General features: G+C 41.1%; 6 protein-coding genes and 1 long non-coding RNA gene across 12 annotated transcripts in view; 6 read left to right on the top strand and 1 right to left on the bottom strand.

The window, feature by feature from the left end:
- spcs3 (signal peptidase complex subunit 3) overlaps nt 1-3,580 on the bottom strand; it is a 5,342-nt gene extending 1,762 nt beyond the window's left edge. Inside the window, exons 1-3 of the mRNA XM_071505491.1 lie at nt 3,339-3,580; nt 854-927; nt 123-199 (exon numbers count right to left, since the gene is read on the bottom strand). Coding sequence (XP_071361592.1) covers nt 123-199; nt 854-927; nt 3,339-3,481 — 294 coding nt within the window. The 5' untranslated portion in view covers nt 3,482-3,580. The remainder of the gene's footprint in view (nt 1-122; nt 200-853; nt 928-3,338) is intronic.
- A 3,775-nt stretch (nt 3,581-7,355) lies between these two features.
- Nucleotides 7,356-10,982, top strand: LOC139636993 (protein NLRC3-like). Of its 2 annotated transcripts, none has more exons than XM_071505451.1 (2): nt 7,356-7,964; nt 8,194-10,982. In XM_071505451.1, exons 1-2 carry the CDS (start codon nt 7,700-7,702, stop codon nt 9,870-9,872), a joined length of 1,944 nt encoding a protein of 647 aa, XP_071361552.1. In that variant the 5' UTR covers nt 7,356-7,699; the 3' UTR covers nt 9,873-10,982. The 2 variants fall into 2 exon arrangements, with proteins under 2 accessions (XP_071361552.1, XP_071361551.1); XM_071505450.1 differs by having other exon boundaries at nt 8,191-10,982.
- A 5,424-nt stretch (nt 10,983-16,406) lies between these two features.
- Nucleotides 16,407-24,880, top strand: asb5b (ankyrin repeat and SOCS box containing 5b). 4 transcript variants are annotated; one of them, XM_071505467.1, is made up of 8 exons: nt 16,408-16,724; nt 20,221-20,380; nt 21,225-21,304; nt 21,925-22,032; nt 22,122-22,275; nt 22,943-23,077; nt 23,778-23,969; nt 24,060-24,880. In XM_071505467.1, the coding sequence occupies exons 2-8, from the start codon at nt 20,329-20,331 to the stop codon at nt 24,185-24,187; spliced, it is 849 nt and encodes a 282-aa protein (XP_071361568.1). In that variant the 5' UTR covers nt 16,408-16,724; nt 20,221-20,328; the 3' UTR covers nt 24,188-24,880. The 4 variants fall into 4 exon arrangements, with proteins under 4 accessions (XP_071361565.1, XP_071361568.1, XP_071361567.1 ...); XM_071505466.1 differs by lacking the exon at nt 16,408-16,724 and adding an exon at nt 17,279-20,072; XM_071505464.1 differs by lacking the exon at nt 20,221-20,380 and having other exon boundaries at nt 16,407-16,724.
- Nucleotides 24,881-25,875: 995 nt separating this feature from the next.
- Nucleotides 25,876-48,898, top strand: galnt7 (UDP-N-acetyl-alpha-D-galactosamine: polypeptide N-acetylgalactosaminyltransferase 7). Of its 2 annotated transcripts, none has more exons than XM_071505453.1 (15): nt 25,876-26,567; nt 30,228-30,339; nt 33,265-33,583; nt 36,136-36,302; nt 37,259-37,389; nt 38,530-38,609; nt 40,255-40,437; nt 41,821-41,938; nt 42,077-42,199; nt 42,329-42,444; nt 43,531-43,633; nt 43,734-43,832; nt 45,661-45,789; nt 45,893-45,923; nt 46,972-48,898. In XM_071505453.1, the coding sequence occupies exons 1-15, from the start codon at nt 26,445-26,447 to the stop codon at nt 47,076-47,078; spliced, it is 1,941 nt and encodes a 646-aa protein (XP_071361554.1). In that variant the 5' UTR covers nt 25,876-26,444; the 3' UTR covers nt 47,079-48,898. The 2 variants fall into 2 exon arrangements, with proteins under 2 accessions (XP_071361554.1, XP_071361553.1); XM_071505452.1 differs by lacking the exon at nt 40,255-40,437 and adding an exon at nt 40,689-40,871 and having other exon boundaries at nt 25,877-26,567.
- A 4,908-nt stretch (nt 48,899-53,806) lies between these two features.
- Nucleotides 53,807-55,283, top strand: LOC139637038 (uncharacterized). The gene is made up of 3 exons (XR_011694512.1): nt 53,807-54,072; nt 54,217-54,351; nt 54,527-55,283. It is a non-coding gene; the product is annotated as an uncharacterized lncRNA (long non-coding RNA).
- A 993-nt stretch (nt 55,284-56,276) lies between these two features.
- saraf (store-operated calcium entry-associated regulatory factor) lies at nt 56,277-61,837 on the top strand. Its single transcript, XM_071505463.1, has 7 exons — nt 56,277-56,477; nt 56,803-56,981; nt 58,512-58,710; nt 58,796-59,086; nt 59,261-59,414; nt 59,493-59,593; nt 60,533-61,837. Exons 1-7 carry the CDS (start codon nt 56,411-56,413, stop codon nt 60,556-60,558), a joined length of 1,017 nt encoding a protein of 338 aa, XP_071361564.1. The 5' UTR covers nt 56,277-56,410; the 3' UTR covers nt 60,559-61,837.
- A 2,768-nt stretch (nt 61,838-64,605) lies between these two features.
- tmem187 (transmembrane protein 187) lies at nt 64,606-66,353 on the top strand. The gene has a single exon (XM_071505481.1). It carries the CDS (start codon nt 64,734-64,736, stop codon nt 65,517-65,519), a length of 786 nt encoding a protein of 261 aa, XP_071361582.1. The 5' UTR covers nt 64,606-64,733; the 3' UTR covers nt 65,520-66,353.
- The last annotated feature ends 3,912 nt before the right edge of the window (nt 66,354-70,265 follow it).

Below are 70,265 nucleotides of genomic sequence, written 5' to 3'. Positions count from 1 at the left end.
AACTGTAAATCAGAGTCATCTGTGTTAACAGCTACACCATACTGTGTGTCAGTCTAACCTCACTGTGTGTGTGTGTGTGTGTGTGTGTGTGTGTGTGTGTGTGTGTGTTGAATATGCCTTACATTGCTCTTTGTGGCATACTCAGCAGACAGATAGAGAAACAGCTGTTTAACGTTCCAGTCAAAAATCGGCTGCAAATGTAGGAAGAGTTAAGGGACAACATGAGCACAGACATTTTCCCTGCAGGAGCCAGTTCATGTCCTTCACACAGGGACCCAGCAACACCAAACCAACTCAGGACTGACAACACGCAGTGAGTATCAGTGTATGAATGGATAGAGGAGAGTGTCAGTGTTTCTGAAATTGACAAACCATCTTGCTGGGAGATTCAGAGCCTTGGTAAAGTCTAACAATACACTGTCACTCCTGTCCTTACTGTTTGTGTTACTTCTATCTGAGGTAAAATTATGCTTTAAGGTTTGGAAGCACAGTTTCCAAAATGCTTTGGGGGATGTAAACAAGAAGTTTAGTGTTGCCATAGATTCAGTGAGTTAGCATTTGTTCACATTTTTTCCAAACTGGAAATTCAAAACTTTCTCTGTACTGGTCTCTCTCTTCGCTGGTTTCCAGTTTCATACAGAATTGATTTTAAGTTTCTTTTATTTGGTTTTAAATCTGTGCCTAAAACTTCAGATAATATCTCTGAAATCCCCAGTTTCACCATCAGACCCTTCAGATCTGCTGACAAATCGCTTTACATGACTCCTAACTATACTGGTTTACTTGACTTCTTCTTACATATACTGTGCACTACAGTACATGTAACTTTGAGTAGCAGAGGTGAAAAGGATATTAGCCGAGAGGTCAAAAGTGATGAAACCCAGATCACTGCGCTCTCTGGGTCCTGTGAAGTCATCGACGTTCTTCCTGTTTAACAGAGAGACAGAGGGGAGATCAACGACGAAGGAAAACGTGGAGGAGAATTTTTAGGGGAAACGTTACTCTGATCTACAGTGTAAGTCAAAACACAATTGTCGGTTTATCTTCAACTAGTTTTAACACCCTTATTTATGCACATGCAGTTCATCATATTTTAGGTTTAGATTTATCTATTTATCTACAAAAACAAGAATCTTATGTTATGTTTGTTCTGAAAAAATGTAACTTGTTCTATGACGGCTGTTCCCTGACCTGTTCCCTTACTCCTCTTCCCTACTGATTTTAATATTGCACCTGTAAGATTTTCTGGTCACCTGAAAAAGCTGAAGTAGTTTATTAGTTTAGTAGTATGAGTGTTGATGGAAAGTTTTTGAAACAGGTACCAACATGATACCTGACTTTTAGTGCCTAGATTAGTTAATCCATGATTAAACCAAGTAAGTTTTTTCTTTAATTAATTAATTAATTAATTTTTTTACTTGTCACATAAATCAGGTTGTAATGTCTTCACACAAACTGTCACACAAGTTTGTAAAAATGCTTCAGTACAGGAACCAAATTCAGGAAAGGTGTCATTAAGATGATGCTTAAGTTAGCGACACTTGAATATGGAGCAACCGGCTCTCTGTTCTTTGCACCATCTATTGTTGTGAAAGGGAGGTAGAAAGGGATGCAAAATTATTTGCCGACATTCGATATGATGATATTTTCAAACACAATTTGGCAGACTGCCGATAACATTACCTATACATATATATATATATATATATATATATATATATATGTATATACATAGAACATTTGATGATTTCCTAAATGTATGCTTTTACCATTGTAGAAATTCACGCATGAAACTAAGACGGAAATCATATCAATGTGGATGAACTGTAAATGATTTGCCACTGTTATTTTTGGCTTAAAAGAGCAATGGTAAACCTGAGGATCATATTGCCTTTTCTGAAGTCACAAACACCACTATAACACTATAACAACCCAGTGACAAAGAGTGAGCTCTATAGTGCACAAAGGTATGCCATTTGTTTTTAAAGTGAAATCTATTTTCAATTAAAAAGAAATTCTTCTACACATTGTTCTTATGTGCTCAATATAAAAGCAGCTGTAGTCCGTACCTGTGAGCCACTAACAGGACTGTAACAACCAAGACAAACAGTGAGCTAATGAGGCTGACAAACTTCTGCTGACTGGTAGGGTGGTCCATAGCTTCTCTAATATCAGAGGTACGTTTTTAACGGCTTTTTCACAGTCTAGTCGATTTCTCACATCAGAGGCAGCGCTTAACAACTGTTCTCTGTCAATACCTGTGCTGGGCTCACACATGAAAACTGATCTACTCACCAGTCCACCTCTACAGCCTCTTTGTCTGTAAACTCACGCTCTTACAAACTGTTACTAACCTTGTAGGAGGAAAGGCTTTTGTAGAGGAGGTCAGAGCTACATCAAACTACAAGTTGAAGTTTAGTGGTGGTGACGCTGAAGTCATGTGACCGTGGTGTAGTTGGTTTATAGCTTAACATTAGCTTTTTACTTCTGCTGATTGCATTTAGGCTTCAAACATCACAAAGTGGTGTTCATTAGTGAAGAATATCCTGCTGAAAAAAAACCTGTCAGGATCATACACTGATGTTTATTTTCTGTAATAATCCCAAACACAATGGACAAATCCCATTGGCTGTCAGTGGAACCTCCAGTGGAAACTGAATGGAGGATGGCCTACAAAAACACGTCATCCCTGCAGCACTCTGTGTGTTCCCAATCACAATGGAGGAGATTTTGATTACAGGGACACGTCAAACGCATGGTTAAAAGTGTCTGGCATTGTAGGTGTTCCAGGTGAGTTGGTAAAGTGCAGCCTGTAACATATTTTGCGAAAATAGGAGGGAACTGCATGCTCACTGGCGCCATAGCACGTAGAACAGCATTAGATTAAACGAACTTTCGGTCTGAACGTACGGTGACAGAAGGACACGGGAAAACCGTCTTTTACCGCTTAACTTTCCCTTTAACCGTCACGCCGGAAGCTGACTGCAGCGCCGTATCAAACAGTGCCACAGAGAAACACCGGCAGCTGTCGGTACTTGTAGTAGATAGTTTCCCATATTTGCCGTATGTCATGAACCCATTAACAGGTGTTGAACGAGGATGCTCCACAACGCTCATCACTCCACAAGCAATTCGACCTACTAAACTCCAGTCCCAGCCCAAGCCCAGAACATATCAAAGTAAAAGCTGACCCAGCAGCAGGCTGCGTTTTTATACCGGAGCAGAGGATCGGAAACGGCTTTAAGCTGCTCACTGACATTGTGCATTATAGGAAAGCATCAATAACACATAGTACATGTTAACGCTTCGTGCTAACAGCTGCTACAGATGATTCTTACAACATGACTTTGGAGACGTGGATGTCCACAGGAACTCTTCTGTCTTTGAAAGCTGTCGTGATGAAACAACCGAAGGTTAAGGCCGCCATGACGCTCAGAGAGAAGGCGAACAAAGAGTTCGCTCTGGACAGAACCGTGTTCATCTTTAAAAGACAGCCGCAGTCACAAGAATGAGAAGAATATTGTTTCACACACACTGTGCGCGGCTAGCTTACTGCTGTGTACAAAACGGAAGTGTCAAGCGTCACAGAGCGAAAACATTCCAGATCCTGTTAATGCGTTTCAAAATATCTTTTTCTTTTTTTTTTCTCCTTTTTTTTTTTTCTTTTTTTAAATTTTTTTATTATTATTATTTTTTTTTTTACGTTGGACCGTTTTCTCGTTGAAAGAAATATCGCATTTGAGCTGCATCGATTAGTCAATTAATTGTTCAAATCGGAAATCAGAAAATGAATTGGCAACTATCTTCAGAATTGATTAATTGTTTTAGTATTTTCTAACTTCTCAAAGATTAGTATTTGATGCCATTTGTCACACCCAATAGTTAAAATAAACATAAAATAGTTAATATTTTTGGTTTTTAGATTTATCTGACAAAATGTGGCATTTGAAAATATTACCTTGGTCTGTGGGAATTATTATCACTATGTTATTAAAACAAAATGTTTGGCAAATTAACTGATAACTGCAGAACAACCTTATCTATGTAACTAATGTATGTGCAACAGACTGACAATAATTATGCAACATAATTCTCAAACACCAGTTTTAGACAATTAACTGAAAGGAGTCTGGTGACATGAAAAATGTATTTAACCTACCGCATACCGGCTGTGTTGTTCTTTAATTTTTTTGAAATATATGTACTTCCGTTTTTTGTGTGTATCGCCATTAACTTAACGCAACAGGAAACGGTAAAGAAATTTAAATACGAGTGATGAGTGAGCGGAAGTAGTCAAATCTTTATTGACAGCACATTCAAAAAACAAGGAAGGGGATGGGTGGTCTTCATAGATGTATTATAGGACCTTATGGTGGTCCGTGGTATTCAGCCGTCTTTTATTTTTAAAAGGACATAGTAAATAAATTGAATAGACAAATGCTTGAATAAATTGCAGCTAAGGTTTAATGAATAATATTAAATAAATTGTTGGATTACGGCTATCATTAATATTATGACATTTAGTGGGTAACTCTTGTTAGCAGTGGTCAAAAATCCACATTCATGTAGGCATGTAGTCTTAAAAATTGTTAAAAATTTGTTAATTAACATGTTAATTAAAAGTAAATGAAATGAATTAAACCAAGCATTTAATTAGGCAACTTTATCTGTTTTTAATGTTCTAAAAATTATATTCTGAAGGATAAAGGTGAAAAAGTAGATACAAAATAGCACTGAACAAATGAGCTAACAACACATTTGATTTGATAACTGGTAAAGTATTTAAGTCATTTTTGAAGTAAAAATACCACAAATCTACAAGTTCCAGCTCCTCAAATGTGCATGTTTGATAATTTTCTCTGATAACAGACTCAACATCTTTGTACTTTTGATTGTTGGTCCAAGAGGTTTGACCAGTTATTAAATCCAAGGGGTTCACTCACTTCTACCCCCGTTATAGTGACTGTTACATGGCTGTGTTTGATAAAGACACAAAATATTATAATTATTGTAACTTAGATGAAGATCAGCTACCGTGGTGTCGCAGAAAATAACTTCCCCCTGGTTCTTCTGATATATCAGTGTATTAATAGTGACTGCTGATGTGGTTTGTTTCTTGTGAAATGATCCCAACAAAGAATATTTAGACTTTTTTTCTTGTGTATATTTTTGCTGCAGCTGATGAACATGACAGAGATTTAAAGATGTCAGTGTAGTATCTGAAGTTCTGTATGTTATGTTATGTGAATTTATGGATTTGGTATGTTTAGCTAGGAGTCCCCTGGTCAAAAAGATTTAATGGCCTTAGCCAGAAGGCTCTAGGGCAAAAAGATTTAGGGGTCGTGTCTAGGGGTTTCTCTGTCAAAAGGTCTAGGTGTGGATGAGAGATTGAAGACTCACCCATCTTATGTAAGGAAGCCCTTTTTCTGTAAGTTAGGAACCATATGTTTTACCATAGGTTCACGAAAACAACCAGCCTATAGACAGGGAGTTAGAGCAGTTATTCAGAGGAGATTCACATTGGCTTCGACTCCTCTCTCAGGCAATCTCGAGTGCTTGATTTGATGCTGGACCTCTTAAACCATAAACCTCTTTATATACAAGTAAGACGGTGTCAGCGGAGTTTTCTTCGTCATCATCACATCATCGCTATTTAAGAGACAACATCAGTAATGAAAGGGCTGTGGTGGAGCAGAGAAGTAGCCACAGAAGAAGAGAGTAGTGTGTTGGTGAACCTGGATGAGCTGGGATCTCACAGAGTTTACGACACTTTGCAGGATCATTTTACAGCCTGAATGATGAGCTTCACTTGTCAGAGCTTCAGTTAGTTGGATCAAAACTACAGTGAGCAGCTGTGCCTTTTTACAAATGTCAGGTGTTTATACAGATTTCACTGACTGACCAACAAAAACCTGGTCTGGAGTAAGGATGCACCCTGTCCATTACACACAGCAAGGTCACTGTGAGGACCTTCATCACCTGAAAAAGACATGACTCTACACTATAACCACACACACCCTGACAGACATCAGACTGGTCAGTTTTAACTTGCTATAACCACATGGAGACGTCCACACAGTCCGTGCACCTACCACTTTGTGCCTAACATTTATTATCCAGTTTCACCTGAGGCTGTAAAATTTTAAACTAAGAGAACAAAAACATGCATTGCACCTTCAGGTTAATATTTTTCATCAGGGCCTCGTTGTTCACTCTGCACATGAGGAGTTTCCTCTACAGAGAAGAGTTCTTTCTTACTACCTGGTAAATTCACCTTTACAATAGAAATGTATCACGATGCAGGTGCACCTGGCTTTGAGCTCTGTGATTGGTTTATTTCATATTATGTCCAAAACACACGAGTAATTAAGAGACTAATTCCAACCGTTTTGAACTATGCACCTGGTGCTGCGACTGTTTTAACAATGTTAAACCAACAAACGTGGATGAGGACACGTCCTAAATGCACTTGCTTCATGTAACTAGATGGTTAAAATAAGGCCCCAAGTCTTCAGAAGAAACCAAAGGGCTCAGAGCTGAGAGCCACAGAGGAGGGAAGTCACAAAATGTTGAGAAACGAACTAACGAACTGTTGGTTTGGGTCTTTTCGTGGGGTTTGTTGTCAGGAACAAAAGTGTAGAATAACACCAGAATGATCCTTTAATTAAACACAGGACTGTCTTTACCATCACTGATACTTGTACAGATGTAACTCTGACAAACTGTGTGTTTGTCCACAGTGTCATGAAGTTGTGTCATGGTCGGATTGAGCCTGTAGCGGGATGTGGTGTTTGCTGTTGTCACAATAATGTAGAAACACACAGGCCTCTTTGTCTGAAATGAAGCTGAACTCAAGAGAAAGAATCAGTAAGGAGAAGAAGTGCAGACACACCAGCAGCCATTTGTTTTAGTCATGATGTTGTTTTGTCTTCATTTGTTGCAGTGGCAGTGTCAGGGTCACAGACATCTGATCCTCTCCATCTTACATTTGTATCACTCTGGAGATACATTTAATGACTGACTGACACAACAGTGTTGTTTATGGATGTTGGTGTGTTGCTTCCATCCTTCAGTACAGTGTGTGGTGTGGGATGGTGATGTGACTGCAGGAAGTCAGCTGAAAGTTCCCACAATGACTCTGTCATCAGAGAATTGATCAGTGATCGATGTGATATGGATGTGGAACGTGTTTGTGTTTGCAGAGGTTAGAACCACAGACTGAGAGCAGAGTGTCCAGGACCCAGCTGTCTGTCTATAAAGAGTGACTGGTCCAAAGATGAACCTCCATACTTCAGTAATGAACCTGGACCCTCAGACTCACGGTAAGAGTCCTGCTACAAACCTGTGAACCTCAAAACTGTCTCTGCAACAGTGTTTAGTGTGTTGGGCACCTACAGTTACATCACTTCCTGTAACAGCTGCTGTGGTGTCGCAGAAAATAACTTCCCCCTGGTTCTTCTGATATATCAGTGTATTAATAGTGACTGCTGAGGTGGCTTGTTTCTTGTGAAATGATCCCAACAAAGAACATTTAGACTTTTTTTCTTGTGTATATTTTTGCTGCAGCTGATGAACATGACAGAGATTTAAAGATGTCAGTAATGAAAAGGCTGAGGTGGAGCAGAGCCACAGTAAGGGACTGTTTCTACTTTAAACTGGGCTGGAGATTATACAGTTATAAGACATATTTGACTGTGACATGTCAGTGATAAAGAAATGTCTTCACAGAGGGAGGAAGAGGACTGGTGTCTCTGTGGAGGAGCAGCTGTCCTGCTGTGCTCTGTGTCAGGACGTCCTGGAGGATCCAGTGTCTACAAGCTGTGGACACTGGTCCTGCAGACAGTGCTTCACCTCATACTGGGACCAGTCTGGTTCTTCAGGAGACCCCTCCTGTCCCCAGTGTGGAAAAAGACCCAGAAGAAGACCCGGACTGCAGACAGCCAGTCAGACCGGCACTGTACAAAGTGAGACTGAACATCTGTCTGCTGATGCCATTTCTGAAACCAGGACCTGTTGTTTTCTACAGTGTCGGTTGTTATATCACACAGCATGACGTTTATGATGATTATAAATACCACAACATTAAAAAGCTTTTCTTTGTTTGTCTTTAGTTTTTCTGTAGCTGATGAAAATATTCAGCAGATTCTCAGATTCTCTTTCTTCAGTCTGACATTGTCTCTTCTCTTTCAGCAGATAGTGGTCTGCAGGAGGTTTTAGATCAACATAAGATCAGTCTGAGGAGCAGATGTGAACGTGTGACTGAAGGAGGTGATGGAACAGGAGTTGGAACCCTCCTCAACAGGATCTACACTGAGCTCTACATCACAGAGGGACAGAGTGAAGAGGTTAATACCCAACATGAGGTGAGGCAGCTGGAGACAGCTTCCAAGATGAAGACCCTCCATGACACTCCAATCAAGTGCCACGACATCTTTAAAGCCTTAGCTGACCAACAGAGACACATCAGAGTGGTTTTGACCAACGGTGTTGCTGGCGTTGGAAAAACCTTCTCAGTGCAGAAGTTCACTCTGGACTGGGCAGAGGGCTTGGAGAACCAAGATGTCAGTCTGCTGGTTCTGCTTTCGTTCAGGGAGCTGAACCTGGTCAGAGAGGAACAGTACAGTCTTCTCAGGCTGCTCCATGTTTTCCATCCAACATTACAGAAGGTCACAGCAGAGCAGCTCGCTGTCTGTAAAGTTCTGTTCATCTTCGATGGCCTGGATGAAAGCAGACCTTCACTGGATTTCAACAACAGGGAGGTTGTTTCTGATGTCAGACAGAAGTCATCAGTCAACCTGCTGCTGACAAACCTCATCCAGGGGAATCTGCTTCCCTCAGCTCTCGTCTGGATAACTTCCAGACCTGCAGCAGCCAATCAGATCCCTCCTTCATGTGTTGACAGGGTAACAGAGGTACGAGGCTTCACAGACACCCAGAAGGAGGAGTACTTCAGGAGGAGATCCAAGGATGAAGAGCTGTCCAGCAGAACCATCTCACACATTAAAACGTCCAGGAGCCTCCACATCATGTGTGAAGTCCCAGTCTTCTGCTGGATCACTGCTACACTGCTTCTTCTGAAGCTGGGGAGGCTGGCGTTTGAATATCTGGAGAAAGGAAACATCATTTTCTACCAAGCAGACCTGGAACAATGTGGTCTCAATGTCACAGAGGCCTCAGTGTACTCAGGACTCTGTACTGAGATTTTCAAAAGTGAGAGTGTGATCTTCCAGAAAGCAGTCTACTGCAGTCATCTGAGCATTCAGGAGTTTCTGGCTGGTTACACCAACAAGAACACAGAGGTCCTTGATGTCTTCTTTTGGCATCAAGATGAGAAACATGATGACAGTGATTTGTCTTTGCTGGAGGATTATGATGTCAAATATTTTGATGATGACAGTGTCTTATTCCTGGATCTCTTCCTGAGGAGAGTCATGGAAAAATCACTCAAAAGTAAAAATGGTCACCTGGACCTGTTCTTTCGCTTCCTTCATGGCCTCTCTCTGGAGTCCAACCGGAGACTCTTAAGAGGTCTGCTGGGTCAGACAGAGAACAGTCCACAAACCTTCCAGAGAGCCATCAACAACCTGAAGGAGATGAACAATTATTTTATCTCCCCTGACAGAAGTATCAACATCTTCTGCTGCCTGATGGAGATGAAGGACGACTCAGTTCATCAGGAGATCCAAGAGTTCCTGAAGTCAGAGACCAGATCAGATGAGAGACTCCCTGAGATCCACTGCTCAGCTCTGGCCTACATGCTGCAGATGTCAGAGGAGGTTCTGGATGAGTTGGACCTGGACACATACAACACATCAGAGGAGGGACGACGGAGACTGATCCCAGCTGTGAGGAACTGCAGAAAGGCTTGGTGAGTCCAGACATGATCATTAGAATTATCAATCAGTAGATTAGATTAGTAGTTGAGTCAAATTCAGATAAAGACAAACAAAGGTCAGTTGTATTTTTTTTCTAGATTATCTGTGACAGGCCGCCACAACATCGACAATGATACCACATATTGATTTCCTTTTTTTTTTTTACAGTTCCAAATGAGTAAAATATTATTTCATTGTGACACACACACACACACACACACACACACACACACAGAAATCATGGGTGGGCTCTGATAAAGCTCTCACTGACCAATCATGATTTCTTTGTAATCAACCCTCACCCACCAGACCTGAGTGGGTGAGGGTCATTGTGAAGGTAATTTTGGTGCAAATCAACTGAGCACCTGGGAGAGTGGAATTCGTAGCTGTATAAAATAGTCACACGTGTACATGTGTATCAGTAAATTTGAGGTCACAGAGAACAAACTGCATACATTCTCTCTCCCACAAACACAACAGTAACACCTTCTCAAATTTCTTCATTACTGGTACACAAATCCTGTTTTGCAAATCACTGATTAAGAAACTAATGTACTCACATTTTTGCTACAGTTGCTGCAGTGAAAGTGGTGCAAAACACATTCACACACCCGTTATCAAATAATGTAAAGTCATGGAAAAGATTGGCACATCTGCAAATCTGAATGTGAATTCAAGCAATGAGATTTGCACATCTGTAAAATATTTCCTCACAATTACTTGAGCATAATATACACATATTTTTTTGATATTTTTATGTAATTAACACAACTCAATAACTACAACTGCTTGAATTTCTGCTACGAGTCTCAAAGGACAAGTTCTGTGCACATTACCTGTACCTGTGTGGAACCTCAATCCATGCCTACCTCATCAGTGGAGGCTGCATTGGCCGCTGGATCAACTTCACCACCGTGTTGGATTTGCCATAACTTTCAGTAGGCCAGACTGTACTACTTACAGAGCAGCAGATCGCAGTTCAGTGCATCTAAAATTGTAAGTATGATATTATCACACAAATCAGTCAAACAAAAACATTTTGGAAGTTATTAAGTTTAAATATATGTTCCCTACCAATCAAGTTTTCAAATTAAAATAAAAATACTAAATAACTCCTCTCTCACATATACATTAAACATAGCTGGATGGTGTAAATAAACAAAAGTTACTGGGTTTTCTACTTGATTTGTATTAGAAAGGCACAAATATTTCTATATTTCCATATTTCTAATGGGTGTGGAAAGAATCCTTTTAGAAATTACAGTGCACTTACAGTACATAAATACAGCAGTCTATAAATACAATAAGGTGTAGTATGATGATGATACTATATCATAATATTAATGTAGCTATATAAATGTCAATTTAATTATCATCATGCAACTCAAGGTGTCATCACAACATTACAGATGTAGTTCCTTCACGGTACTCACTGCATTTTTAAAAAATTGCATGTGAAGGAATGTAAAAAGTAAACACCTTCTCCGGTTTGATAATATCATCAACATCTTGACTAAGCAGCAAGCATCACTGATGCAAACACAGAATCTGGCTCCCTTCATCCCACTGGAGTTCTGCACGGTCCGCCCAGGGAACAGCTCGACCCGGGATGTTGTGACGGAGCCAGGTCTCTGGATGTGGGAGCAACTTTCTCTGGTTTCTTGTCGCTGAGGTAGCCTGAGTTTTACTCTATCCGAGCTGACCACAGTAAAACTCTTGTCCTGACTCACTTCCTGTCTTTCTGGATTGATTGCTCTGTTTGCGGTGAAGTTTGATTCAGCTGCTCTAGCTGATCGGTCAGAGGACACCAATAATGTAATAATAATAATATAATAATAATAATAGAGTAATAATAGTGAAATGTAAAACTACTAATTAGTGCAGCACAGTCCTTTGAACATCATGCCAAGTTCCCCTGTCCAACATGGCAGTGATGTTGATCCAGCAGTCAATGCAGCTGCAACTTGTGAGGTGGGCGTGGCTTGAGGTGCCACAGGTACAAATCTGACCCACATTTCTCAGAGATATTTGCTGCAAAAGTTGGAGCGCGCAGAACTTGCCATATGACACTCGTATTGAGATTCAAGCAGTTGTTGTTTTTGACTTTTGTCAAATGTGAAAAAATGATTATACTCAAGTAACTGTGAGGGAATATTGTATACAGACGTGCAGCTCTCATTGCTTGTATTCACATCCTGACTCATGACTTCACATTATTTGATGATGAGTGTTTGAATATGTTTTGCGTCACTTTCACTGCAGCAACTGTAGCAAAACCGTGAACATAAATATGAGTTTCTATAATAAATAATCAGAAAACACTGAATGATTCCTACAGTGAAAGGGGTTATGTTAAAATTGTCCAAGACTCAGTCAGTAAAAAGTAAGTAAATAAGTAGGAAGTAGAAACTGCTATAGAGTAGTGGTAATTATAAATACAGATTAAGTTAATAGAAATGTGCAAAGATAAAATAATAGGTTTACATACAACATTTCTCCCAATGCAGAGCGTAGTTGGTCCCAAACAGATCATGTAACATAATCAGCTTCTAAAGGAGGGAGGACAGTATACCAATAAAACAATAATGTGGAGTAACAATTCAGTTTTCTAAAAGCCCTTTTAAAGATCCAAAGATCCCAGTTGAGATGTACTTCTGTAGATATTCAGGTAGATACTGAAGCTATTAATTCAACAGCTAATGAGCATGTGTGTGCATCGACTTTTAATTTTGTTACAAATATAAAGAGTCTCAGTCATTCCTATTGCAGAGCCAATGTAAAACTCTACTGTAGCAGTGAGACACAGTAAGAGACAACACTCCTTCCCTGTCTCTGAGAAACCCAAACAATTTGATGGGTTGAGAATTGTTATGCAGACTGAGAGCCATCATTCATAATACTACAGATGGATTGTTTCTAACTATTACCTTACAGGCAATTCAGCTTTTAGAGTCTACCAGTGACTGTATTGTTGGACATTGACAAACGTTGATATGGTACTGATTTTTACTGTATCAAACATTAAAACATTTTGCTAGAACATCATCAGCATGTGCATCTCTCAAAGTCCACTTTACTGTAACAGTGACACCTGGTCACGGCCCAAATCATGTTGGAGAAATGCTGGCATGATGTCAGTCATTAAGAGAAGCCATAGCCAGCTCTCATAGATGTAAGTACTTCGCCAAAGCTTTTTTATCAGTTGTGTGTCTGACTCTGTGCTTCCTGGGCTAAGTTTCATTTTCATTTGCTTGAAGTGATGTACTTGGGATATTCTGGGGACTGGACGGCATCTCCTTTTACCACAGAGCGTGAAACTCTTGAACAACCTGCCTCCCCAAAGACAAAGACAGAGATGCCCTCATGGCAAACTATTGCATACGTTGGGTTTATGATCATGCTGCTACAGACACAGCAGCCACAATGCAACCTGCCACTCCCACTATACAATGGACGGAAGATATATCTGAAGCCTTTCACAAACTGAAGCATGCACTCGTTGAATGTCCTCAGCTGCTGTACAAGAAAAGGATGACTACGCTATAGGCATCCTGGTGCGGAAACATGGGTCACATCACTGACCTGTTGTGTACTACTTATCTTGACCTTTGCCAGCAGTCCGTAGTATGTCATGTTGTTTTAGATCAGTAGCAACAGTTACTATCATGACTGTGAAATCTTCACCCGTTATACTAGCTCATGACTGTGTTGTTCATGTTCGCCATTCAGCATTGCAGATTTTAGCACCTCTGTAACTCAACATATGACAAAAGCAAATCACTCAGGCTACAGGGCAACTATACTTTCCTGTCCCTATATTTCTTTGACGCATTCAACACTTTTAAATCCAGCACTCATCTTCTGTTGACTTATGGAGACAATTGTATTGCTGTTATCAAGACAAGCACATCTTTAAGGCCAGACTTGTTGCAGACACCAATAAGCTACCAAATTCTATCATGATTTTTGTATCGATAACAAATCATCAACTTTTGAAGTGTCAGAGGAGAGATACAATTTTATGTTTAAACTGTTATCTTTAACAAAATAACAATTGAAATCTGTATAAAATTTCCTAAATGTATTGAGTAAATTAGATAATAAAATAATGTAAATAAAATGTAAATGAGATAATTCGACCACAGTGGTTTGCACCAGACACCATGCAAATTTCAAAGATACTAGTGACATGACATGTTTGAAAATTAGGAGAAAATGACAGTAAACATTGACAGAGGACCAGCTTTTGTGGCAAAGATAACTTAGGATCTTATAAAAGTGCTAGGGTTTAAGTGGCAGTTACATGTTCCTTGTCATCTACAGAGCTCAGGTCAAGGTTGAGAGACCACCATAAAGGAGCAACCAAAAAAAAAAAAAAACAATGGTGACAACAGGTCTGACATGGCCTGACATTAGCAATTGTACTATATTCCATCCTAAGTGCACCTATTGCAACCACAGGACTAAGTCCTCATGAAGTATTAGTGGGGAGGCCTATGTTCACAGGAGCAGGCCCACCTTTGACTCCCCACAAAACAGCTCTGTTTTGGACTGATGAGTATATGACAGATTATGTTAAGAGACTAACTCAAACTAAGTATTACTTATGGGTGTCAGGCAGACCTCCAACACCACCAGAGGAGCCTATTCATCCATTTCAAGTGGTGATTTTGTTGTAATCAAATCTTTGGAGAATGTCCCTGTCTCATAAGTTCCAGGTGCTGTTAACAAGCAGGGCAACTCTTAAAGGTCAAAAAGGAGAGCAGAATAGATCCTTGTTTCCAGGTGCAGACTGGCATTTCTTCCACCTGGATAAGAATGGATTCAAGCAAGGAGCAAGGAGCAAGTATGAGCACTCCAGACAATGACTGCATGTGCTCTCACACTTCTAACCCACTCACAGACACCCAACACTGACACATTTACAGATTCAACACCATATAAAGGTAGACTTTCCTTAGGAAGCCTCAAAGAAAAGACTGTACAAGTGTTCTCCCAGACTCCAGCAGAACAAAGAGAGATGTACAACCAATTGCTTTTTATTGTTCTATTGAAAGATATGAAATGAGCTAATGTTTTGTTTTTGCTTTTTTAGTTGATGGTAAGTGATGGGGGAACACACTGAGCATAGAGCTTATTTGCAGTTGAACAAATTTCAGGATGCACAATGAGAGTTTGGCCCTAATTCTCTACCTGAAAATTCATGATTATGTTGTTTCCCCGGGCAACAACTGTCACGGGCACCATATTGTAAAACTTAGGAGTCCCAATTATCCACAAGAGTTAAGAGAATCAAAAACGTTTCCCACCATATTGACTAGTGTCTTAACAATAACAGAAAGTAGAAGTCACAATATACTGACACTAAAATAATTTCACTCATTCTCTGCACTGTCAAGATCATATTGTGATGCAGCACACATCATCACAAATGTTGTAACAAAGTTGCCAGGGTCTGAGCATGACTTGTGCATGTATCATGAGGGTTCCCTGAGTAACAGATTGTTTAGGGTACACCCATGATACATGCACAAGTCACTCTTCACAGGACGACTTCTCACAGGGAGCCTTCTCACAAGGCGACCACTTACAGGGCGGCTCTTCACAGGGCAGCTCTTTGCAGGGCGACTCTTTACATGATGAGTCTTCACAGGGCAACTTCTCACAGGGCGACTCTTCACAGTGCGACTCTTCATAGGGTGACTCCTCTCAGGGCATAGACACCTTTTAGATATTTATGGTGCGTGACCTTGACATGTTCTTCATTAATCTCAGTGGGATAGCAGGATCTCAATTTAATCTGAGCAGCAGCCACTGGGATTATATCAGTGTCCTGTGCCTATGAAACAAATTCTAATGTAGGATAATTCCCCCCAAATCTCACCTCCGCTCATCATCGGCCTTCTCGTGCAGTGAACTGCTCACCTGGACTGAATCATATGTTTATTACATTCATTCATATGATAGCATCTACCACATCACAGATTGAGCTCTTGTTTATCTTTGTAACACTGTCTATTATATGCGTCTGTTATTCTGTCTTAACTTAAAATGATTACATAACAGACCTTTACACTTAACTGTAGAGCAAAGCTGGATCACCAGTCATGCAAAGCTGCCTCGGGGCCAGAGACCTTCAGGGGCCCCAAAAGCCCTGAATGGTTCACTTTATATGAATTTAATTATTTTAACATGTGTTGTACTCATGTGTATGTATTTCTAAATGCAAATGTCACACAGAAAACCAGTATTTTCCAGTAGGAGGTCTGCAACTAATCAGCCTATTTCCATTCTTGATATAGTTACTAATTTCATTTGTTATTAATTAAACATGTGCAAATGTGTGTTTGGTGGTCTACGCTGTAGAAGTCAGAATTGATCCTCTGCGGAACACAACGAGTTAAAGGTTAATGTCTGTCAGACACAGCTATCAGATGCTTTCACTCTACCACAGCCACAGCGCCTGTGGCCAGATTAAGCGGACACACACACACACACACACACACACGGAGCTGAGTGCCGTGTGCAGGCCGCCCCTCAAGGACAAAAATAGCCTCGCTCGTAGACACGTGGGCGCGCATGTGAGGCGATCGTGTGCGCTGAACACAACAACAACAAAGCCGTTCAGCCAATGACGTCACTCCGGTCGCTCTCCTGTCCACAGCCTGCCTCGCTCTCCACTGTGGCAGTCAGTGTTGTATGAGCCCGTGAGGACGAGCCGTGGGAATATGCCAGAGGTTCCGGCCGGTGCTGCGAAGGTGTCCCGGAAAAGAGGCGCAGAGTCCGGACCGCGACCCGACCAATGCCCGGAGAGGAAGAAGGCCTGCTGGGGCATTCTGACCAGCCAAGGTCGGTGCACTGCTGTGCTGAGGTTAGAAGCTCAGGTTGTTTCTGCCGCTGGGAAAACATAGTGATCTGTCAAAGCTGGGAAATATTGAAGCAGACACGTTTGTAAATAGATTAACTCTCTTTCGCCTGTTGTTTGACATTTCATGCCTGATTCTGTCCATTTCAATACCAGACTGAAGAAAGAAATAAAGTCTGAACTCTCAGTAAAGCAGTTATAAACCATATCTACTATATGATGAAAATGTAATGTATGACATGTCTCTATATCAAGAGTGATGTTGCCATATATGTCAGATATAAGTAAAAATACCCATAGTAAAATGTGTATACAGATTAAAACTATATTTTTATATGATATCACGATATGATATATAATGATGTGATGATATATGTTTAGTTTATAAATGCAAGTTTATTAGAACAACATACAACAAAAGAAGTTCATATATGTTTTTCTTATTGATTTTAAACATATCTTTTGTATTTAAATATATTATGTCAACATATATTGACAGGCTCTGGGATGGCAATATTTATATATATATATATATATATATATATATATGTCTACAATATAATCATACATACATAAATATACATATTTATGTGGGGTAGACATATATGTCAATATATGAAATGGTTACAATTTCTAATAGAAATGGAGTAGAAATGGATGTCTGGTGGATGGTGCACATATATTTCATATATGGAAATTTCACGCATTGCACATGGGATATCAGGTCTGAGAGTGCATTGGATGTGGGTGTTACTTACCGCTAATACGCGTGTCCTACTCTTATTAATAATCATGTCACTGTTCCTGCACCAGCTGCTGAACTCATCAACATGATGACAGCTCTGCTTGTAACTCCTTGAGTCTGTGAAGTCTGCACTATCTGTTGACCCAGTAGAGTGTCAGCATCAACAAATGCAGGTTTAATTAGGTCCTGCAGAGAGCTGTATACAAACAAGCTGTATACAGGACGGTCAGTTAAGAGTGGGGGCTGTGTCCAAATATATTTAATTTTCCAAACTAATGAGCTGAAGGTGTCTGAAACAGTGGGGTCTCACATTTCCCCCAGGACCATGTTGAAATGAATTGAAATGTAAATTCAGGTCTAGAACAACTTTGTTTTCACATCCAATGGTGGTGATGGTGGTAATACTACAACTACTACTAATAAAACTATAATAATAGTAACAATATATCATTAAGGCGGCACGGCTAGAATTAGCTCCAGCCCCCCTGTGACCCTATAAGCAGTATAGATGATGGATGGACGGCATATATCATTAATATATCATATATCATTGGCATATATCATTAATAAAAGTAATAGAAGACAGGATTTGAATTTGATGACATATCACAGTGGGACTGAGACACTTCACTTGTACAATAAATAAGCAGCTGATCAGGAAGCTTCATGTCCATCACATCAGAGGTGGATAACGGTGACAGAACTGTATGTTACTGTCGGCCTGTGTTCTGGACTCCATCATGGCTTGGAGGGTTACAGCTCACGTGTGTGACCACGCTCAAATTATTCATGAACAGCAGAGAAGTGCTGTGTGTGTTTGTGTGTGTCTGCTGGGGGGCAGAGTCAGAGGAGTTCACTGGGACTGAGAAAAGTAAGAGAGTAGCGGCAATGGTGCAGTTTAGCCCTGTACTGCTTTATATTCACGTTTTAGCAAGGCACACACAGGCTGCACAGTAGTCAGGGTTAATATGACAACACTGTGAGACACTGTTTATTTATCTGTCAGAGGTTTTATTTTTTATACTGGTGTAGCTGTCTCTCTAGAGGGGCACTTCACTGTAATGTTGTCAGACATTTTCTTCTTGTGTCACAACCTGGCATTTATATTACCCACAATCCAATGTTTTTATTTTCAGACACAGCCAATGCTGACTCAAGTGACATCAGATGAGGACACAGTAGTGGAGATCACCTCTGATATGTATCAGTGGATAGTGAAATTTAATTAATGAGCAGCGTTGCAGTTAGATCTGACATAATCTGACATGAAGACCCTGTGGTCTGAGGATTCAGGGCATCCCTGGTTCAAGTCCAGCTGGGAACCTGCGATGCATGTCACTCTCCCCCTCTTTTCCTGTTGTCTCTTTATTTTAAACTCTAATAACTGTGCTGACTTTCACCTTGGAGGACATGAGGAATTCTGGGGGTGTTGTTGGACAGTGCCACAAATTCAAGCGGTGTAACATGGTTGTTTAGCGGGTTTGAGAGTTTTGATAGGTGCTGACTAAAGTCATCATCTAAACCCTGTAGCTCTCTGATGGGTACAGTACATACATGTCAGACTCAGTCATTTGTTAGTGGGCATTTTTTAGTTTATGGCCTGATAACAAGTTATTGACCAATATTCATTTTTTACAGTAATTGTGTAATATCCAGAAACCTTTTTGATAAGGATACCTGAAGTTAAAGACCTCTCCAATGAAGATCAGGTGTTTCGCCTTGTTATCCATTTGATGTTTTTATATGATAAATAAAATAAATAAAAATATATGATGAGGGAAATAATCAGTCAACACCATGACTGAGTATTTCCACCTTGATCTGCAGTGAACCAGTGACAGTCTCATAAAAACAGATTCATAACTTAAAGAACCAATCCTGTCAACTTGTGGGAATGGGGGGCCGGGCTTAATACACCTGAAACCTTGTCAGTACAGAGAAGCAGAGTTAGCATTAGCACAACCACGAATACTGTGTCAGCCACTGCCAGTTACAAGCTAACAAACAACATGAAGCTCCACATGTGTCTGAGTCTCTCTGATGTTTCCTTCTCTAACCATCTTGATACTCTCTTTAGTACGCTCTTGTTTCTCTTCAGATCGAATAAATCTTTCTGCTCTTTCACTTGAGACCTGGAGCAAGCAGGCGGTGGACGGGGCACAAGGCCCGATCCAGTTGTCTCAATCAGGAAATCAGAGTAGATGAGCTTCAGACCAGTTATTATGTGTGAAAACCATTTTTAATAAAATATTACAATAAATATTAAAATACAATAATGAACAGAGAGGGTGAGTAAAGGAAATGTTATGGTGAAAGATAGAAGTGTGATGTAAAGAGGGAGGAGTAAATGCTCTTTATGGTCCCCTGTCTTATTGTTGTTCATGACCTTTCCAAAATGGCTGCTTGCATGTACCACCCAAAGGAGACCAGGGACATAAATGACCTCACAGACCGTCTAAATATGCCTGCCAGCCTCTGCAAGTCTGCAACTCTGTCCTCTCTCAGCAGATTAGATGAGAGTAGGAAGACGTTGTTCCTGGTAGCTAAAGTCTCGGTAGACTCAGTGGTTGAATCGGTTAGTAACCTGGTGAGTTAGCTGGTCAAGCAGGTCACATTAGTTTGTTAGGTTTTACCTGAACACTGTGAGAAGCAGTGCTCCCTGTGACAGCAGCAGCCAGTCAGTTATCCAGCTAGTTATTCAGCGAGCTAGCAAGCTAATTAGTAGTTTCTTGTAGTATTTGCAGAGTGTTTTCAGTGATCAGTGTCGGCTGTAAGGCGATCTTCAATCTGACATAACGACAAGAAAAAGGTGTGGAGGTTCCCCCACTCCATCCTCATTCAGGATGTCCTACATCTACCAGTGGCTGGATGTGCCATGGGGAGACGGAGACATGGGTATGTAGCAGATAAGACTGTGTGTTGATGTGGTCTATACTGAGAGAAGTAACTTCTGCCGCAGCTGTTGAGAAAGAAACTCACCAGCACTAAAAATAACTTCAGGGAGCAAATGCTGAAGTCTTGTTACATGAGTGAGGCCACAACCAACAATTATATTCATTATTAGATTTTTTTTTTATTATTAAAACTATATTTACAGTTTATATGACTTTAGTGTCTGTTTGTATCTTTAAGTTTCTGATGGGAGAAGAATCTTGGTTAAAAAGAGTTATGTCTGTGTCCTGTGCACATTCCTGTTGGATGACTTTGTAACAGGATCGCTGTATGTCTCATGTTTACAAGAAGATCATCATGACAGCTAGCCGGTAACTTTAACAGTTCAGCCTGATGCCCCCAACTTCATAGTCAGTACCCATCGCCCTTCTGGCAGTTCATAACTGCTGTTTAAAGCTCCACCAATAGTTTTTTGTTGCTGTTGTCCGTCACCATGGGATGCATGAGACAGACAGTGAAATAGCTCCAAAGTAATATTTAAAGCCCCTGTAGACTGTGTGAGTTTGTAGTAAAATTACAGTTTTGTGAAAATCAGTGCAGTATCATTTTCATACTCGTCTTTTGCGATGCCTACACTGAGTTGCCAAAGTCATGAATTTGCAAATCTTGCCAATGCAGTAAAATTCAGTAGCACAAGAAATAAATGAGTATTATAAACAACTTAGTATGTCAGTTAAGTGAAATATTTTTGCTTTACTTGTAACTGAACATTGAATTTTCTTGTCTTGTTTGTGTGTGTGTGTGTGTGTGTGTGTGTGTGTGTGTGTGCTTGTGCATGCGTGTTCAGGGTCCTGGGCAGATCGCTCCCCCCTCCATGAAGCAGCTTCTCAGGGTCGACTGCTTGCCCTACGTACTCTCCTGGCCCAGGTAACAGCCTTAAATACACACACACACACGCAAACACACACACACACACACGTGTTGTAGTTGTAGCTAATGATTGAGAAAAGTGTTCTTACTGAAGCACTGCTTCATCTTTCCACCAAACAGCCCATTACTTTGGAACTACATTTTTTCAACCATTGCTCTACCATATTCCTACGCACAACCACAGCTTCTCTTAGCTCTGAGTCAAACAGCTGATCTGCGTAGGAATACAGTAGTTCAACGGTTTTTCCAACTGGATGTTCCCAGTTAACTCTTTGTGAATCCACCCTACTGTGGTCTGCCTCCACAGTGATCCAAAGCAGGCCTCAACATCCACCATGAACCACTTCATGAAACACAATCTGAAGCTTCTGAACTCTAATAACTAATAATAACAACTTACATCTGTCTCAGTAGATTTATTAAATGGGGAAGGGGACCCGAAGACATCAGTGTGATGTTTTTCCCAGCAGCAGACAAGACAGAAAGCTGGAAATCTGGGAAATGTCCTGATACTCCAGCCTCTCCATTCAGATCAGAAAGACTGACTGAAACAAGTCAAACAGAAAGTGTGCTCCTTCACAAATACAGTCAGAATGCAGTGTGCTTTTATTTTTTAGGGATATCACGCAAACATTGTCACCATCGATCATGTGACCCCTCTTCATGAAGCCTGCCTGTCGGGACATGTAGCCTGCGTCAGAGCATTAATAAATGCTGGGGCTAATGTAAGTGTTCTTCTTATCACCACTGTTATGTTTGCTGTGTCCACCCTGAAACGTGTGTGTGTGGTGCTCACATTAATATGTGTAACTAGGTGAATGCTGCTACCATCGATGGTGTCACTCCTCTGTACAACTGTTGCGCCTCTGGGAGTGTCGGCTGTTTGGATCTACTGCTGCAGAACGGAGCACACACATACACGCCACACACACACTTCCCCTCAGCTCTGCATGAAGCCTGCAAGAGAGGTGAGTACACAGAACAGGAACCTTACTGTATGTGACTCAGTGTCCAGGGCTCATGTTTAGTTGGTTGACCTGTGTCTCAGTTCAGGGGCCTCATTGTTCAGAGGCTGCATTTGAAGAGTGATTGAGTCACAGTGGTGTGACTAGACTGTCCTATTTCAAAGGCTCCTTCAAATGCATCCTTCTTTTCCTGGGCAACGAAGGCTCCAACAGGTGGATCCTTCATGGCCCAGCCTATACCAAGATTAATTGTGCACTGGTAATAAAAGCAAACAACACTGACACTGTTGGCTTCATGTTTCAGACCTGGAGGTTGGTGCTTGGTCATATCTCAGCCAGTGTTTAATCAGCTGTCATGAAACTTGCTGTGAGTGCTTACAGCTATGCCCTTGCCCTTGGTTTGCTCAGGAGTCACAATATCTCAAACACCATGTCACCAGATTTTTTTGCAATTTGGCTGAATGACTTGTCTCACTTCTGCATGGTGGCATTTTTACAGTAAAACAGATCAGCCAGAGGCTGCTACAACTTTGATAGATTAACTACAGTACAATACAATACAAAGAGACTGCAGTGGGAGTGTAAGCTGTTCCCTACAGTTCAATTCAAACACATAACTTCATCATTAAAAGTTTGTGAATGTTTCATTATTGTGTGTTTGTGTGTGTAGGTAGCAGCCAGTGTGTAGAGTCCCTGCTGTCTCATGGAGCAGATCCAGACTATGAAGTGCCCCACCTGGGCTCCCCTCTGTACATGAGCTGTCTACACCAACAAACAGCCTGCACAAAGATCCTGCTGCACAGAGGTTTGTCTCGTTACCTTTCTGCCATTCTCATTTGCAGCACGCCTGTGTCCCCTCCTGGACAAGGAGCAGGTGCCCACTGTTGTGTACGAGCCCCCATTGGTCCAGAAAGAGAACAGCTTTAATCAGTGCGCTCAAACCTTTGCAAGTTAATGCTTCAAAGGTTCTGAGACTCTTCGTCTGCAGCGCTAATAACACTTTTACATTAAAAGGAATCTTTTGATTCAGTGTTAAAATAGAGGGTGTTGCTTAGTGCAATTTTAAATTTAGTCAAAATGTTGTACAAACATATACATTACTTGTTATTCTGGCAGTTTTCCTGACCACTACAAACCATCAAGGACTATGTATGCCTGTTGTTATTTTGGCAATTTACATTTTTGGCTTGTGACCCCTTAAAATGACGCCTGAAGAGGTGACGGTATCCAGTATTCAACAAAAAATTCTCAGTTTGTGCAAGAGAAACATTTATTTTTTTCTGTAATGATTTTGTGCCCTCCCAGGATTATCGTGGGATCCCTTGGTAGATCCTGACCCCACTGGAATCATTACTCTGGGCTGTTCCTCTGTAAAGATGTAATGTTTTATTGTATGTTTCACTGCACAGGTGTTGAATTATTTTATCTACACAGTAACTACGTTTATGTTTCATATCACTTACTACAGTTTTCCTCTCCTCCTCCTGCCCTCTCCTCTTTTCTAGGGGCCAGTGTTAATGTAGGCAGAGGAGGGGACAGTCCTCTGCATGCAGCTGTCACACAGGACAGTGCTGATCAGGTGTCAGTGTTACTGGACTACGGTGCTGATGTCAACCTCAGAGACAGTAACAATCAGCGACCTGTAGAGCTAGCACCCCCTGGTGGGAAAACACAGCAGCTGCTACTGGCATTTGAAGGTACTGCAACGCCCTGTACTTAGGTGATTCTTAATGCTGATGCTTAGAACCACTTGAAATTCAAAAGGAAAACACTCTGTCTCTCTCCAGTTTCTCCGAGGAGTCTTTGCCAGCTGTGCCGTCTCCAGATCAGGAATCTGATTGGTCGTTCCAGACTGAAGCAGCTCGCCCACCTTCCTCTACCCTCCTTGCTCACTCACTATTTGGAGCACACGTAGAGGGCATGCATGCAGCATGAGCGAAAAGATTTCCCCAAATTTGGATGTGCCAATCCCCTAATTAACCACATTTCATAACATATCACCACCATGCTTTATACTATGTAAAACATCATTACTGTCTACATTAAAATACAGTGAAGATTTACTCTGCTGCACACTCTGCTCTGGTACATCATACATTGCCTTTGTGTTGCCATAATTATCATGATCTTCCTGTGTGTTTAATGTCCAACTTACTTTGGCTGCACATGTTCATTTTATGAATACTGTGAATTTATTTTCCACTGGCAAGTGCTGGTCTTCGAGTGTCTATATTTATATGTAAATACTAATAAATGATCTGTGACATAACCTTATTGACCTCTCCGGCAGTCCACTGCAGTGAACATGGAGGAAAGGCTTCATTCTAGTTTGCTGAACCAGTAAATGGAGCCAGTGGGCTGTTTAGTCTGCCATGACACAGTGTGCGTACTGTATCCACATTGTTAAAAGGTAATTTATGTTAAGGGTTTCTTCTCTGGTGGAGGAAGTATTCAGATCTTTAAGTAAAAGTACTAATAAAACTACTAAAAATATTCCATTATATGTTAAAGTCATGCATTGAAAATGTTACTTAAGTAAATAATGTAAGTGTAATGTATAAAATGTACTAAAAGTAATTAAAGTAAAAGTACTCAGTGAGGAAAAATGGCCGATGTGACTGGTGTACTTTTATATATTACATCATTAGATTATTATTAGTCCAACATGAATGTGCAAGCAGTATTTTGCAACTTGAGTGATCAGTTAATGGTTTGGTTTGTTAAAATTCATAAAATAATGAGAAGTGCCTAAAATGACACTAACACAATGCTTTCTGCTGCTTTAATTATTAAAAATAAAGTAATTAAAAAGAGCAGTAGAATCTAAAGGTTTGACAAACTGGAACCATGACTGTCAAAATAGTTTCCATTTAATTTTCCATGAGTCGACCAATCCATTAACGGGCTAATAATCTCAGTTTTACATGTACACATTGTTGGGTGGCTCAATCTGTAACAGAGCATCACATTTTATAAACTCTTGATATGTTTTGCATGCATACAGGATAACATGATATATTACTACTTTGAGGCTCTGCTCCCATGCATTGGTAGAACCAGTAGCTAACACACTTTACTTTCTTACCTTCAGAGTTTCTGAATTAGAATGAGTCAGGTATCTATGGATGACTGTTAATGTTAACACTAGTTTCTAACTTTAGCCTTAAATTACAGTTTAGCTAACCAATGTTAACTAGTTTCAAATTTTGGACACAAGTTACAGTTTAGCTAACTGTTAACTAGTTTCTAATTTAAGCCTTGTCTTAAGGTTCACCTAACTAGCTAAAAGCAAGCTCTTTCATTTCCAGTGTGAACTCAGTGTCATTTCATCATTATTGTAAAATGTTATATATTATCTAACATTAACAAACAGTGATGCTCAGTTATGAGTAGTGAGACGATGGAGGATTAGTGAGTTTAGGATTAGTTGATACATCACACTTAACGTCACAGCATTTGAGGATGAGCCTCCAACTCATTTGTTCTGCTGTGGTACCTGACAGGTGTAATCGCTGCACCCCTAAATGACGTGGCCATTACAACAATGAGCCGCGGCGCTTTTAATAACTGAACCGCACGTCACCTAACAAATAAGCCCTGAGGAACCAGCCAGACCTGTGTTTTTCCTTCCACACCCAGCACAACCTGCTTTAATATCCGTGAATCTATGACGAGCCCAGCGCGCACTGGTATCAGAAACTGAGCATTTAGATGTTAAGAAATATACAGAAAAATATTACAGAATAATTCATATGCCAGTCAACATTTTTGTTTGTATGTGGGGTCACACCGCCCAGAGGGGAGCCACTTAACGCCACCACAGACTTGTGTCCCTCAGCTGGGCAGAGCCTCACTGCGGGGCGGGGGGGGGGCTGCTCCACTGGAGCCGTGTCAGCACTAACGTTAGCAGGGCAGGAACACAACTGTCAAGAAGGAGACGGGCATTAGACCCTCATGATAGGAGCCTGGTGGGACACGAGATATTGTGGTAGCACCTCTGCCTGTCATCGAGTTAGTGTCAACCTTGTTGTTTAAACTTACAACATCAGCAGCTACCGAGTTGTTAGCCGCCTGCCTGGATATCCTGCCAGCCGGTTAGCCCTTGCTAGGAGCAGTAGAAGCTAACCTAGCTTAGCTGTCGGCAGCCTGGCTGCCCGGGAAGAGCGTCCAACATGAGGCTGAAAGTCGGGTTCATTTTACGCAGTTTGCTCGTCATTGGGACGTTTCTTGGTTTGGTGGTGCTCTGGTCCTCTCTGTCACCGAAACCCAGCGACGAAAACCCCTTTGGAAAACGGGTGAGTGAACACTAAACCAGTTAACCTAAAGTGTCGAGGTGCATGTAGCGTCAACGGCTATCAGTGCTAGCATAACTCTCAGCAGAACACGTCAAAATACATGGTAGATTAACTCTGCAAAACCAGTCTGTGGGTGATGAATGATAATGTCAGAGGGGTCGCAGGAGCAGATTGATGCCATTGCTCCTCATATGACCAGCATGAGAACAGGCTTTCATTCAGCTAGTTCGACTACACTGGTTGTCATGGAGATGGGTTCCTAGCTGCCTTGATCCTTGTGAAGTGAACAGACACCTTTTGGATGAACAACTGCATCCTCGCTCGTTTAGTACCAGCGCCTTTATTCACATGGTGCTGTGGAGGTTTGCAGTCCTAAACCACACAGGCTCACACCAGGATGCAGATCCGCATATGTCACCATGGGGGTGTTATGGCTCCCATAAGGCGGAACTGAGGTGTTGAGCTCAGTTCAGTCATGTTCCTGTTCATGTTTATAAAAGTATGTCGACCTGAATCTGTTGTTGGCTCTCCTATCATCAGATGCTCACATCTGAGAAACAGGAACCAGCAAATGTTGAGATTTTTACTTAAATAACGATTATTTGATTTATCAAAACATCTGCTGATTAACTGACTAGTCGTTGCAACTGTACATTAGACCACGGATTTGTGTCTACTCTTTCTACAGAAACTGTGTCACAACTGACAAAATTTGCTGCAAAGCAGGAATAACAACCTCTTTGTTTATGATGGGAGTGTTTTGAGGATGTATGTAGCATATTCACAATGAATATCATGTGTTGACAACACACTCAAGGTAATTTTTGATGCCTAAGTACAGTTAAGGTAAATGCTGCTAATATAAGGAGCACAGTTTAATAATCTGCATCTGTCTCATAAAACAATAAAAAGACACGAGTGCAGTTAATCTTTACAAAGGGGGAGTGGTTAATACTGTAGAAATCACCACAGTGAAGCCACAGGTGTGATGCCACCTGTTGGGTGGAGGACACAAACTATATAGTTGATGGACTAAATGGAGGTGACCGTGATGCAGTCTGGGATTTTTCACAGGGTTGTGTTTTTGGGAGGAAAAAGTTATGGCTGAATGTTAATATGCAACAGCCTCCTAAACACAGTCAAGATGGATTGTTATCTTTATTCAATTTATCTACTGATTAGGACATCAGATAGTAGATATTGATAGAGCCGTTAATAGGAATAATGGTCCAAGATAAGTGAAAGTTCACAACAAGATTCAAGAAGGTATTTTACTTTGTTTTTCTTTTTTTAAAGCACACAAAACCAGTCAGAAGTTTTACAATACCTGCATTTTTCCAGTTTTTATAGAAATTTCAGCAGCTCAAGTTCAGTGAAAAAACCTTTAATGGTACACAGTTTAGCAGTAAACTGACCAAGGTCAAAAATAAAAAGTTAGGGTCACCAAAAACTGAATTCTCCCGAGCCTCTCCTCTGAGTGGCTTACTGTTTTCTGAGTGATCCAATAACATATAGCAGATTTGAGGTTAACACTCAGAGAAAACAAATCCTACAAGGTTGGATGGTGGGTCCAGGTGGGTGGAGCTTGGGGCATGGCTGAGGGCAATGACTGCTTTGTTGTGACATCACAAAGTTACAGAAGTCCTGATGGCTCGTTTTAAGGCTCAATTTCTGAATACAGGCTGTGTGCATTTCTCTGTGGACTGAGTGCTTTGATACTTTCACAGTATTAATATAGAACCTAGACCTGCATAATCAAAAAGCACATGGACATTTAGCTTTATAGTATATGGGACCCTTAAACAACGGCTGGGAAAATTGAGTGTTGTAAAACAGGTGGCTGACTGGTGGTTTGTATGTTGATTTTTCTAATGCAGACTATTAATTGAACTCATTGGTCCTCTGATAACTGATGGCACATCTTGACATACTCCTTGTTGTGTTGTCCAGGGGAACTCCAGGTGTTTGTGTGTGAACAGCTGAATTCCTGTTGTGTAGTCTCTGTGGGTATATTTGAAGAAGTTTATTACATCAACACAAAGAACAAAGCATAAAAAAGTCCATTAAGCGAGTAGAATATTGTGATGTCAACGTTAGTTAAGCAGTCTATCTAGTGCCTGACTGTAAGTGACTTGATGTAGAATAGTACCTAGTATCTATTACAAACTACCTCTCATAATTGGCCTTGAATAAACAGCAGAGTGATCAGTGTAGTTAACAAAGAAGCTGGTTAATGTTTGACCACCACAATGCCATAGATATTAATCCCATTGTAAGAGACTGTGCGAATAGTTACAGATGCTGTCGATGTGCATAGTAACAGACAAAGTACTTAGGAAAGTTCGTTGAGTCTCATTTTCAACAAGATCTGCAGCAGCAGTTATGTCCCTCTTAGTGCAGCTTTATGACTTAATTTAAGATTTCATGAAGGGATTTTCAGTGTATATGAATCAGTGACGCCTCTGCCACAGACTGGGCCTGTGATGGTAAAACACCAACTATAAATGTCAGCAAACACACCAACATCATCAACAACACCTGCAGTTATTTTCTGTTTACTCATTAACGAAAGCAAAGGAATCAAGTCTCAAGACCTGTTCATAATCCATATTGGTCTTTTAAAAGGAGCCATCAGAGAGGACGGGAGCAACTGAGCCATTTGTATGAGCTGAGATTTTTGTTAAACAAGGCATCATAGCATCATGATGCTGGCTGATCGACTAGTGTAACTCAGATCAATATGTGCTGTTTTGTGTTTCCATCTCATCAGTAATCAGTGGCTCAAATATGACACAGTTATCTGTAAAAATACAATTTGGTGTGTTCTTGGAAGGAATATATATTGTCACCCGTGTGCTTGGTTAGCCAGTTTGTGTGCACTGGTGGACATGTTGAGAGCGGTTCAGACTCAACCATACAGCAGGTGGATGTGCATCCTTGTATGCATGAATGTAAACAAATGAAACAGGGACCATTCATAACAACACAGCACCAGAGAACTGCTACTGGTCAAACACCTGTTTGAGTTATTTCAGGTTCCCTAAATGTTTTGCTCTAGACGTGATTTGTGTGTAAAACCCCAAACTTTCCTCCTAGTTCACTGGTGCTTTTTTAAAAAGTCTACACAGGTCATAGATGTGTTAGTCTTCATAACAAACTCCTCTGGGGGGGGGTGTCTTTAAAGATACTATAATACATTTTTGGCTACTGGTTGTGAGGAAAAACATCAAAACAAGTTGACAGAGGCTGAATAAAAAAAAAAAAGAAAAATTTCCGACCATGATTTTTGGTTCAGTGATCCAGTATTGATTCTTAAAATTAATGCCAGGTGTGAACATGGCCATAGTCACTAACTTGGTTAGCCAGTTCGTGTGCACTGGCTGACGGACATGTTGAGAGCAGTTCAGATTCAACCATACAACATGTGTGAGCTTCAAAACTAAATAATGAGCAAATTTAACTTTAAAAGCTCCGTAGACCTGCAGAGACGGGTGATGGTGCTCATAATGAAACAACACAGTAATGTAGCATACACTCAGCCCCCTCTGCTAGTGATCGTATTCTCTTATTTTTTCATTGCTCTGTCGCAGCGTGGTCAACCGCTATGTTCTTCTCTGATGTACATCTGTGTAATACACTCTGTTGTTTCCCTCCATGTAGGATGACAGTCAGCTGCCAAAAGGAGACCTAGCAGATCAGTTTAAGCCTGTAGTACCCTGGCCTCATGTGGAGGGGGTGGAAGTTGACCTCAACTCCATCAGACTCAAACATGGTGAGTTGCATTTTTTTAAACACTCCTGATTAAATTCAGCTCCTATGTTCTCTAGTGAGCTCTCACGTCACAGGTCCTGATGCACAAATACAAGTTCTGTTTGTGTGATTTTTCTTTTTTTTTTTTTTTCCCCAGCAAGGTAGTTGGACTGTTTCACTCTAACAAAAACTATTTGTCAGACAGTAAATGCAGACAAGTGAAAACATTTAGAGCAGCTCTGGAAACTGCTGAATGTACTGAATAGACCACAATGGCAATGGCTTTGTTTCGTGATGTTGCTTTGTCATTATCATCGCTACAGTTTAAGGTTTAAGACAAGTTTTAACCTGATTTGTCTGGAGCAAAATCATGTGGCTTCTTAAACCCAACACTGTGTTTTCACAAGCACATGTGATTTAGTCTGAACCCAGCTGCTGTGTCCTGTAGAAATCACCTCATGTCAACTAGTAATCATTGTGTAATGGCAAGAAAAAGTAAGTGAACCCTTTAGAATTACCTGCATATATATATATATATATATATATATATATATATATATATATATATATATATATATATATATATATATATATATATATAAATATGTTGAACAAATACAATCTATTTGGACTAATAACACAACAATGATTGTGTTGTTCTTTTATGTCCATTTTAAAAACATGAGTCAAACAGTCACAGTGTAGCTGGAAACAGTGTGTGAACCCATCGGCTAATAATGTCAACAGAGGCTAATTGGAGTCAGAGTTATCAGATTAGGAGACCAGTCAGAAACTAGACTGGAGGTTGTGGGACGGCCATACTTCTAAAGAGAAACATCAGCTGATCTGAACCAGGCCTCACAAAAAAGATCTGAGGCTACATCCAAATTGATTTGTGTTCATTTTAGGGCAGCGTTTTAAAACGAACACGATGTCCATCCAGATGAGCAGTTTTAGCTTTGTATCTGAAATAATCTCCGTCCACACTAACAAACCTGAAAATTCACTGGGCATGTGCATGCCGGTGTAAACTGGAAGCAGTTGGTCTACTCTGCAGTTGATTGCTTAATTGCAGAAAATGCCATTAACAACAAACAGCGATGGTGAAAAGTACAGCCAAAGATTTCTTGGCTTGCAGTGACAACGAGGCGGAACTGAAAGTAACATGAATATGAGGCGGGCATGGTGACGGAAAACATAGATTTGGATATATTGATGTATTTGAGCATTATCAATAGAATCCCTGAATCAGGGAAGGATATGTTGTGACTGATAAAACCCAGTCAGGAAGCAAACATGGTTGTCTGTATCATCGTTTCCAAAAGTGTCTGTTCCTGTCTGTCCATACACAACAAAACCCTGGAGTTTCCAAACTAAAACAGGGTCAGCGGCATTTCCAAGAGTCTGGAAAACTCTGGAGTAGCCTGGATGCCAGGAGTAAACATAGCAAAAGTGATGTGTTTTTAAACTAAAGTATATTAGTGTGGATGGTCAAAAAGACAGTTAAACTGTCTAAAGATGGAGGTGATTTAGTTCTAGAAGTGGACTAAGTCCTGATGAGATGTGTCCAAAGACACAACACAGATGATCAGTGACAAAGAAGCTCAGGGTCACAGCTGAAGGCTTGAAGTACTCATTGGAGCTGGATCACATCTCTGTTCATGAATCTACCACACACATCATGGAGCATGGAATCCTGTTGCCATGGACACCACAGAGGAGGCTGCTGCATCACTGAACATGTCTGATGGACTGAACAGTGGACTAAACATGCAGCTCTATGTGCGGTGTAAAAAGGGCTCTGCACACCAACATTAAACATCCTCCCACAAGTGGAGCAGGTGGAGGAGCCTCAGGATCTGGACCTGGACAGCTTCACATCATGGTTTATCAAGGACTCTTCAGGATCATGTCAGGGTGGCTGTCCACCTGCTGAAGCTCAGGAGAAGCTGCTGATGCAGCAGGATAATGACCCTGAACTTCAGAGTGAATTCACCTCATGGAGTGGTCCAGTCAGAATCCAGACCTGAATCCAGTAGAGCTGCTGTGGACTCAGCTCAGAGATTCACTCACACCAGACATCGGGAGAGTCTGTCTGAGGTGAAGCAGCTCTGTAAGAAGAATGGTCCAAACTTCCTTCTGAACACTGAGTGCCTCTGATTAGCAGCTCCTGAAGAGATGGTTACAGGTTCAACAGTAATTAAATCCAAGCTTCACTGACTGCTTCCAGCAGCACTGTGGAGGTTTAATGACAGGTTTAATGACTGGTTTGTGTGACTTGAACTTAGGGAGACTGTGTGTGTCTACATTTGTGACTCAGATAAAGATCAGGTCACAGGTTATGACCAGTTAATGCAGAAAAAAGTCAACCTAAATGGTTCACATAGTTTTTCTCTCCACTGTATCTGAGCTTTAACATAAAGCACATGTTCACTGAAGGCAGCTCAGTGGAAAATCTCCAACTAATGAAATGGTGTAATTAGTCACAATCAGTAAAAAAAAACTTCCAACGGCTTCAGAAGGTTTGCAAAAAGTCTTAGTTAGAAAATATTCTCCCTGTCCTGCTGTAGACACTAAAGTTAGTCCTGAAGTGTTTTGTGGGGGTTAATCCTCAGTACCATTCTTCCTGTCACCTTATGTAAAATTCATGTTTAAATTAGTTATTTTTTAAACAGTTAATCCATCTTTTTTTTACCTATGCAGATCCAGGGTGTTTTTAATGATTATTGATTGATTGATAAATTCATGCACTTTTTTTAACTTGGTGAATTGACAGGAACCCTGCACTAAAATCGGAGCTGTACATCTCACTGTGGAAAAAATACCATGTTTATCATTTTTATAGCACTAGCACTGACAAAGAGTATGGACGACACAAGTACATTTTCCTTAGCAAGTGTATATTGTGGTGTCTTGTCATCCCTTGATTTCCGGTTGTTGTCTCCAGGAGGGGCCGACAACCCCCTGAATCCTGAGCAGCAGCCCAACCAGAAGCAGGTGATCCAGCAGCAGTACGTGACATTCAAACCCCACTCACAGGCCTACACCAGCCCCATTCTGAAGAAGGGTATCCTGGGAAACTTTGAGCCCAAGGAACCTGAGCCTCCAGGGGTCCCCGGCGGTCCAGGAGAGGAAGCGAAGCCTTTTATCCTGGGTCCAGAGTACAAAGACTCGGTCCAGGCCTCCATCAAAGAATTTGGCTTCAACATGGTGGCCAGCGACATGATCTCACTGGACAGATCCATCAGTGATATACGCCATGAAGAGTGAGTGCTGCTGTTCATACTCACCTCAAGTCTGCCACTTTCTTTGCACACTGTTATGTGTGTTTCACTCCCTAAATTACTATTACAGGACCACCTCACCAGTGTTCGCCACACGTTCACTGTGTCCTGTAGGGAATGTAAAATCATCCTCCCTCAGCCTACATCATATACCGCATGTACAGGCCAAGTTCTATCAAGCAAATATAGGCAAACATGATGCTGGGATCAGTTGCATCACCCATCACTATGGGCTGTTTAGTTAAAGTAAATCAGTACATCAAAGCAAACTGAGATATGATGGAGTTTAAATAAGTGAAATGACAGTGATACAAACATTGATTCACTCAACCCCCTCCGTACTGCTCTCTCTCACTCTTACACACACACACAAAAGGTAGTAAAGTAGTAGGGTAGTAGGGTGTGACTCTTACATGCCCCACTGAACATGCTGCCTTTAACCGGTCTGACAGCTACAGGTGGGGACGGTGGAGCCGGTCCTTTACGTTCCCACATCATGAGTGCAGGTTTGGCATCACTTCACTTCTGAGTCCCACTCAGTGTTTTCACAGATTCACAGCTATAACAGAGAAAATACATCGACATCCAGCCAGGACAGAGACACACAGAAAACCCCACCTTCTCCTGTTCCAGACCAGTTTCTCGTTGGATAAGTTAGTTCAGATAAGTCTAGAGAGAAACGGCAGAGTCCATGTTGTATTTTAGATAATAAGAGAGAGTATCCACAAGTGACTCAACAAGGAACTGTCGTGAACTCCAGGACAAGCAGACAGATATCCATTCATTATCATGGTAGAGGAGGAGATGTGTATCTAAGGGGTGTGTTCCATATTTATGACGCCTTACAACATTGGATGTGTTTGTGTGTGCGTTTGAATGTTTGAGTGTGTGTGTGGTTGTGTCTATGTTTTACTGCCATTGTTATGTCCGTCTCATCATGAACAGTGTGATGACATGAGCGCACTGACAGCTAAACCTAATAAAAGCTGATAAAGTTGACAGCTGAGTTTTGTTGGGGTAAAGACTGTGTCGCTCTCCCTCTGTCTCAGTCACATTTAGTTGTTTGTAGACGTTCAAACCAAAAACAACAGTTTGCAACTGTCAAGTTTTCAAACAAGTTTTTTGAAAAGTAAACAGAAATATAATTTTCACGATACAAAGTGATTTACCAGAAATACCAGAAACGTATTCGGCCGTCGAAGCTAGTTGCACATAACTTGAACTTTTTTCCAGGGCCTCGCACCCTGTTTTTGCAGGGACCCTCTGCACTTGCACCCATGCTGACAGTTGTCCTGAATGCCACCTCACTGTGTTAGGCTGGTAGTGATGAGAAATTGCTGTGATCACTGACAACCAGAACAGGAATGTCATCTTCCTACATAGCTAGTTTGTTATTTAGCTACATTCGACATTGACCTAGCTACACAGGTTGTTGTAATTCACCTTGACACCTTGGTTTTTTCAGGGCCAATACTAATTATTAGTAATCAAGGAGACCGATATCTGGAACCGATAAAAAAGTGGGGTCCTAAAGTCCAAGACCACTTGGCCATTCACTTGAATGGGAAACTGGTCCCAGAGTTCTCGATGCACTGTACATATGCAATAAAAATGAAAAATCTTGGTATCAAAATTAACTGTAATACAAACTCACTAACACAGAACTACTGTGACATAAAGTATGGACACCTGCCGTGGTTTTCACATTTAACTATCATTTCGTCCACTCCATTTCTGTCAGTGAAGGAAGGCCAAATAACAGATACATCTCTCTGTGCCCGTCTGTGGCAGCAGCCCTCAGTGTGGATGGGCTGTTACATGTGTGTAACCAATCAAATGTTGCTGTGGGTGGGACACTGTTAAAGACCATAGAGTGGTCGACAAACAGGGAGAAGTGACTGAATAACATTTTTATTTCAGTGGCAATGGGTTTATAAAAAAAAAAAAAACCCAGCTCCATTATGAGCTGTCACTATGTTAGCCTAAACAAGCTACCATAAGTGTAAACAATCTAGCATTAACCTAAATAAACTACTGTTAGCCTGAACTTGCTAACATTAGCCTAAACAAGCTAACATTAGCCTAAACAAGCAAATGTTATCCTCTGTGAATGTTACAACAGATGTCAGCTATCACAGTTTACAGACAGTAACAGTAACATCTGAGGACATGCACATGTTGACGACATGTTAATATAAAGTGAACAACTGAAACTCATTCAGCCTGAACTCTGTACACATCTGATGTCTCTCTCTCTCTCCACCTGAGACTCCGTCTACACACTGACTTCTGCTCATCTATAACATGCCCTGATAATCTATACACCAGTCATGGCGTGTGTGTGTGTTTTTTTTTTTTCTTTCTTTTCACAAGTCAGTTGCGCTGTTTTCATGTGCGTTTCAAAAACTATAACTGTCACATTTTCAGAATTTTGGCATAAACTTGGTATGAAAATATTGGTTCCAGTGGGGACCTGTAACATATCTGAATTAATGTAACTGACCTGCAATTGGTTCTTTGTCCTACCTCTCCAGGTGTAAGTACTGGCATTATGATGACAGACTACTGACCTCCAGTGTGGTGATCGTCTTCCATAATGAAGGCTGGTCAACACTGATGAGAACCGTCCACAGTGTCATCAAGAGGACTCCCAGGAAGTACCTGGCTGAGATAGTCATGATAGATGACTACAGCAACAAAGGTTGGTTTGCTTTCCTCACAAATGGAATAGAGGCTGGAAAATATGTGATCTTAGATGTACTGTGATCGTCCCTTGAACCATTCAGCATCAGTGCACAAAAATGAACACAGTCCAGACTCTCCGATGTCATGGATATATGTGATGTAGCGTAATGCTGTAGTAGCTGTTTCTCAATTCAGGGGCCACATCCCTCAGAGGACATGGTTTATGAAGGCGTGGCCCTTTGTAGCCATCGTAGACCATGAAGGCTGGACAAAAATGAGACAGTCTGGTCCACAGAGGATTCTCGTGTTGCTGCCGTGCCGCCCTTACCATTATGTCACAAAGCACGACTCCTGTCACTTAGCAACTTTGACAACACAAAACTTGAGGTTTTAAGGCCCTTGGTTTTAACAGTTGTACTATTAGCTGTTGAACTGAGCTGAAGCCCAATACTTACATTTAACAGTGTAATCCTCAGGCTCTCTGTCAGTGGTGTTTGCTTTCATTACCATCAAACAATGAATCTTGGGATATGTTGAGCCATGAAGGATCCACCTGTTGGAGCATTTGTGGCCCAGGAAAAGGACACATTTGAAGGAGCCTTTGAAATGGGACAGTCTAGTTGCTTCGCTGTGATGCAGTCTGGCTTCAGTTGCAGCCTCTAAAGGATGAGGTCCCTGAATGGAGGCACAGCTTTGTGGGTGGGATGTGGGGCAGAGATATGTTGATTCCGTTCAATGTAGCTGGATGCACTTTTTAAAAATCTAAATGTCCTCTGTAAACTCCTCTGGTGGTGGGTCACAAGGGGACATGTAATGAGACTCTACTAACAATAAGAGCAGGTGTTAACCCAGCAAAGAGAAATGGCCTCAAAGATACGGATAAGAATGGTGAATATAAATGTAAAGAAATTATGTCACGTTTGTTATTGAGAAGCAGTTCCATCACAGTGACTGTGTGTGTGTTTGTTTTAGTCCATCTGAAGGAGCGTTTGGAGGAGTACATCAAACAATGGAATGGCCTGGTCAAACTCTTCAGAAATGAGAAGAGAGAAGGACTGATTCAGGCCCGGAGTATAGGAGCCAACAAGGCCGTGAAAGGACAGGTATCACATGGTCTCAGTCCTGCTGCGTCACTGTTACTGTACTACTGTTTATTAGAGTTTGTTTGTTGCAACTGAAACACCAAAAAGATTCAGTTTGATTCACAAGGTCTTGATTAAATTTGATTTGATTCAGTCAGAGTCTCTTCAGTTACAACAGCAGTTTTTCTTGGATGTGAAGGAGATTCTCAGGGAAGTAAAGCTGTGGATTATTCCTCTAAACTGCTGCATTATTGAAAATAATAATGTTTACTTAACAAAGTAGTTACATTAGTGCACTTACTATTTAACATGATCAACAGTTTAGACACAATAATAGATGGGTAACACAGTAGAGTATTATTTCAAATGGATAAAACCTGATTTTACTGTAGAGCTGTGAGCAGCACATTGATTCACTCAACCCCTCCGTACTGCTCTCTCTCCCTCTCGCTCACTCTCTCTCACTCACTCACTCACTCACTCACTCACTCACTCACTCACTCACTCACTCACTCACTCACTCACTCACTCACTCACTCACTCTTCAATTGTAATACCAGAGGACATCTCTCTCTGTGTTTCATGTGCGATGGTCAGTAGACCTTTCTCACAATAGCGGATCAAACAGGAATGGGAGGAGCAGAGTGGAGTGAGGGGAGGTTGTCCATTAGTTATGTTTATGCCTCCACGCCAGCAACAGTTGAAGCCGGAGCCATGTTGTTTTCAGGTTGTCTGTATGTACATCCGTCTGTCCCATTCTCGTGGACACAATATCTCAGTCACGCAAACATTCTCTTGGACTAGAGAATGAACTGGTTAGATTTTGGTGGTCAAAGGTCAGATCAGTGTGACCTCACAAAAAACTTTAGCCATTACTCATGATTTCACACAGTAATTAAGACAACATTTCACTCAAATGGTTCATATTTGATAGGACTCTGGAGAAACAGAGATGTGATCTGAAACTAGATGGAGGCAGACAACCAAGAGGCAGGAATTCTAGTTTAATCTGTCTCTTGGACAGATGAAAAAATAATACTTAAAAAAAAAATGCTAAAACTGGAGACTGTTAATATGTCCAGGTGGCCCACACAAAAAGTTTATGTTTGTCATGTTAAGCAGAAAGAAAGAACCAAGTGTTTGTGTGTGTTTGTCTTGTAGGTGCTGATTTACCTGGATGCTCACTGTGAGGTTGGAATCAACTGGTATGCTCCACTGATTGCTCCTATTTCAAAAGACAGGTAACACACACACACACGCACACACACACACCTGTTCAGCCTCACAGACGTGATAATCTCTGTCTAAGCTTTTTCAGTTGATGAGACTGGCCATCATTCAAAAGAAACTGTTTATTACTCAGTTAAAGCGATTTTATTGGATCACAACTTTCCTTTTCAGTACATCTGCTTTTCTACACACTGTGTGTACACTGTACACAGTGTTTGACAGAGTTTGGTACAAAGATGAGTAAATGTTTCATGCCGCCTTTTTTAGTTTATTAGTAATCTACAAATTAAATCAGCAGTGGATGTATTTCCAGTTGTGTTTCCTTATGTGTATCAAATGTCCATACCAGTAATCTTACCTTTACTCTAACCTACAGCATACCAGTACAATCTAATCAAAGACACAACCCGTATATAACGTAGTGATGATTTTATTTTCTGGTCCTGATGCAGTGGTAATCATTGATCATGACAATGATGAGCCAGAATGATATGACCACCCCATCTGATATGCTGTTGGTCCTTTGTGTGATCTGACCCAACAAGGGGACAAATGCATGAATACATTGTTTCCCTCACATGAATCAGTATTTATGAACAGACTGTGAGACTGTAATCACCTCATCATTCTTCTGACCATGTGATCACATGTTTTTTTTTTTAAAGCAGCCAAGTTAAATCCAGTGAAGTGAAAATGAGAAATAAAGGGGAGACACAGAATTTAACATAAAACTAAACAGACGGCTTCACTGAGCATGTGTAATATTATATCCTCATTATTTATTGTGAGGAATTGTGTAAACTGTTTCCAGACTATGTTAATATTTACTAGTCACTCCTGCCTGGAGCCCGATGAAGACGTCTCTGGTCCTGACTGATGAAGTAAAACAGGACAGGTCCGTCTGTATGTTTCATTATCGTGAACATGATGTCTCAGTAACATCTTGATGGAACTTTGGCACAAACATTAATTTGCACTCAAGGATGAACTGATTAGATTTTGGTGGTCAGGGGTTAAAGGTCAAGGTTGCTGTGACCTCACAAAACACATGAACTCAAGGATTCACACACTAACATTTTATATTTAAAAGGTCAAAGATCAACTTCACTGTGACGTCATAATGTTCTACAGAAACATGTCGGGTCATTATTCAACACTGTAACTCAGGAAGTAGACTGTGACCATGTTTCCTGTAACTTTGCTGGTTGCTGGAGGAAACAACAGGACGTGACCTTAGTTTGTTTAATTGGCCAGATTTTTAAATTACTCACTAAGATTTTGATGTTCTTGGTCTAGTGTGCAATATGAAAATTGCTAATTTAATTTAATGTAATTAAATTTAAGCAACCCTTAAAATAAAAGTGGCTGTGAAGATTGTTAAAATAACATCTGCGCAAATGTGAAGCCCTGAGAGTCTAGTATGTGACATACTGCCTGCTCTCATCCACTTTGCAGTACTGTATCTGCTGATGCCTCTGCAGAGGCTGTATGCGCTGTATATGCATCTGCAGTAATCCTGTAATAGAGCTCCTCCTGTACTGCAGCCCCTTCCCCTGCCATCTGTGTTTATTACACATGCCACATCTCCATAGATATGAACTAATCATCATAGTGCGCTACAGACACTGGATTGTGTGTGTGTGTTTGTGTGTTTAGGACAGTATGCACAGTACCACTTATAGACTATATAGATGGTAATGAGTACAGTATGGAGCCCCAGCAAGGTGGAGATGAGGACGGCCTGGCTAGAGGAGCGTGGGATTGGAGCCTACTCTGGAAGAGAGTACCGCTTAGCCAGAGAGAGAAGGCCAAGAGAAAGCATACCACGCAGCCCTACCGGTACACACTTCACAGACAGCATGCTAACACTCATCCCTGTTCTGTTTGTGTCTCTGTCTCCATCCCTTCACCCCATCTGTCCTATCCTCTGCTGTGTCTTGGTCTCTGACACCCCACCACATGTCTTTGTGTTTTTACTGGCACTGCTGTCCGTATTTTCCCGTTTTTTGTTTCTCCCCTTCGTGTGCACCACCCCTACACCTCTTCCCCCCATGTATCTTGTATGCATGGCCCCACCCCCATTCTGTCAGAACGGTGTGTACGGTGCCTCTGATCGACTCCATCCATGGCCAGAAGTTCATCATCGAGCCCCAGGGTGGTGGAGACCAGGACGGCTTTGCTAGAGGAGCGTGGGATTGGAGCATGCTCTGGAAGAGAGTCCCTCTGGGTGATAGAGAAAAAGCACTCAGAAAGACTCAGACTGAGCCATATAGGTACAGAACATAACGCCTCTGACTAATCTGGACAGGGTCAACACAGAAAAAAAACATACCCCAGCTAATCTGGACCAGTGCTAATGATATGTTTGGCATTAAGATTTCTACTGCATCAACTAACTAGTGAAGAAATGCTAATCGTAAACCAATGTGAGCAGCACTGCCTGAAATAATCTGAAAAAAAGAAATGTAAAGACTGGGCTCCTTGGATGTTTACATTACACAACTGAGTGTAATCTTACTGCACATCACAACTAACCACCAACTAAACCTCCCTCCCTCCCTCCCTCCCTCTGATGGGAGTATCTTACTACTGTCCTGTCCATTGGCTGCGTGTCTGCTCTCATGTCTCTACTAAAGGGAGTTAATTGGTGTTTCACCACAGTGAGCTGTGGGCCCTGTCTCTGTGTTCAGTGGGATTTACTTTTGTACATCTTCTACTCTCAGTCTGACTCTAATGTTTTTGGTGTAACTGCAGTAATTAAGGCCAGTATGGTCTGTGAAGCTATGTGTTTTGTTTAACCAACCTAAAGTGTCTTCATAATACTGAGCAGTGATTGAGTCCTGATCTAAGGGCCGTGGGGTTGATGAGTTTGTGTTGGGACATTTTGTCAGGTCTACAGGGGAGCTTCTGGTGTGAATCGGGTTCGGACTGGGGCACCATCACTCTCACCTTCCCCCAATCACTTTTTCATCCATCATGTCTTTTTCTCCTCATTTTGCTTGTGTCTGTCTGCTCTCATTTCTTCTGTATTCCCATTGTTATGAATACTGACTGTCGCACTGACTGTGCTTTAAGTGAAGCCAATGTAGCTGATGTGATTATTAGATTTTCACAGTTAAAGTAGCTGGAAAACAGAAAAAAAAGTAATGTTGTGATGCACCAGTGTGAGCATGTGTCTACATGTCTGTTTCTGGATGTGTGTGTCTGTCTTTGTACCTGCAGGTCTCCAGCCATGGCAGGTGGTCTCTTTGCTATAGAGAGAGACTTCTTCTTTGAACTGGGTCTGTATGACCCGGGACTGCAGATATGGGGAGGAGAGAATTTTGAAATCTCATATAAGGTAGACCATGGTGTAGTCAAATTTATACACACTGAGGCTGAACTTCCTCTCAGATCATGATATTCACTGTATGTGTCTGTGTGTGTCTGTGTGTGTCTGTGTGTGTCTGTGTGTGTCTGTGTGTGTCTGTGTCTGTAGATCTGGCAGTGTGGTGGCCAGCTGCTCTTTGTACCGTGCTCTCGTGTCGGCCATATTTACAGACTTCAGGGATGGCAAGGGAACCCTCCTCCTGCACATGTCGGATCCTCACCCACTCTAAAGGTGAAACGCCTCTGAGTAGACTCAGAAATATTCATATGCTTTTTATCAGGTGTCACATTTAGCATGTTTTACATTCTTCCAACACTTATTGTAAGCTATAACAACACGTGTGTGTTTGTGTGTGTACAGAACTATGTTCGTGTGGTGGAGGTATGGTGGGATGAATATAAGGACTACTTCTACGCCAGTCGCCCTGAAACTCTCACTCTGGCCTACGGAGACATCAGTGAGCTCAAACGCTTCAGGTATAACATGCACACAACAAAATAATACACACTTTTTATTTTTCTGATAATAGATACTCAGAATTTTTCTTTTTTTGTTTCACTTAATCACACTCTGAATTTCTCATGTTACTCCCAGTTGCCCACCTAAAGTTCCCTGTACATTGTGTCACTTTTAGTCTGTGTTCAGTTCAGAACCAAATCTTCACAAAGTGATCATTGCTTTGATCCACATTTGCTGTACCAATATTCACCACAAAATCACTGCACAAGCAACATCACATGAATGCACCATCGGTCAGGCATTGCTCTGTTCTCGATCATAGACTATATATAAAGATAGACGTAGCCTCTGTGACGTCACCCACAGGTTTTGAGGTTAGACAGCGAGCTGCTCCCAGCTAATCCAAAAATGGTTGAAGAGGTGGGGCCTGTGTGGAACCAAGACTTTGGTGCCTGCAAGTTTGTGGCTCACCCACCTGTCACTCAAAAAGGCCATGCCCTCAATTATGCATACATTTAGTAAATCTTGTACCAGGCTGTAAATATGTTTGTAAAGTTGGACATTTTAACATTGGAATCTATGGGGATTGACTCACTGTTTGAGAAAACAAAAAACAGCAAAAACCAAATACCTTCCCAACGAATGAATATGTGACTAGTCAAATATTCATGTCCAGCTCTGATATCATTACAATAAAGTACTGAGGGTTCTCTGAAGGCTCTTTGAAGGGTTGGGATAGGGTCACATCACACAAACTGTCAGATCTGATGAAGAGAAATGTGCACACATACAAATTTTAGTCCCTTGAAAGGTGCCTATAAATAGAATGTAGTATTATTATTATTATTATTATCATTATTATTATTATTATTATCACTATCACTATATACAGGTGTTTCTAATTGTTTTTGTTGTTCATATCACTTTGGTTATAGTGAATAATTTATGTTTTATTCTGCTTTGCATTCAAATGTCGTTAGGATGCTGAAGATTCTTGTATTTAACCTAAACTGAACCATCATGTAGTTCCTTCTTTATATTTTTAGACATGGTTATGTGAACGTGTTGTGGTTGTGACTGGACTGTCTGCTGTCTGTTGACAGGGAGGAGCATCGATGCAAGAGCTTCAAATGGTTCATGGAGGAAATAGCGTACGACATCCCCCTGCATTACCCTCTGCCTCCTAAAAATGTAGAATGGGGGGAGGTAGGTACACACACACACACACACACACACACACACACACAAAATCTTATGTCACAGGATATTTCAAAAAGTGGTTAAAACAAGCTGTGTGTGTGTGTAGATTCGGGGCTTTGAGACAAGTTACTGTATCGACAGTATGGGACACACCAATGGAGGGAATGTGGAAATAGGACCATGCCACAGGATGGGGGGCAACCAGGTAATGAAATACTTCACGTGGTGTGTTGCTTTGTCTCCTGTAGCCCTGCTCAGCCCAGATGGAGATGGTCTGGACCTGGTTTGGTTTGGTGTTTGGTGAGATTGTAGGTGTATGTGTATGTGTTTGGTGAGCAGCATGCAGCCTGATTGAGACTCTATGTCCCCCAGTAAAGAAATCAGCTTTAGCCTCTGGCAGCTTTCCTTCTTATTCTTAACAGTCATTTAATTCCTTTTGAGCTCCTACGATTGGGGGGGCATAGCTGTTCTCCCACGGCTCTCAATACAACCAGTCACTGCTCTTTCTGTAGCTGACAGATGAAAACCTTGTGATTCAACAACACCGCAACTGAATCTACAAAACAAAGTCTGACTCAACCCTGAGCTCTGAGTTGACTAACTAATCATCAGTGGAGCTCTGATACTATGATTCACCATGGCAACGAATAAATAAAGAGCAGAGCCTCCATTTGAATCTAGTGGAGCCAGAAATATTACTATTGGACATTAATGCACATTTATCTTTAATAACAACAGTAGCAGTGAAGGAGTCAATGAGTTATTAACACTATTAGTTTTTATTCAGCATCATTCTCCTGAACTTTTGTTAATGGATGATAAATCTGAAACCCTGCTGTTTTTTACATAGAATTTACTTGCAGACCATTGGTTATATCCTCATACTGTCTGACTCAGTAATAATGCTTTTGGTTATTTGCTGTTGAAGGTGTTTAGGATAACCTGATACTGTACATTTTTTTATCTCAATTTTACATATACTTGAAGTAAGAAAGTAAATCAAGTTTATAGTTTGTGTTTATAGTTTATAAGTTTAAGTTTAAGTTTTTTATAGTTTATAAGTTTATAGTTAATAGTTTGAATCAAGTTTTTTTTTCAAGTTTTACAGCACCTTTCACAGGTAAAAGTTCAAGAAATAGGATAATAAAAAGCAGTAAAATAAAATAGAGGAGGTATTCAGACAGGCTGAACAAAAGCCTTTCAGAATAAAAATGCACAGGAGTCTATTGATCGTGAGGGCGGGGGGAGAGCAAGAGTCTGGTGCCACGGTCACCTCAGCTTTTACAGCGGGTTTGAGGGACGACCTGTAATTTCTGTTCAGTAGACCTAAGAGGGAGAAGGAGGTCAGCAATATATTGGGGTGTTTGACCATTCAAGGCTCTAAAGGTGAGCTCCGGTATTTAATAATGGATATGGAATTTGATTGGGGGAATGGTTGAAGATGAAACAAGTTTCTGAACATAACCACTCAGCGACCCCATATCGTGTTTGATATTTTAAGGATATTTTCAGGAATGATTATCAGAGCTTCTGTCTGATTAGATAGATAGATGGATGGATGGATGGATGATCCACTGCTTTGTCTGAGGTGTTGCATAGTCTTATGACAGAGGGAAAAAGTATTTCCTGAACCTCTCAGTCCTGCAGCTGGACCCGTCCATCAGTTCAACCAATCACAACATGAGAAATAATGATTATTGATTAGTAAATGAACTGATAGCCTGAGTGTCTCAGTGTGGGACAGTTGGACAGTGGACAGGTTTCATTCTGAGCTGAGGATGAACTGACAGATTTTTATGTCTGTTATGTTTTCCGCTTGTCCATTGTCCATTTTATATCCTAAAGGTCAAAAGTTAGTGTCACTGTGACATCATAATGTTCTGTAAAAACACCTATGGTCATTATTTAACACTTTAACTCAGGAAGTAGGCTGTGACCAACTACAACACGTGTGTGTGTGTGTGTGTGTGTGTGTGTGTGTGTGTGTGTGTGTGTGTGTGTGTGTGTGTGTGTGTGTGTGTGTGTGTGTGTAGTTGTTCCGTATCAATGAAGCCAACCAGCTGATGCAGTACGACCAGTGCCTGACTAGAGGAGGAGATAATTCAGCTGTGGTCATCACACACTGTGACCAGAACCAGCACACTGAGTGGAGGTACTTCAAGGTGAGAAACAGACAGACACACACACACACACACAGTAAAACACTGATGAGACAGTGGAATGTGTTGGAATGAACATTGAGCCTGCTTCTCTCTGTCCATCCAGGATCTCCATCGGTTCACTCATGTGCCAACAGGTAAATATCTGCACCACAGAAAACACTTCTCACATATTCATCATCATCATCATCACTGACAGGTGTCATTTTACCAATGGAAGGAGGTTCAGCCTGTCAGTGTGGTGTGACGTGATCAGGTGAAGAGGACAGGGTGGATGTGAAGGAGGCAGCAGGAGATGATGAGTTGTGGTTCTGTCTCCTGACATTTCATCGGTTGTGTAAAAATAATAAAAGAGCAGTGATGAAGACGAAACATGTTGGCTTAGTGGTGAAAGTCAGGACAGATGAACAGTTAAACTACAGTTTGGAGAGTTTATGTAAGGTTTGGGGGAGTTCGGAAGTTTGTGTAAAACACTTTTCCTGTCTTAGGATAGGAACATTAACTATTCATTTGTAGTGGCTTTCTGTCTAAAGCAGGTCCTGGCTGGCCCCAAGATCTACTCTCCTGTAAACCCAGGCATCTGACCCCGAGGTTAAATCAGAAGTAACATTTCTGGACTCTGTTAAGTCAGACCAGACCTATGACCCTGGTTTTTGGCTCCCAGTGTCTTTTAGAATACAGTTTAAGGTCCTTTTACTTGTTGTAAAGCTGTGAAGGGTTTGGGACCAGCTTACACAGCAGATTCTCTGTCGTTTTCTGAGACCCTGTCCTGTCAGGCTTTTAAATGCACACAACTTAACACACAAGAAAAAAGACGGCGCAGCTTTTTTTTAAACTATGCTCCAAAACTATGGAAACCTTGCCACATCTAGAAGAGATAGAGGCTCTGTGAACATGTTTAACAGCTGAAAAATTCATTCTCTCATATTCTAATTTCATTGTCCATGTACTATTTCATTTTTTATTGTTCAGCACTTTGAGTTACATCTCTTGCATTAACATTTATTGTTATTATTAGGATTATTATTATTTTTTTTTAATATATAAATCACCCCAGTTACCAAGTTAAGATAGGCTCTGCAAGTTGGGAAGTTTCCATGATATGGCGTCTGGGATCCACATGGATTAATCATTGTTCTTGTTATGTAAGAGACACTGGCAATAATGTTTGTGTTCTCCTCGCAGGGAAATGTCTGGACCGCTCAGACCTTCTCCACAAAGTGTTCATCTCAGACTGTGACACCAGTAAAACCACTCAGAAATGGGAGATGAACAACATCGTGGCTGTATGAAAACTGGAGGGGCAGCAGTGACTGTATGAGGACATGCACATTGATTCACACACACCGCCAAGAAACACATCCATACTATGAGTTTACAGGTCTGTCAGGCTGATGCTGTCCTTTTGAAGAACAATAGTTGTTATGAGCCAGTCATTGTCAGTGCACCTCCAACACGGTGGTGTCAGAGAATCCACTGTTAACAGCTTCAATCCAAATCAAAACAGCTGGCATCAGCCAAAATCATATTTTTCCACGATACAATCACAAACACACGCTCCAGACGGCAGAAGAACTGTTGCTGTGGAGGCTGAAGCTACTGGTCCACTGAACTGGAAACATGTTGGCCTCCGTCTCTGTCTCAGTCCTTCATGATGCACGTGTTTACACCTTGTCTCTATCTGTTCTTTTGGGCTCTCAGGTCTTTTCTAAACCACTACATTGATTTATGAAATTAATCACATTAATTCTAATTATTGAACAGTCATGCTCTAATTAGACTCTGTCAATCAACTATTAGCCAAACTGATTATCTCACTTACCAAAGAGTCCTTTTTTTAATTTGTGGAGGATTCAGTCACATCATCAGTGTGTTTAACCAGGTGTTTGTACATACTCTAGCTGGCATCATTCTTGCTTTCAAGCTGGAATTGTGAGTTTAAAACAGGATTTCAGAAACAAAGCATTTATTGGAAATATCAAAGGAAGAAACTCAGGTGAGCAGAATCTGTTTAAGACCAGGAAAAGAGAAATCAGGTCCACGTTTTTGAAAGTTTTGAATCAGGATTTTGAATGTGTTGACTTAGTGGTGTCAGGCAGATGTGTAAACAGTCAACGTGTGGAAATGACAAACTGTCTCATTCGGTGAGCCGCTTCTTAAAGAGCCAACAGGCCGGTGTCAGCTTGTTAGTGACACCACATCAACCTTTCTCTGTGAAGATTAAAACTCCTGTAGGCGACGCTGAACGGGCCAAATTGGACTCTGACATATTGAACTGTATTAGTTTTTTCTTCATATTTGCACTCCAGCGTCTGTGAAAGGCTTTTTTTAGCGTCCCCTGTTGAAGGAGCACTTCTGGGTCCAAGCTAAAACAGTAATCTGATAAAGAGAAGGATTCACTACATGGCATCAAACACCTGACCAGGATGCAAAAGATGAAAGATACAGAGCGACTGATGCATGTATTCTTCTATATGAAACTTCAGAGTTTGTCTCCCTAAACCACCTCAAGGTCCCTTCCCAGTGTGCCCCGTTTAAATCAGCAGTGGTCCATCCCTCGTAGAATACACTTTCAAATCCACACACTGGATTTATTTAATTAACTCTGATTGGCTGCCATTTACTCCTGTTGATTTCCATCGGCTTGAATGAATTTTCAGCAGCTGAGATGCTTTAGAGGAGAGCACAGTGATGTGACCGACTGAGGACTTCTGACCTGCCTGCCTTCCTCAGAGTCTCGATGACTAATTCAGTAGCTGACCAGTTGACTGTGACTTAGAAACTGCCTGTCTGAAAAGGATAAAAGAAAAAAAACACATGGTTGTTGGGTTGGGGAATGATACTAGTGAGAAATGCACAATTTATGGTGGGGAGAACAAAGTAAAAAATGTGACTCCTTTTTTTGTTTGTTTTTGCAAGGGAAAGAGGGTTTGGTGTACGGATCATCATGTATGCAATGTTTTGTACAATGTAAATAGATTTCTTTCTAAAGATGATCATGATGCATTTTGTGAAGGGCCTTGAATGATGTTGTAAATATCTAACTTATAGCAGAGATTTAATTATGTGGGCTGAACAGTGGGTGAAATAAAAGACCTGATTTTTACTATGACCACAGTGTTGTGTTTTGGTTCTTGTGATTTCAGGGAAATGAAAGACTGCCTCTTGAGATGATGCTGGTGTTGGGTCATGTCGGACCCAGAAAAACTTAACAGTTCTGTAAACAAGATTTTACACATTAATACAGCAGCAAACAACTATTCTCTATGTAAAGATATAGTGAACTAAACTTAGTATTGCTAAGCCGTCCGACCACTTCTACTTGTTACTCCATGCGACTCCCTCCTGTTAAACTGTTGGCCCTCCCCTTATCTAAAAACACACAGGGACCATCCACAGGTGAGATGACACATCGTGTTTCTTGTTGGGGGATTCACCTGAGGTGCCCTACAAGCTAGAACCACCACCACTGCCACAGTTACTAAAACTGTCGCAGAACAATTTGGCCACTATGGACCTGGCAGATTATGCTCTAGCCTCTAAAGGGGGTGTTAATTGGACGACATGACAAAGTCTGTTGGGACCTAATAGACTCTTTACGACCCTTAACCACCAGTTTAACACAACTCAGCAAACAAATGGACCAAGTAACCATCCACTGCCTGGCCAGCAGTAAGTACTGCAGCAGCTCTGGTTGATGTCCCATCAGTTCTTCCTTGCAAGCTGCTCCAGCCCGCTTCTCAGAAAGCCAGTTTCCCTACACCAGAATGTTATTCCAGATACTTGGGGCTTTCCAGCTGTTTTCTCTCCAGTGTTAACTTGTCTTACAGCAGCAGAAAAATAGCTGCAGTTCAGATAAGTCAGCTTTTATTGCGGGCTTATTGTCTGGCTAAGCTTCCTAGTGGACCACAGCAATTGGGATAGATGATGTCGCTCATACACCGTCATTTGTTGCTGAAATGAGAAGTTTTTGATCATCCTGTAGAGGGCAGAGAAGCTGTTAGCAAGCCACTTTCTCTCAGGGCCCCAGATTAGTAGCAGAATGTGTGATTTAATTTAGGATTGTGGCAGCAGACTGTAGACTCTTTGCAGAGTTTTTTAGCCGGGCAACTGGCAGATAACTTTAAGGATGAAGTTGCAGCTTGGAATGAGCCTGTGGATTTAGACTCCCTCCTCTCCTCTCAGTTAGATAATTGCCTCCACAAACAACGAAGGGAGAAGTAAGGCTATGCAAGCCTTCACCTCTCGTCCACTCCCTAGAATTGCCCCTCCTGCCATTTGAGACAATAATTCCTCTGCTAACTCTAAACTCAGTTCATTTCCAAACAAAGGATGTTTCTGTAACTAGGGGCACCTTGAAGTTCCAGCATTGAAATTTTGGATTTATCTTAACATTTTTCATATGATGCTTGAAGAACATATACACACTGTTATTAGACATCTCGACATAAGAGATAATTACTAAGAAATGGAAATTCATAAAATTTATTAAGCATTTTATTGATCGAAACATCTCTTTTGTTCATGTCCTACAACTGTGGTTTCAATGTTGACATATATATATATATATATATATATATATATATATATATATATATATATATATATATATATAATTATTCTCATTACAATTTGATGTTATTTCAAATGAATTTATGTTTCATATAAATATTACCTTACACCGTGTAAAATTGTAATTACATTTTTTTTAAATGACTAATCATTTGTGATTTTTTTCAACCTAATGTGCCTGTCCCACATGTCTGAGTCCACACTGCAACAAAGCAGAACTAATCTAGGTTCAATGTAAACAAAAGGAAGCGAGTGGTGCTCACTTGCTAAAGACTTTAGATTGGTCTTTAAGAAACACCAATCAAATCAAACACCAGATTCTGTGTATTATTACAGCTAGATGAAAAAACAAAAGTAAAGATCATCTTCTCTTCCGAAGCATTTAGTGTGTGTGTGTTCCTACACCCACCGTGTGTTATTTAAAAATTAATCATATTACTGTTGAATAAATGTATGTTAAATGCTAAGATTAAAATCTAATATAACAGACATTACAAAGTGCCTTTTAGCTGCAATATTAGCTAAAAAAAAAAGTCAAAGTCTTCAGAGCAACACTGATGATGCTCTGTCAGATCCAGAGGAACACACAGGGATAATGGTGGACTGGACTCTGTGAGTGACAGTGGAGCTGTTCTCAAATCAGTTCAGACTGCAGCACTGAGAGTCATCTCCACTTCTTCTGATTCCTCCACTGCTGGATGAAGCTCTCCTCTCCACCTCCACCTCCTGGTAACATGGACCAGTCAGAGCCTCTCTACACACAAGCCGCTGCTTCAAGGTCTGTGGGTCATCAGAACACAGACAGACAGAGAGAGAGAGAGACAGACAGACAGACAGAATTTTTTCTCTTAGTGTCTCTGTGTGGACAGAAGTTCACTGTTTCCTCCACAGTCCACAGACGGACTCAGACTTTGACAGTAAAATGATAATAATGTTGTGTTAACACTCACCTGCCTCAGCCTTCAGTTTCCCTCCTTCTGCTCTGTCCAGTTGAAATGGGGTCTGAACTGATCTTTCTACAGAGCGGTTTTAAAGTGACTCTCCATTCAATTTGCCTTTATTTCAAAATAAGAGTGCACCATTGTTGAAAATAACTTCATCCAGGATTCATCTATCCTCAGTCTGCTTGGTTTCTTCAGCAGCGGAAGCTACAGTAGGGTTTGTAGCCAAATCAGTGATCTGTCCAGTGACCATGGTCGCTTAAACAGACCACTGGTTACTACCTTTGTGGTTCTAGTCCACATTCTCCCTATGGACATCTTGGCAGCACAGTTGGCTGAAAATAATGCTTAGTATATTGAATATTCTTTTAACAATTACCGTGTTAAGACATACTTATTGTTGCACAATTTTATGAAGTGTCTATAAATATTAACCATTATATGGTCCCTGTGGTCTGGACCAGCTCCTCAGTGGTCTGTGGCATGGTCTTAAAGTGCAGACCAACTATTATCTATTATCTATTGCACTTGAGTAGCTACTTTAATGGAGTGTCTAATAAATATGAACCAGTGGTCCTTGCGGTCCTTGGCGTGGTACAAATCTAGCACACACATAATCTCTCCTTATGTCTTCTCTCTCCTTTGGCCATGTGGTAAACTTTTGTTTGCTATTAATGCGTCATTTTTATTGACGCACACTATTGTGTAATAGTGTAGTTGCTGTCCTCATGGTTGCTATACAGACCTGTGGTTGCTACCACTAGGAGTGCTGAAGTGCTAATAGTCCGCAACAGCAGGTGAGTTACTTAAATTTCCTTTCAGACTGAGAATTTATGGTCATAGCAACTGGCAAACAATGCATGCATCTCGAATGTATAAAGCATTTCAAAGCCCAACAACAACCTCCTCTGCTACAGACCAGCTCTATCAAAGAGATGTTTGAAAAGGGACTAATCTACAATTACACTAGAGAAGAATGCACTCAGTTAAATGAGAAAGTCACACCAGATATAACACCTTGTGTCTATCCTGTTTTTGTTTTATTTTTGAGGAGAATGGCTCAGGCCGTCATGTCTACTTTTCAGTTTTTTCAGGAAAAATTTTTGGGAGAACAAGGGTCACATTAGACACAGTCAGTGGAAAATGGACATGTCGCTGCAAAGACAGCAAGAAAAGACTGTGTCCACCTTTATATCTCAATGTGCTGGTTCAGCGCATATAAGAAACGTAGATCAATAGATATAGAGATGCAAAAGCTGACAGAGAATTTTCAGTACACTGCACCAAATATCCCTCAGAAGTTCTCACCAGAGGAAACCAAGTGGCCTTACTGAAACTTGTTACAAAAATTTTACAGTTTATGTGATTCTCACATTTCACAAAGTTTTTTATTTGTCTTTTGTTTTATTTTTATAAAAAAATGGGAAAAAATAAATGCATGTGAAAAAAATGTTGGAGATGGCTTTTGCTATAGTGTGAAGCAAAACAATTAGATTCAAACTCTAAATATACACAATATTTAAAATATACATATCTTCTAGGTCATAAAAATTCACCATATTATATAACTGTTAACTTTGGGTTTTTTTTTAGGTGTCAACATCAAAACTTGCCCCATCTGCAAAACCCCTGTCAGACTTTGGAATCACTTAACAGGATTGAGGTAAAGAGTAAAGAATAATTTATTACAGAAATGCAATTTTACAGTTCATCTTCACCCAGATGCCACCCACTCAGTGGCTTCCCACGTAAAACTGACAGGACAGGACCTAAGCTCCACTACACACCAGTATCCACTGCATTCATTAAATCATACAGTCTTTACTGAGTTGACACATTGCTAAAGTTTTCACAAGTGTTTATCTTCAGGGACAAACCACATCCCACCTTAAGCCTGCCCTGACTGCTAGCTGGGATTCGACCTGAGCAAGGTACCACTGATGGGGGAAGCTGTTTGTGTACTATTCATCCATTTTCTATACCGCTTATCCGTACAAGGTCGCGAGGGGCTGCAGCCAATCCCAGCTGACACTGAGGGATAAAAGCTGTATTTGTGTAGAAAAAGAGAAGACAACATTTTAACAAATCATTTTGAGGCTAACATTCAGAAGCAACAATATATTACTCACTGCTTTTAAAAGGAATAAACTCAGGTCTTAATAGGTGCATTTTTGGGTGAAGGGATCCAGTGACCTTTTGTATTGAAGTGAAATATTTGGGCATCAATTCAGTTTTAGACAATGTTAATTTTTTTCCATGGAAAAAAATCTTTGTCTTTGGTCAATTGCAACACACAACCCTTAAATCTTATGAATTACTTTATTAAGTCTGCTGAAGAGGCCTAATGCCAAAGATGTGAAAGATGATGATCTATCTGTCAACACTGTTGCAAAGTGGGACTGACTTGAGAAAGAAGTAATAGCAAGTGGAATCTGCAAAGGTTTGTGATTGGTGCCTTTGGTGAAAGCTGTAATATGAATAAGGAATGTGAAATTGTTTAATTTCAAAAAACATGGAACTGATGATGATGATGACAACATATGAATCATTTTTTGCCTCTTTTTAAGAGCTAAAAACCCACAATTTATAGTCTGAAGGATTGTCCTATTCCACTTTTGTGCCATGGATTGGACCTGTATCAAGAATTGGGGATATGGTTCCTAAGAGTGAGATCCTGAAAGGTCCCACCGACAAGCCAGCTGCTGAGCCTAAACCACGTACAGGTCCATGCTTGGATGAGGAAGAACTTGTTCGTTTGATTGAGTCCAAAAAGGTACAGCATTTTCCATCCGTACTTTGGTCATTATAGCTGCATAGTTTCTCCATTACTCATATATTTACTTTGTGTTGCGACAGATGGTGTTGATATTTGCCATTCTAGTGTTTGTGATTCTCCTTTTTATTATGCCACCCACAGGCAAGTAAGAGTGAGCCCATTAAAGCCTGCTCAGATCTTGGTGTTTCAACAGCGGGATCCAAGACAGATTTGATGGAACACTTCTCTACACAAATGTTTATCTCAAAATATTTGCCAAGTTGCAAAGAACAAGTGGTAAGGATACAAATTATATATTATCATTTGAACACATACCAGTGTTTCTTAAAACATGCTTATTCCTAAAAGGTAGAGTTAAAAATAATTAAATAAGACTACAACAATGTTTTGCATCTGACAGTAGCTGTTCCTGCAAGAGTAACATCAGTAATCATAAGTTGTATCCATCTAGGTGGTGTGTTGTACATGGGCTGCACTCATTCTGTCTTATACTATTGATCCCCACTTTTGTGGCAAGAAAGTGCAAGGAACCATCTGCATGATGGACTTCTAAACTTTGCACTTCCCCAAAACATCTACATTTCTGATATTGCTGGATGTGTTGCAGGACACACAAACAACAGAACAGAGGTATTTCATCCTCACAATGGAAGGCTTCATGAGGTTTCAATGGAAAACTTACAGGCAGCACAGAACAAAACTGTGAAAGTGCAACTTCCTTGGGTGAAACATCTTCTGTTCAGGAGGAATAAGACCGACCTTCAAAAGGATGACAAATCAGGAGACAGGAGGCCACATCCCATTAGAGGGTCCTCAGAACGCTACTCCCTGTATGACCTCGGCCAGAGGAAATGCTGCACAGCCTCAACATCCTACCTGATCTGTGCAGCCCTGTGAACTCATCAGAAGCTAAACAAAAAAAACAGGTAGCCCTCTTATGACAGATACGTCCTGTTCCAGATGAAGGAAACACACTTCTTGTACAACATAAATCACAAGTTCAGGAAAAACATGGAAAAACAAACCAAAGACAAATTTGGATTGAGTTCAGATGGAAAGCTGATGTGTAAAGGTAATTGTGTGACATATTAGAAATGTTTGTATGCTTTGAAAACTATTTGAGAGATAAGAAATATGATTTTTTATGATTTTTTTTTTACAAATACAAATTCACAGGTTGAGTTGTAACTAATAACAACAATAACAATTTCAGTTCTATCAGGAAAAACAAATTACATTAGTTAAGCTGTGTTGAGGTTGTTTCAATGCCGTAGATTTCTATGTTATGAATTGGGTTGTAAAACTGAAAGGGCTGATCCTTTACAATGACTCCTTTTGGTTTAACATCACTGATGCAATTTTTCAGAAAATGGGAGAAACTGATTTTCTCTTGTAATGTGATTAAAATCTATACAAACTGCCTGTGAAATTATCGGATTTCCACCAGCAAGTTATCCTTTATTGAAACTTACTCCTTTATTGGAAGCATAATTTTACATCACAAAATACACGGAAACAGGTATATTCTGACTAGTAGGAAATCAGTGTTTTTGGGAACGTGGATGGAAAAAGGAGTATGGGTTGCAACCCATGTGATGGATAAGGAGGATGGATAAGGATTTCTTTTTATACAGTGGTGATTTTTATGATGAACTAAATCTTCAGTGATCAATAAAGAATAAACCTAAGCGATAAATGCCATCCCAGCTCTCATCAAAACAATGATTCAACAGCTTTTGGGTCATTCTAACATTGTAGCGGAGATGAGCTCACTCTGTATTGATGGTATCAACTTATGAAGCAAGTAGTTTAGCAATATGTTGCAAAATGTTTTATCTGGTCAATATTACCTCAATCACAAGAAAAGACAATATGCTCTTCATAAATACAGTGATGAGGAGGCAAGGTAAATAAAAAGGACCGGTGTGGTTGTTCAGGTTGGAGGACTTGCTGGTTGAGGAAGATAAATTACACGTGTTTTTTTTGCGACTTTCCGAGTTGTTGTTCTGTCCTGATGATGCTCTCACGTGAATTTTCCCAATTTGCAACAGGTCTTATTATTTAGGTCTAATAATGCATCCATGATGTCCACGCCTTTACATCATCCATTGCTGTGAATCCACTCTGTGTGATTGGTTAAACTTGACCGTTGACACAGCCGTCGTGCTCTTTACCCATTGGTTGGCGACAGCAAAACAAATGACGCAACAGGGAAGGTAAAGTTCGCTTGTGCTCGGGTTTCGTCTGTGTTCCGGTAATAACGAGAGGCAACGAAAGAAGTTTCTGCTGTCGGCACAACCTTTACCGAGCTCCTACAGGAACACACGGCGGGAAAATGAAACGGTTTATTGCTGTTGTGTTGCAGTTTCTGATAGCGGGACACGTCCAGAGCTGGGATGACGGTACGTTCTGCTTCACTCTATTTCAACGTCCTCGCCAGGTTACAGTTAGCCGCCATGTTCAGGAAGTGTAACAAACACCGCCACTTCCGCTCACAGCTGTCACTCCTGAAACTAAATGAAATGAGTTTATAGTCCGCAGGCTTAGTAAACTTTAACTAATGGCTTTAACATCTGCTGGGTTGCCAGGTTGTTTAAAATCCTCCTCCAGCAGACAGCTTTTTACGCCTCTGGTAAAAGGCTGCAGGACCTCTCATTATTAATATTTACAACTGCAGACCTGACGGATTATTGCTGAACCAGCCTTATTCTACTCTCCCCACTTCAGGCAGTGTGCTGCTGCGGGACGTTCAGGTGTTGACTCTGTACAAGGGTCGCTACACGTCGGCGAGGCGTACCAGCCCCGTCCCTCAGCTTCAGTGTGTTGGAGGGTCGGCAGGCTGCCAGGCCTTCATCCCAGAGGTGGTCCAGTGTCAGAACAAAGGCTGGGATGGAGTCGATGTACAGGTGAGGACAGAGAGATGAGGGGGGTGGAGTATGATGTCTGATCTGAGCAGGGCTGCATCTGTTGGTATATTTGCACATTATTTTCTTGATTAATCATCTGGTCTGCAAAATGTTGCAAAATAGCAAAAACAACAACAACAACAAAAAAAAAAAAACAACCATCACATCTTCTCAGAGTCTAAGCTGATGTTTTCAAATTTTAACCGACTAACACATTCAATTCATTATAAGTGAAGGGGAAGGAAGCCTACAAATGTTCTCTCTTTATAACCCACAACTACTTCACTTGGTGCCTTGAAAGTAGGTAAAGTTCTTATGGTAGATTTCTCATCTGTCACCACAGAAACCTGGGGTTTGATTCCCAGTTTTGTCCGACCAGAGCCCAACTGATAATCTGCCAGGCTCATATATGGACCATTATGTATTAGTATCATTGTATAAATCCGCCTATAAGTAACAGGAAATGTCAGGAGAGAAATGTTAAAGATGTTTTGAGGTCTCTGTTACAGAGGTTGTGCACTAGAGAGTGTGTGACATTGTAAAACGTTCTGCTCATTACAAAGCCTTGTCACAACTCTCTGCGTTTCTGACAAAAATATTGTGTTTATATAAAAACACGAGTTTGCCAGCATACTTTCATTGGACTTTCCGAATTGGTATCGGCCTCAAATATTCAGTGTTGATCAGACCATAATTCCAACGAACACCTGGCTGTGTTCGCCTCTGGGAAGCAGCTGGCATTATGTTCATGTAATTACATGACCCATGACAGCTTCTTGGTGCTGCTCTTTCAGGCTACGTCCACTATGATATAATCTCCATTCAGACAAGTGTTAAGCTCTGTACCAGAAACTCTCTGTCCATACTAACACACCTGAAAACACATCCATACATGACCATTCATGTACACTGGGCATGTGCAAGATGGTGTAAACAGGAAACAGATTATTAATATAAATATAATATAAATATTCAGAACAGCAAAGACAGTTGTAGAGTTAAAATACTGCTTTTAACTAAACAACAGCTACTAGCAGAGACAACAAGGTCAGTAACACTTGTAATTCATTATCCATGTTGCTTTCACCACTGGCAGTCGAGGCTGATAAGACCCATCTCCAAAGGTCTCTGTTTCTGTCCGTCCAGACTATAACACAACCCTGGAGTTTTAGACTAAAACAGGTCCAGTAGCGTTTCTGAAAGTCTCTGTTTTAGGGGCTGAAGACTCTGGAGTAGAGTGGACGAAGTAGGAAACCTAAAAGAAGAGATGAGTTTAAAACTAAAACATAGAAGAGCATACGGAGCCTCAGACTTTCTTCTTGTCCTGATGCCAGGAGGTGTAACTGACAGTAAACTAAGTAATAGTTGTGATAGAACTGATGTAAATCTATGATTTTGTAAACAAAAACAAAAGAGTTGTGTAGCACAGGAACAAGAAGCCAGTGTGTGTGATAATGTGAGGAACCCTCTTCCTTCATGTGTTTTGCATGATGTGGTCACTGGTTGTAACCCCTCCCCTCTCTTTCACAGTGGGAGTGTAAGACTGATATGGACAACTCATACCGGTTTGGTAGGATTGAGGTGAGCTGTGAGGGCTACAGCCACCCTGCTGATGCCTACATACTGAAGAACTCCTGTGGGCTGGAGTACACTTTAGAACTGACTGAAGAAGGCCGGAGGAGGACACAAGGCAGTTGGGGCTCCCAGAGTGGATTCAAGGGATTTGGAGGTCAGAGGATAGAGACTGATGAGGTTTCATTTTCACACCCAGTGTTGATATTGAGAAACTTTCTTTTTCTGTTTGTGTGTCTTAGATCTTGGGGGCTTTGCCTCAAGTTTCTTCAGTGGTTTCTCCGGAAACAAGCATCAGCATCAGCATCAGCAGCAGAGCCGTCAGAGCTCGTACCCCTCGGGCAGCGAGGACTCAGGAGGCCTGCTGGTGGTCGCTGTGCTTCTGCTCTTAGCCTTTGGCGTCTACAAGCTGTTCCTTAGTGGGAACATGGCCCAGTGGGGGCAGGACGGAGGACAAGCTGGGTACCCCAGAGATAATCACTATGGCTCCACGGCAGGACCACCACCCCCGGGATTCAAACCTGACTTCACAGGTAGCTGATGCAGAAGACACAGTGTGGATAGAGCAACAGGGCATTCATGACTGTCAGGATCCTTTTTTTTTCGTTCAAACAGCTGGATAAGCGTCCAGCTTGTAGCACTGGAGTGTGAAATAAGATTGCAGTTACCTCGCTGACGTCTACAATGTATTCTTGTCTTCTGCTCAGGCTATTCTGGTGCCAACCCAGGTTACGGTTTCCATAGTGACTACACTCATGGACAACAGTACCCAGGAGGTCGAGCTGCTCCCGGTACAGGCGGAGGCTTCTGGACTGGCATGGGGACAGGTGGAGTGCTGGGATATCTTTTTGGTCGTCAGAGGTTAGTGAAGTGATAAGAGAGCATCATTCCTCCTCCATTTTAGTCAGAGACTTCAGGTTGTTTGTGTTTCTTTTGCAGAAACCAGCCGAATAACTACAACCACTTCACTCACACCGACAGCAGACGTCCTGCTACAGACTCCTCCTCCTCCTCCTCCTCTGGGACACGCACTGCCTCAGGTATGTTAACATGTTTGCAACCAGAGCCACACACACACACACACACACACACACACACATACACATGTGACACCATCAACCTTTACCACCTCTGATATCAAACTGATCAGATGAAAGAATTAATACTGATACTAAATATCTGTTTGACTTTTGAGATAACTGTGTAAAGGAAACCTGAGTACGAAGAAACCTGGCTTCCTCTCTCTCTCCATAAGTTAGATTTTTTTCGTGTCTGTGTCATATGTCTGAGCTGCTGAATCTCTAGATCACACAATGCAGCAGTGAGGTGTGAGAGTGGAGCTAAATCGCACATTTATGAAGCGCTTTAGAGGAGATTTCAAAATATCAAGATATACTGTATATTGTGTATTATATATTATTTATATAATACATAATTTATATCATAAATGTAGATAGTTTAGGTGTAAACAACCCACTGACAAGTTCAAATATTGACATGAGAACAGTCAGTTGGTCACTGTTGGTGTAACAGGTTAACAATACACAGTAGTGAATATTCAGGCAGGTTTTATTTTTTTTTTTTTCATTAAAAAAAAAAAAAAAAAATCTGTTTTTGTTGTCAGAATAAAAAACAAGAAAATTAGATTGGAAGAATTGGTCCAGTTCTGGTGTAAACAAATTCCTTTTTTTTTTTTTTTTTTTTGAATTTTTTGTTGTTTAATTGAAGAATGAAGAAAGGTAGTCAGTAAAGAAAAGCCAAGCGGAAAGCATGGCCATTCTATAAAGTGTAAAATTATGCAAGATTAAAGATAAAGATCTTTTTTTTTCTTTGGTTTAAGACATTGCATGTATTAATTAGCCTAATTAATTGATATGTGGAAATACACATATTAGTGTGAGTTACATGAGCCGTTCGTTAGCATCCGGAGAGCTGCTGTAGGTCCAGCTGGCTAACCAACATCTGTGTTTGTGTTTCAGGTTTTGGAGGAACCAAGAGAAGATAGAGGCTGTGGACAGATTCTCCACAGTGGACCGCTCTGACAGGTTTTAAACAGATGAGCTCAGTGTTTGCTGGTGGCTGGTCAAACATGGCAAAAGCAGCATGAGAGGAGCCTCTTGTGCAGAGATGAACTTGTCCAACAGTGTAGTGACGTTGCTGCTCAGTAGTGAGCTCCTCTGGCAAACTCACTGTGATTTCTGCTCCTGACGGGAAGCGTCTGTTTTTGTTTTGTGAACATTTTGTCTAAAAGCTTCTGTGTTTTGGAGAACATGGTTTAGGAGAAGGGTCTGGATCTTGAACGTTCACTGATTTGATCATATTTTTGTAGAGAAGATTTCAATGTGAATTCACTCTTTAATTCACACATTTTATTCATGAGGTTTTCTAGAGGGCAGAGCTTCCTCTCTGTGGTCTTTCCTTGTGGGAATGAGTGTGTTCTCCCTCACACACAGACATGAAAACTGTTGCACCTTTTGCATTCATGAAGTTAAATATGCTCCTGTGTGTAAGTGCAGCTGAGCAGAGGTATGAATCATGACTGATATGAATTAGTAAACATGTAAATACTCATGGAAAAGCCATATACATATATGGCTGGACTGTGCATAGTCATATACAGTGCATGCAAGTTAAACATGATGTACATTTTTACTGCTTTAGGAAATTCAGCAAAATAATCATGTGCTTTGTGGCGCAACAGTGGCTTGAGGCTCAGGCCTCATGTTACAGGCAGCCACCCAGCTGCCCTGGCCTTCCACATTTATTATTGATATGTAACTGTTGTAACTTTAAGAGGATCAAAATCAGACTTCATGCTGAGATACCGCTATGACCAATTCTACATATCAAACAGAGGCAATTAGAAATAAAGGGAGGTTTCCTTCTGCATTTGTGGTCAATTTGTGGTCAACTTTTTGAGGAAATACAGTAACTGAAAACTGATGACGCCCTGATGATGTAATAGAAACTGTTTACACCAAATCAGTTTTAAAGAGCCAACAGGAAAACTCCAATACTTCACCGACCGATGGCGTAACTTCATCACTCACTCAGTCACAAACATCTGGTTTTAGCCAAAACCAACCAAACTCACCAAAAAAACGTGGTTTGTCTTTATTTGCCGCCACCTGCTGACCTTCATACCTTTGCTTTCCATTTCTTTCAGTGAAATGAGATTAAGTGTGCGTGTCATTTTGAAGTGTAGTAGAGCCTACACATTATTTTTAGGAAGTTGTGCATTATATTTTGCTAACTAGCTAATAAAAAGAGTCTTTGATCCTGCAGTTTCTTGCTTTCCTTCTCAAGGGTAAAAACACCCACTATATGTGACACACAGTTTTGTTGGCATTTGACACCCGATATCATCTTGTGAGACAACCAATGTAAAGAGCAGCTCTGACTTTGTTTTCACTTGATTGATTTTGGTGACCAACAACTTGTCTGTTTATCAGTCGAACTACAAACCTATCTGAACTGTAAGTGTCTGTCAGAAGCAGCAACAGATGAAGTGCACCTGGTATTCCCAGACAGTCTGCCTGGCCTGACCAGGACCGAGCCTCTTAGCTTCTGAGATCAGATGTGATCAGGTAATCAATTATTTACAATGTATACAACACAATATAAACATACTCAAACCACAAAAGAACTAAAACAACACAAAACAAGATGCTGTTGTGCCTGTGGACACCAAGTTAAGACGATGCCAAAGGCACAAAGTTTATAAGTTTACATACCCTGGCAGAATTTGTGTTTTTTTTGGCCATTTTTCAGAGAATATGAATGATAAGAGGAAAACCTTTTTTCCCCTCATGGTTAGTGGTTGGGTGAAGTCATTTATTGTCAAACAACTGTGTTTACTCTTTTTGAATCAGAACAGAACAGAAACTACCCAAATGACCCTGATCAAAAGTTTACATACCCTGGAGATTTTGGCCTGATGACATGCACACAAGTTGACACAAATGGGTTTGAATGGCTACTTAATCTGTGGGAAAAGGTAGTTGAACTGTATAAAACAGGAAAGGGATATAAAAAGATATCCAAGGACTTGAGAATGCCAATCAGCAGTGTTCAAACTCTAATTAAGAAGTGGAAAATGAGGGATTCTGTTGAAACCAAACCACGGTCAGGTAGACCAATAAAAATTTCAGCCACAACTGCCAGGAAAATTGTTCGGGATGCAAAGAAAAACCCACAAATAACTTCAGCTGAAATACAGGACTCTCTGAAAAAAGGTGGCGTGGCTGTTTCAAGATGCACAATAAGGAGGCACTTGAAGAAAAATGGGCTGCATGGTCGAGTCGCCAGAAGAAAGCCATTACTATGCAAATGCCACAAAGCATCCCGCTTACAATACGCCAAACAGCACAGAGACAAGCCTCAAAACTTCTGGTACAAAGTCATTTGGAGTGATGAGACCAAAATTGAACTTTTTGGCCACAACCATAAACGTTACATTTGGAGAGGAGTCAACAAGGCCTATGATGAAAGGTACACCATTCCTACTGTGAAATTCGGAGGTGGATCGCTGATGTTTTGGGGATGTGTGAGCTACAAAGGCACAGGAAACTTGGTCAAAATTGATGGCAAGATGAATGCAGCATGTTATCAGAAAATACTGGAGGAAAATTTGCACTCATCGGCCTGGAAGCTGTGCATGGGACGTACTTGGACGTTCCAACATGACAACGATCCAAAACACAAGGCCAAGTCGACCTGTCATTGGCTACAGCAGAATAAAGTGAAGGTTCTGGAGTGGCCATCTCAGTCTCCTGACCTCAATATCATTGAGCCACTCTGGGGAGATCTCAAATGTGCAGTTCATGCAAGACAGCCCAAGAATTTACAGGAACTGGAGGCTTTTTGCCAAGAGGGCAGCTTTCCCATCTGAGAAAATAACTGGGGTATGTAAACTTTTGATCAGGGTCATTTGGGTAGTTTCTGTTGACATTATGATTTAAAAAGAGCAAACACAGTTGTTTGATAATAAATGGCTTCACCCAACCACTAACCACGAGTGAAAGAAAAGTTTTTGTGTTATCATTCATATTCTCTGAAAAATGGCCAAGAAATCAGAAATTCTGCCAGGGTATGTAAACTTATGAGCACAACTGTATATATATATATATATACATATATACATATACATATACATATACATATACATACAGTCTATGGATAAGACAGAAGAGTCTTAGTGGCAGCCATGGTGAGAACTGGCTCCATTCTTAAACTGCTGAGGAAAGGAGCGCCTAAATCAAAATCTTCTCTTTCAGATCTAGCAGTAACCATGAAGAACAGGAATATTGAACTTGTAGTTTACAGTATCATCATCGTAACAAAATAGTATATACATAAATGTTGTTTCACCAAATCCCCCACTTAACAAATGTATATAAAAGGTTGAAGTGCCCATGTCAGGAAACTCCATATATGTATATGTCTAGCCCCATGTTCATTTCCTCATTTTTATTCAATGATTGTTTAAATGGCTCAACTGTCTCTACTGGTATATTCCTTTCTTGTTATATTATTTCAACATTTCAATACCGTTGTTTTGTTTTTGTTCTTATTTTCAAGAGTATCCATGTTGTTACCGCGTCAGGGATTGATCTTTCTCAGGAGGCGCGAGTGTTAACCACTGTATTTATAATCCGTGTGTTATAAATACAGTTGATTTAAAAAAAGCCTAGTGTAATTGCAGTCAGATTCTCTCAGCACCGCGACTGCCTTTTCCTAAGTCCTTCTGAACTCCCCTTCACATCTTTCCTTAGGAAGTGGTTAGGAAAGGAGACTTTTCGACCGCAGCCACAGAAGAACAGCTGCAGGCTTCATAAATATAAAAGTCTTTGGCTTTAACTCAGGAATAATTAATAAAGCCAAACAGCACAGGGAGCATGGGTTGCAATCATAGACTGTACATTTTACAACCTATACAGTCAATGGTTACAACCTGTGGGAAGAGGGACAAATCTGAAATGAATGAAGAGGGCGGGGCAAGCAGCAAGGAAGCCAATCCAAACTCTCAATTTTTTTTTTACCATGTGATTTTGAAACACGGAAAAACAACAACAGCAGCTCCGACTTTTGCTCCCAGTCAGGAAAGTCAGAGCAAACGTAGCCGCAGTGAGTCCACGGCCGACTGTTCTGTAGGGTGAGTGGAATGACCACGAGTGAGTCATGAAGTCCGCTCTGCTCCACGTTTCCCTGCCTTTCGCGCTCTGCGTCGCCTTGGCGAACACCAGCCTGTTCGACCAAGTTCAGGTGGACCTGTCTTATGAGCACTATGCGGAGCCACGGGTCGAGCACCTGCCACGTTTCCTGGCGATGCCCTGCAACTGTCTGGTGAACCTGGCTTACATCTGCGTGGGGCTGTCCTGGCTGCTGTGGGGCGGAGGCGACAAAGAGACGGCGCAGAGCCGCTACATGAGACAAGTGTTCGCCCTCATGGCGGTCTTTTACGCGCCCGTGCAGTGGACCCGTTTGGCGGTGCTGCGGCGCGCTCCCGCCGTGCTCGACCAGTGGTTCACCCTGCCGATCTTCGCGTGGGTTCTCGCGTGGATCGGCCTCATCGAGCGCGGGCCGGCGAAGTGGCGCGCGTCGCAGGCCGCGGCTCTCGAACTGTGTTCGGTCCTCAGCTACGGCCTGGCGCTGGCGCACAGGCGCGGCTTCGAGGTGGCGCTGGGCTGTCACGTCGGCCTCGCCGTGTGGAAGGGAGTCCGCATGCAGCTGGCGCACGGCGACGGCCGGACGCGGAGGTATCTGCTGCTGGCGGTGCTGTCCTGTGCGGGGTTCGTGGTGCTGAAGCTGCTGGATCACTGGCTCGCTCGGTACCGGCTGTTCCAGCGGTTCACCGGACACTTCTGGTCCAAAGTGTGCGACGTGCTGCAGTTCCACTTCAGCTTCTGGTTCCTGACCACACTGACAGAGAGGGCCGATGGAAAGAGCGCAGCCCGGCAGGACTGACAGACGAGCAGGGACGAGGAGATCTGGACCAAGCTCTTTCTAGAAACGGATCATTTCTAATTCCTGGGTTTTTTTTTTTTTTTTTTTTTTTTTTTTTTGTAACAGAGGTTTCCCACATAATTAGCAGATTAATCCATGATCAAAAGAATCATTAGTTGCAGTGACATATGTTTAATAGTTAAAGATTCCACCAGCTACAAGGGAAAAAATATTGTCTAGACGAGAATACATGAGTAATAAACATTTTATAATAGTAGAGTAGTTGCAGTGGCCATTTTTCTGATTTGATTTGGATTTAAAATTTTTACTGAAGACCAAGTGAAAATAACATTGTATCTAGTGAGATGTCTTTTTTCTTAATTATTATTATTATAAAGCAGTTCTAGGTTCTATATTAGTTCTGTGAAAGTATCAAAGCACTCAGTCCACAGAGAAATGCACACAGCCTTCATTCAGAAACTGAGCCTTAAAATGAGCCATCAGGACTTCTGTTACTGTGTGATGTCACAACAAAGCAGTCACCACACTCAGCCACGCCTCAAGCCCCGCCCAACTGGACCCACCATCCAACCTTGCAGGATTTGGTTTCTCTGAGTGTTTACCTGAAATCAGCCATATTTTTATTGGATCACTCAGAAAACAGTCAGCCAATCAGAAGAGAGACTTAGAGCCTCTCCTCTGGTTGGCTCACTGACCTGTTCTTAGTAGAGCTCCAGAGAGAAGCCTGAGAGAGGAGATGTAAAACTACACTGAGATGTTTTTGGTTTTTGAAACTGCAGATATATCTTCTTATGGATATTAACACTTCAAATAAAACACAGAAGAAGAGTTAAATATGGGGCTTTTAAGTGTGTGAATATGACCAACTACAAACTATGACCAAACACTCAGAACATGAAAACATTTCAGACTGATAGGTAGGTCTATAGAAAAGCTCTGGGTCTTTATGATTTAAATTCACATTGATGACTTCTGATTAAACTTTAATTTAAGTGTTTCAGATGGAAAATTGGATTATTAACAAGATGCAGCAGATAGATAAACTAAGCAAGGATAAAAAAAAAATGAAATGAATTGATAAGGAAAACAAGGAAGTGTTTATGAGGTTTATCATTGTCGTGTTCTCTTGAAATAAATGAGCCTCTCATGTTTACAGCTCATGTTTAGTGACAGCAGTGAGGACGGGCTCTGACGGTAGCTTCTTTTTGGTCCACAGCAGGGCCAGGCCTGCCTCCCTGAAGTCCTGGTGGGAGCAGTAGATAAGAGGGTTCAGACCACAGTCCAGGTATGACATCACTGATGACAGTGTCCTTAACCAATCAGGTGCCGGTGACAGGTCCAGCCTACCCAGCAGGATCAGCTGATTGGTGGATGGAGAAAAAGACACAAAGACAGGCAATGATTGGAGAAGCAGGTGTTTACTCTGTGGGTTGGTTTCCCACCTGTGTACATCCAGGTACAGCAGCTGATGTGATGCTTCACAGTGAGTGAGTGCATTTGTCACCTCAGACACAGCAAAGGGAGTGTAGCAGAGCATATAAGAGGCCACCAGCAGAGGAGTGACTGCAGACAGGTCTGCTTCATCATCCCTGAGATGAAGAGGAGACAAGATGGCTTTCTTAACACTCAGCCTGCTTATCGCATAGGAGTATACAGTAGATATTACATCACATGTAAGTATTTCTGTAGTAGAACTACAGAGATTGTGTTTGGTGGTTCAACACGGTCTCTATAAAGTGACTATTAATATTTCTGGTTTGAAAGTCATAATGCTCAGTTAAAAAACACAAATCGGTCATAAAGAAACACAAAACAAAAGACACAAAGAATCAGAAAATGACCACAAAGATGTGAAATAACCACAAAGAGATGCACAATGACCAAAAGGATGTGCCAAATAACAAGAGAGACACAAAAGGACCACAAAGACCAAAAACCACACAGACTGAAAACAACCAAAAGAGATGTAAAAGAACTAAATAGAGAAGCAAAATGACCACAAAAACACTGAAAACAACTACAAAGAGATGCAAAACAACTATGAAGAGACTGAAAATGAACACAAAGAGATGCAAAATGACAAAAAGAGATGTACAACAACCACAAGGAGAGTAAAAGCCAACAAAAAGAGTTATACAATGACCAAAAACAGGGTAAAAAAAATGCCCCATATCATCACAAAATGCCCACATAGACCGAAAATGACCGAAAATAGAAAAACTACCAAAACCCCACAAAAACACAGGCACAAAATGATCACAAAGAGGCACCAAATGAACACAGAACCACAGAGACATAAAATGCCTCAAGGAGGTGAAAAAAAACCACAAAGATTGAAACTGATCTCAAAACCACCACAGTGAGACTCACAAAGACCAAATAAAATCAAGGTTATTTGGACAGTTGTAGGAGTCTCACACCGGTTGCCCTGATACAGGTGGTTTCACATGAGTTTACCTGATTCTCTCCAACAGAGGTAGAGAGAGAGATTAAAGTTAGCATGACTCGCAAAAACATGCTAACACGCTATCTGAGCAGGTTCCAGCTTGTGTTGCATAACTTGAAATGATCCTTTCTTGGACAATTTACCCGTTGCAGCTTGAGCAGCAGCCGGTGGCACTCAACACAGAGCAGAAGAAGATGATGAGGAAGGGGAGGAAGATGCAGATGGAGAAAGCACAGAGAATGTAGACCAACATGTCTGAGTAGCTGCTCTCCCAGAAGACAGCACACAGCATCTCTGCACTGTCATACCTGGAAGAGGATGGAGACATGATATAGAGGAACATAGCATGTTACCCCACGGTCCAGGAATCCATGTGGAACATCGCTTTCTGCTGTCACTGCAACCGAATTAAGGTATCAGTTTCATCTCATATTCATCATATTAAGTACTTAATTTATGGTTCTGACGATGTCCCTTCTTAGTAACTCCTCCTTTGTCACATGAATGTGCTCTTTAATATGTAACGTGCAGCACTAACAGAAAGCATTAAGTGATAATACCTGATCCAAGCGTAGACGACAGGGACACTCCCAAACACTACCCCTGTCACCCAAGAGACCGAGCACGCTGTCATAATGACAACAAAGAGAACACTTCCTGTGGAGGCCCTGCCAATCAGCCGCTGCAGACAGAGGAGAGCTGTAGAAGAGAATAGAAACCTCAAAGTGGCTGAACCAGGGGAATCATGGGACTGTTTTCTATTGCTGACATGGCTACTACTGCAGGACTAGTGATGGAAAATAACTGAGAGGGTGGATTCTCAGGCTTATATTTTCAATGTACTTGTACTTTACATGGGTATATATATATATATATATATATATATATATATATATATATATATATATATATATATATATATATATATATATATAAAACTGGAGCTTAGGACCCCATGTTCAAGGATTTGACTTGAATGCCAAATCCCAATGGTAGGGTAGAGTGGGAATACAAATTGGCCTGATATTATTGACTGGGATCCACTGACCCACCAAAACCCATCTGGAGATTCACCATCACATAAAGTGAGTGAGATAGATTCCGTAATGTTATTTTCTAAAGGTTAGTTACACAGTTCAACTAAAGATTCCATGATGGCTTTATTCCTGTAGTTTGTGAAGAAATAGTGTAACAGAAACTTCATATTACAGTCCACAGTTGCTACTGTTGAGTGTAGTTTAAAACTAGAAATAGAATTCAGCATTAATTTGGATCAACAGACCTTCAGTGTTAATGAGTGTAGGACTGTTGCTGTGACTTCCACTGTAGAACATGAAGAAGTTGACTCAATGAGTGTTTGTGTAGAGCTGCACATTACCTATGCTCCCTATAGAGGAGGTGATGAAGGCAAACTTCAGCAGGCTGACGATCTCACACCATGGTGACCTCTGACCTCCCGTCAGCAAAGCCAACAGGGAGCCGGAGATGATGAGAAGGGAGCAGCCTTCATAACACAACAGTGGTTCATTATCAGGAATGTTGAGATGTCAAGCACTGAGATGAATGTGTTACCATACTACAATCAAATAAAACACGAGGTGGGTTGAGAGATAGTAGGATGCACTAAGAAAGGAAATTACAACATCCAATCTTGTAATGCACTTCAGTGTGCAAGTTGTACCTAAATCTGACAAGGTGAGGCTGATGAAAGGAAGCCAATAACGACAGCAGAACTGACCCCGGCACTGAAAATGAAAGACAGAAGAAGAAAATATGTTGAATGATCACCCAAAACCAAAACATTTAGTTAATATCAACCAGAGTCCCCCCAGGTCTCCATTACCATGACTTTGACCAGCAGAACAAGACAGTTCCCCACTACTCCCATAACCATCTCCAGTCCCAGCACAGCCACCAGCAGCCGCCTCTCTGCCTCTGTCCACACATTCTCCATGAACACAGTCCCATTAAACAACTCAGCCACTGGGAGACAGGAAACACATAGCAAAGTAGTTAATTATCAGGGAACAACCTGTGTGTGGTTGGAGAGAGCCCATGTCCCCCCGAACTAAACCTGGTATTACTGAGGTTTTATACCAACATGTTCCTATAGGTTCAGTGATGCCAGGAATTGGAATAAGTTACTCTTTACATATTAAAATAATAAGAAACTAATATATTTTTAAATGACCATTGCTTCTCTCTTTTTCATCCTTTTTCTATTGAGAGTTTTTAATTGCCTTTTGAACATAATTATACAAACACAATTATAACAAAAAATAATTATAAAGCATTATATT

This window comes from Trachinotus anak, unplaced genomic scaffold (genome assembly GCF_046630095.1).
Source record: "Trachinotus anak isolate AG129_WGS33_773 ecotype Australia unplaced genomic scaffold, CSIRO_AGI_Tana_v1 ptg000019l, whole genome shotgun sequence".
Taxonomy (NCBI): Eukaryota; Metazoa; Chordata; class Actinopteri; order Carangiformes; family Carangidae; genus Trachinotus; species Trachinotus anak.
Note: the sequence above shows the minus strand (reverse complement) of the source record. Positions and strands in the feature narration are given on the sequence as shown.

Coding starts and splice junctions, on each gene's coding strand:
- LOC139636993 (XM_071505450.1), top strand. CDS start 7,700: ATGTCAGTGATAAAGAAATGTCTTCACAGAGGGAGGAAGAGGACTGGT. Junction 7,965..8,190: donor TCAGACCGGCACTGTACAAA/GTGAGACTGAAC, acceptor CTTCTCTTTCAG/CAGATAGTGGTCTGCAGGAG.
- asb5b (XM_071505464.1), top strand. CDS start 16,604: ATGCCAGAGGTTCCGGCCGGTGCTGCGAAGGTGTCCCGGAAAAGAGGC. Junction 22,276..22,942: donor GCATGAAGCCTGCAAGAGAG/GTGAGTACACAG, acceptor TTGTGTGTGTAG/GTAGCAGCCAGTGTGTAGAG. Junction 23,970..24,059: donor GCTGCTACTGGCATTTGAAG/GTACTGCAACGC, acceptor GTCTCTCTCCAG/TTTCTCCGAGGAGTCTTTGC.
- galnt7 (XM_071505453.1), top strand. CDS start 26,445: ATGAGGCTGAAAGTCGGGTTCATTTTACGCAGTTTGCTCGTCATTGGG. Junction 26,568..30,227: donor AAAACCCCTTTGGAAAACGG/GTGAGTGAACAC, acceptor CCCTCCATGTAG/GATGACAGTCAGCTGCCAAA. Junction 42,200..42,328: donor GATCCTCACCCACTCTAAAG/GTGAAACGCCTC, acceptor GTGTGTGTACAG/AACTATGTTCGTGTGGTGGA.
- saraf (XM_071505463.1), top strand. CDS start 56,411: ATGAAACGGTTTATTGCTGTTGTGTTGCAGTTTCTGATAGCGGGACAC. Junction 56,982..58,511: donor GGGATGGAGTCGATGTACAG/GTGAGGACAGAG, acceptor TCTCTTTCACAG/TGGGAGTGTAAGACTGATAT. Junction 59,415..59,492: donor TATCTTTTTGGTCGTCAGAG/GTTAGTGAAGTG, acceptor TTTCTTTTGCAG/AAACCAGCCGAATAACTACA.
- tmem187 (XM_071505481.1), top strand. CDS start 64,734: ATGAAGTCCGCTCTGCTCCACGTTTCCCTGCCTTTCGCGCTCTGCGTC.